This window comes from Hypanus sabinus, chromosome 15 (assembly GCF_030144855.1).
Source record: "Hypanus sabinus isolate sHypSab1 chromosome 15, sHypSab1.hap1, whole genome shotgun sequence".
Taxonomy (NCBI): Eukaryota; Metazoa; Chordata; class Chondrichthyes; order Myliobatiformes; family Dasyatidae; genus Hypanus; species Hypanus sabinus.
In genome coordinates, this window is record NC_082720.1 from 25,587,534 (window position 1) to 25,659,622 (window position 72,089).

A 72,089-nucleotide genomic window follows, 5' to 3' on the forward strand; every position below is an offset into this window, starting at 1 on the left:
AAAGAATGGCAAATGACATTCTATTCAGATAAAGGTGAAGCACTGAATTCTGTGAAGTGAAACCAGAGAATGACTTTCACAGTGAAAGACGGAGCCATAGGAGTGAGTAGAACAGAGGGGACTGTGTACCTGAATCTGAGGTCACTGATAAATAGACAGGGTGGTGGAAAAGGTGCTGACTGACATCTGTCAGGGTTTTGAGTACAGGAGTTGAGACATAATGGTGCAGTTGTAGAAGATGCTGGTGTGGCTGTATCTGGAGTATTGTGTATAGTTTTAGTTCCCTTGTTATAAGAAATATGTTATTAGGCTGGACAGACGGCAAATATTTTCAGGTTTGTTGCCAGGGCTAAAGAGCCTGAGTTACATTATAGGGAGAAGTTGAGCAGGCTAAGATGTTATTCCTTGGAGTATGGGTAACTGAGGGCCTGACAGAAGAGTACAAAATCATATGGACATAGACAGGGAAAATGTGATGACACTTGCAGTCTGCTCAGCACCACCCATGCTGGGAGAGGAAAGGGGAAAGATTTAAAAAGGAGCTGAAGGTTAACTTCTACATACAGAGAGTGGTACATCTCAGGAGCAAGCTGCCAGAAAAACTGGTTGAATCAGATAAAATACACCATTTAAAAGACACTTGGATAGGTACATCGACAGGCACATGGACAGGTACAGAATAGGAATTATTAGAGGAAAATGGGCCAGATGTTATCAATTGGGACTAGCTTGGTTGGGATGTCTCCGTCAGCATGGACCATTTGGGCTGAGGGGCCTGTTTCCATGACTCTGATCCTCAGTTTTACCAGCAGCTCATTTGGTTTATCAGTTTTAATCCAAGCACTCCATTAATGTATTAGTTTCAAATTTTCTGCCTCATTGAATCATTTGGCTGTGAGAGCAAAGCACATCCATCAGTTTCAATGAAATGGTTGATGATGTATATTATATAAGCCTGAGAAAAGTTTCTAATTTCATTTTGCCAAGACTTTTGCCTCTCTATTATAGCTTGCCTTTGGTTAGCTATGAATCATCTGTTTTAGGAGCCCATATCTACACCCTTTCAACCTTTAGGCTTGATTCTCTAGAACAACGTCCCATCCTATGTGTATTTAAGTTAATCGAACGCAGCCTTCTAAGAATGTGTTTTTGGGCCGACGGCACAATCTGGTAATTCTGCAATCTCTTGCGGGGGATTCAGCTACTCTATCGCTGAGGGTTTTAGCTGTCTTGATTCCTATTGGTGGAATATGAATCCATGGTTGGCTCCATTACTCCATGCTAATGAAAGTATTCAGGAAGAGTAACATCACTGAGGGCGCGAGCTGAATGGCTGTTCAGTGCCGTCGGCCTGTGTTTGGCTCGCCTCCTTCTCACTGCTGCTGGCAGAAGCTGCTTAAATCGTGGGTCCCACATTCAGTTTCAGTTGCAATTTGATGTTTCATGTCCTCAGCGCCTTATTATTTGCACGATTTGATCGAGGCACTTCATCGCAGAACTATCTCAGCAGCTTTGGCCTGCAGCCATTGATGCAGCGCTGAACTGACCAACTCAGAGGCTGTGGCCTCTGCTATCGGCTCTTGGACCAGCTCCACTCACCTTCCTGGCCCGTGGCTGTAGACTCACTTTTGGAGACTCTGCAATTTAATGTTCGAGGCTTCGCGTGTTATTTGCTTGTCTTATGTTGTTTCAGCAATTTGTTCTTTTTCCACACGTTTAATTGTCTTGTTGTGTGGAGTTTTTCTTTAAAGCAGATGCTGTGGTGTTTCTTTGTTTCATAGCTGTCTGCAGGAAGACGAACCTCAGGGTTGTATACTGTATACATACTTTGATAATAAATATACCTTGAACTTTAAATGTACTTGGAACTTTGGTTATTGGAGACATAGGTGAAAAAGACTAAGGAGCTGGTGGTGGACCTGAGGATGGCTGAGGCACCGGTGACCCCTGTTTCCATCCAAGGGGTCAGTGTGGACAAGATGGAGGATTACAAATACCTGGGGATACGAATGGACAATAAACTGGACTGGTCAAAGAACACTGAGGCTGTCTACAAGAAGGGTCAGAGCTGTCTCTATTTCCTGAGGAGACTGAGGTCCTTTAACATCTGCCGGACAATGCTGAGGATGTTCTACGAGGCTGTGGTGGCCAGTGCTATCAGGTTTGCTGTTGTGTGCTGGGGCAGCAGGCTGAGGGTAGCAGACGCCAACAGAATCAACAAACTTATTCGTAAGGCCAGTGATGTTGTGGGGGTGGAACTGGACTCTCTGACGGTGGTGTCTGAAAAGAGGATGCTGTCCAAGTTGCATGCCATCTTGGACAATGACTCCCATCCACTCCATAATGTACTGGTTAGGCACAGGAGTACATTCAGCCAGAGACTCATTCCACCGAGATGTAACACTGAGCGTCATAGGAAGTCATTCCTACCTGTGGACATCAAACTTTACAACTCCTCCCTCGGAGTGTCAGACACCCTGTGCCAATAGGCTGGTCCTGGACTTATTTCCACTTGGGATGATTAAATTATTATTTAATTATTTATTGTTTTATATTGCTATATTTCTTCACTATTCTTGGTTGGTGCAGCTGTAACGAAACCCAATTTCCCGGGATCAATAAAGTATGTCTGTCTGTCTGTCTGTCCAGTTATCACAGGAAAGTAATTGATGACATGGCTTTTCTTTGGAATATCTCACTCAAATTTCATTGCAAACAAGCCTATTCACAAAGCACATCAGCATTCATCAGCATTCTGGCTGATGAAAACATCTCCAGGGAAATAATTTTATAGGACAGTGAATTTGTTTGTTTCTTCTACAGAACAACAAAGACAATTTAAAGCTTAAACTCCAACTTGTTCTGACATAATTTTATAAAGGAGACTAATTCGTGTTTGCTGTAGATTAGATATAGACACTTGAAAAATGAAACTTGAAGTATTTCCATCTTTTAAAGTGGAATATTTATTTGTGTTAACAAATTTTGTTTAATTCATTTTTGGAGAGAAAATCCATTCTTAATGGCCCTTGAGATAGCAGAACAGTGGTAATGAGCTTACATCTTGAACTGTTACAGATGTGTGTTAGCAAGACAGTTCTGTTGATAGTGAGTATTAAGATTTTACACAGTATTGATACAGAAGTGTCCATCTTAGTTTATAGTGAGTCATCTGGAAGGAATTTGAAAAAGGCAATATCCCAAATGTTTGTCTTCCTTGTATTTCTATGTGGTTGAGTTTGTGTGTTCAGGAGGCGTTGTATAAGAAATAAAGCTAAGTTACTATCATGTAATGCACTGGAGAGTTGGAGGGAGTGTACTGTAATGGTGATTGATGGGGTGTATTACCTTGGATGAAATGGAACTTGTTAACTCTTAAGCTTATAACAGTCTTGCAAAGAAGCCCAGTGTAAGCACATTATGCCTTTCTGGGCACAATCAGTGGGGCCTGGAGGAGCAACAATTTCACATAATAAACACACGAATAATAGAAGCAGGACCAGGCCTGACAGTCTGGCATGTCCATTCCATCATTTATCAAGATCATGGCCAATCTTTTGCTGCTTTCCTACACTAGCTCAACATACTTTGATTTCCTTTATCTAAAAACCCACCAGTCTCTATGTTACAAACAAGAGGAAATCTGCAGATGCTGGAAATTCAAGCAACACACACAAAATGTTGGTGTAACGCAGCAGGCCAGGCAACACCTCTAGGAAGAAGAACATTCAATGTCTCGGCTGGAAACATTAACTGTACTTCTTTCTATAGTCTCTGTGTTGAATGTGACTGAATGTTTCATCACCAACTGGCAGAAATTGAAGTAAACCTTTTACCTGAATTAAGTTAGTTTGTTTAAATATGCTTAATATGTTTTTAAGGGTATGTTACTCTCAGTAATACATTCTGTTAAAAATAATTCATTCTGTTTTTTAAAATAATATTTGCTAGAATTTTGAACGCTGGCTTTATTAGCATTAGAGCAACAGTAGAAGAGCTTCACCTCAGCCTTGGAGTCAGGCCACACTCACCTCAGTGCTGGAGTCTCAGCGACCTTCATGGGCAGAGCCTCACTGATCCTCCGCAATGGGGGTCTCAGTGACCTTCATGGGCGTGGCCTCACAGATCCTCAGTGATGGTGTCCCGCTGAACTTCATTGGCATTGGCAGGACCTCACTGATTCTCAGTGGTGGGCTCTCACTAACCTTCATGGGAGGAGCCTCACTGGTCCTGAAGGGCAGAGCCCCACTAACTGTCGGAGCTTCTGGTATAGCAGCTAGCTGCTTGCTCTGGGAGAGGCCTATGCTCCAACGAGCAGGGTCTATCATTGAGGAGGTATTAACACTCGTTGTGAGTCTGAAACCTGGGCCTGTGTGCAAGGTGTTTGGCAATAATTGAAGACTACCAAAATTGACAGAACCATAGAACACAAAACAGTCCATTCGGCCCTTCTAGTCTGTGACAAAACTTTATTCCGCTAGTCCCATTGATCTGCACCCAGTCCATAACCCTCCAGACCTCTCCCATCCATGTATCTATTCAATTTATTCTTAAAACTTGAGAGTGAGCCCACATTTACCACGTCAGATGACAGCTCGTTCCACACTCCCACCACTCTCTGAGTGAAAATGTTCCCCCAAACCTTTCCCCTTTCACCCTAAAGCCATGTCCTCTCGTATTTATCTCTCCTAATCTAAGTGGAAAGAGCCTACTCACACTTACTCTGTCTATACCACTCATAATTTTGTAAACCTCTATCAAATCCCCCCTCATTCTTATGCGCTTCAAGGAATAAAGTCCTAATCTGTTGAATCTTTCCCTGTAACTCAACTCCTGAAGACCCAGCAACATTCTAGTAAATCTTCTCTGCACTCTTTCAATCTTACGGATATCCTTCCTATAGTTAGGTGACCAGAACTGCACACAATACTCCAAATTTGGTCTCACCAATGTTTTATACAACCTCACCATAACATCCCAACTCCTATACTCAATACTTTGATTTATGTATGCCAGGATGCCAAAAGCCTTCTTTACAACCCTGTCTACCTGTGACGCCACTTTCAGGGAATTTTGTATCTGAACTCCCAGATCTCTTTGTTCAACCACACTCCTCAGTGCCCTACCATTTACTGTATATGTCCTACCTTGATTTGTCCTTCCAAAATGCAACACCTCACACTTGTCTGCATTAAATTTCATCTGCCATTTTCTGGCCCATTTTTCCAATTGTTCCAGATCCCTTGCCAGCTTGGAATTCTTCCTCACTGTCCGCAACACCTCCAATCTTAGTGTCATCAGCAAACTTGCTGATCCAATTTACCACATTATCATCTAGATCATTGATATAGACAACAAGCAACAATGGTCCCAGCACACCACTAGACGCAGTCCTCCAGTATGAGAAGCAATCATCCACTACCACTCTCTATCTTCTCCCACACAGCCAATTTCGAATCCAGTTTACAACCTCTCCATGGATACCTAATGTCTGAACCTTCTGAACTAACCTCCCATATGGGACCTTGTCAAAGGTCTTACTAAAGTCCATGTAGACAGCATCCACTGCCTTTCCTTCATCTACTTTCTTGGTAACCTCCTCGAAAAACTCTACAAGATTTGTTAAACACAATCTACCACGCACAAAGCCATGCAGACTATCCTTAATCAGCCCTTGGCTGTCCAAATGCTTGTGTATCTGATCTCTCAGAACACCTTCCAATAATTTACCTTCTACGAATGTCAGGTTCACCAACCTGTAATTACCTGGTTTACTTTTGGAGCCTTTTTTAAAACAATGGAACAACATGAACTACTCTCCAATCCTCCAGCACTGCACCCATGGCTAAGGACATTTTAAATATTTCTACCAGGGCCCCTGCAATTTCTACACTAGTCTCTCTCAAGGTCCGAGGAAATATCATGTCAGCCCAGGGGATTTATCTGCCTTTATTCACTGTAAGGCAGCAAACACCTCCTCCTCTTTAATCTCTATATGTTTCATGACTCTACTGCTTGTTTCCCTTTCTTTCATATAAGCTATGCCAGTTTCCTGAGTAAATACTGATGCAAAAAAACTGTTTAAGTTCTCCCCCATCTCATGAGGCTCCTCAAATAGATGACCACTCTAATGTTCTAGAGGACCAACTTTGTCCCTTACTACCCTTTGACTCTTAATATACTTGTAGAAATCCTTCGGGTTTGCCTTCACATTATCTGCCAAAGCAACCTTACGTCTTCTTATTGCCTTCCTAATTTTCTTCTTTAGTATTTTCTTACATTTTCTATACTCTTCAAGTACCTCATTTGTTTCTTGTGCCTATACCTGCTATACACCTCTCCCTTTCTCTTAAACAGATCGCCGATATTCTTTGAAGATGAAGGTTCGCTATGCCTGTTAACGTTGCCTTTAATCCTGGCAGGAACATGCAAATTCTGCACTCTCAAAATTTCACCTTTGAAGGCCTTCCACTTACTGAACACATCCTTGCCAGAAAACAACTTATCCTAATCCACTATTCCTAGATCCTTTCTCATTTCCACAAAATTAGCCCTTCTCCAATTTAGAACCTGAACTTGAGGACCAGACCTATCCTTATCCATAATTAACTTGAAACTAATGACATTATGGTCACTGGTCCCAAAATGTGCGCCTACACATACTTATATCAGCTGACCGTTCCGGTTCCCTAATAGGAGATCAAGTATTGCATCCTCTCTCGTAGGTACCTCTATATATTGATTTAGAAAACTTTCCTGAACACATTTGACAAACTCCAAGCCATCTAGCCCTTTCACAATGTAGAAAGTTAAAATCCCCTACTATTACGACTTTCTGTTTCTTACATTGGTCTGCTATCTCTCTACAGATTTGCTCTTCCAATTCTCTCTGACTATTGAGCAGTCTATAAAACAACCCTTTTAGTGTGGTCACACCTTTCCCGTTCTTCAGCTTCACCCATGTGGCCTCTGTAAACAAGCCCTCCGGGCTGTCCTGTCTACACACAGCTGTGATATTTTCCCTGACGAGTAATGCCACTCCTCCCTCCCCCTCTCTCACATCTGAAGCGGGAAAGTTCAGTGACTAAAACCTATTCTAACTTCTCATTTTGCTTCCCCTCCCTGCAGAAACATTTTTGTGATTTAGGGAAGCAGGGTAAATGCAAACTTAATGTCAAGGTGGCATTGATATTGCCCTATTTACACTTCGCAGTCATTCTTACTCTAATGTTTTCTGTCTACCTATAAAGCATTGATCACAAACAGGGCCCTTCCTTCTCTACTTCAACCCTCTAGCAGCATGCTTTCTATTCCATCTCCAGAGCTGGGGAACTTTACACGGACCAGATTCACTGAACTTTGATGTAGCATAAATTATTTTGACAATGATTGCCTGCTTAAGTTGCAGGAGGATTTGAAAGCCTCAAGCAGTTTGCCATTTCCCCTGCTCGACTTGGCAATTTCAATATTCAATGTACTGGATCCCTTGAGCTTCTCTAAGTTATGAAGTAAGCTGCTGGCAATGTGATGTGATTTCTGCCTCTGTGTCATAGGTTTGAAGTGAGCTTGAGCCTTGATCCTCCCACTCCTGATGGAGAGACTGCAGCTTCAAGTGCGAATGAACACATACTAAATGCTGGAGGAACTCAGCAGCCAGCGCAGTATCTATGGAAAAGAGTAAACAGTCAACATTTCCGGCCGAGACCCATCTTCAGGTATGGAAGGAAAGAGGAGAAGTCAGAGTAAGAAGGTAGGGAGAGGGGAGGAAGAAGTACAAGGTGGTAGGTGACAGGTGAACCCAGAGGAATGATGTGAAATAAAGAGCTGGGAAGTTGATTGGTGAAAGAGATAAAGGGCTGGTGAATGGGTAATCTGATAGGAGATACTTGAAGACCTTGGAAGAAATGCAAGGGGAAGGAACACCAGAGGGAGGTGATTGGCAGGTGAGGAAATAAAATGAGAGATGGAAACAGAAATGGAAAATGGTGAAGGAAAGGTGGGGGCAGTTACCGGAAGTTCGAGAAGTCAATGTCCATGCCATTAGGTTGGAGACTACTCAGACAGAATATAAAGTGTTGCTCCTCCAACCTGAGTATGGCCTCTTCATAGCAGTAGAGGAGGCCATGGACTGACATGTTGGAATGGGAAAGGAAAGTGGAATTGAAATGGATGGCTACCGGGAGAGCCGGCTTCTTTTGGTGGACAGAGCGTTGGTGGTCAGCAAGCAGTCTCCCAATCTGTGTTGGGGTCTCACTGATGTACAGGAGGATACACCGGGAGCACCAGATACAGTAGATGATGCCAACAAACCCACAAGCAAAGTGTCACCTCACCTGGAAGGATTGTTTAGGGCCCTGAATAGTAGTGATGGAGGAGGTGTAGGGACAGGTGTGGCACTTGCTCGTCTTGCAAAGATAAATGCCAGAAGAGAGATCAGTAGGGATTGACGACTGGACAAGGGAGTCATGCAGGGAACAATCCCTGTGGAAAATGGAAAGTGGTGGAGGAAAAGATGTGCTTAGTGGTGGGATCCCATTGGAGATAGCAGAAGATATGGAAAATTATGTGCTGGACACGGAGGCTAGTGGGGTGGTTGGTGAATGCTGTGTTTGACGTCAGTGGCATATATCCTTCTCAGTGGATATTCTCATTTAGTGAGTTGAGTGAACCCATAAAGCACTGCAGTCACAATAGCTGCAACCTCTGAGCTGTAATGAAGATAATGAAGCAATTGAAGGAGCATTGATGCTACAGAATGTCAGACCAGCTTAAATGAAGCATAACCTCTTTACTTTTTCCCCAGCAATAAATGATAACATTCCATTAGCTTTCCTAATTATATACTGTTCCTGTATAGGAGTCCTTTGTGAATTACTGTGTATATTAGGGCACTCAGATGCCTTTGTGTCTCAGAGCTCGATAATCTCTCACTTATTAGATTATGTTTTTTTCATACTTTCATGCCATAATAGACAATTTCACATTTTCCCACATTATACTGCAGTATATACACCAGATCCTTCCCTGATCATTCAACATAGCCATTCCCTTATGGTTTCTTCACCGATAACTTACCCATCCACGTTAGCAAATTTAACTAGCATCAGTCCCTACGTTCATACCACTTCAAAGCTGAAAGTAAATTAATTATCAAAGTACACATATGTCACTATATGCTACCCTAAGTTTCAGTTTCTTAAGGGCATTCACAGGAAATACAATGAAACATAATAGAATCAGTGAAAACTACACACACACTCAATGGTGGACAAACAGCCACTGTGTAAAAGAGAACAAATGCACAAATACAAACAGAAAAACAAAGTAATAATAATAGATAAATAATATTGAGAACATGAGTTGTAGAGTCTCCACTGTGCATCTGTAGAAATTTTGTCAAGGTTTTAGATGACATACTGAATCTTTGGCAAACTACTAAGAAAGTAGGCGCACTGCCGTGCCCCTTGTGCAATGGCATTTATGAGTTGGACCCAATACAAATCCTCTGAAAGGATAGCACTGAGGAGTTTAAAGTTGTTGGCCCTCTCCATCTCTGATTACCAATGAGGACTGGCTTATGGTCTTCCAGTTTCCTCTTCCTGAAGTCAATAATCAGCTCCTTGGGCTTGCTGACATTGAGTAAGAGGTTGTTGTTGTGGTACCAATCAACCAAATTTTCGGTCTTCCTCCTGTAAACTGATTCGTCACCACCTTTGATTCAGCCAACGACAGAGGTGTCACCAGCAAATGTGTGACATTAGAACTGTGCTTAGCCACACAATCATGTGTAAAATTAGTAGAGCAGGGGGCTAAGCACACAGCCTTGTGCTTCTCCTGTGCTGACAGAGATTGTGGAGGAGATGGTGTTGCCAATCCAAAATGACTTGGGTCTGCAAGTGAAGAGAAAAAAGATCTAATTGCACAAAGAGTTATTGAGACCAAGGTCTTGAAGACAGGAGCTTACCAACAAGACATCAAGTCTATTCATCTTAAACTTTTCCAGGAAGGTCTGTAAATATCATCTGTTCCAACCTTTATCCACAATGTGGGTAATCACATCTTGGGGAAGATGTTGGTCCAACAGAGCAAACTATAGCAAAGATTCACCGAATGTTGAGTGAGAAAATGAAATAAGAACAAAAGGCAAGGAGACTGAGCTGTGACACTTTCGTTGGGACTGTTGTGGACAAGACACTTAAATATAAATCCTTGAACGTGCTTGCTCCTGGACCATTGCTTTTTGATCCATGCATGTTCGTTGCACCTTTGGAGAGAACCTGTATTGCTTGGGGAGCTCCATGGATAACTCTTTCTCCCCCGTGAGCCAAACACAGGAGGCGGAACCAGACAAAGTTTGTCCCTGCGCCCTTCACAACTTCAGGAAAAAAGTGTTGCCTTCTAACATCTAACAACATTTCCAAGAGCAATGAAAATGAGTCTTTGAGGTAACTTATTGTGCTAACTGAGTTAATGCCAATTAGCAAACTGCTTAAATCGATCTCTGCCAAAAAGTTGACTGTGTTGTACTGATCAATTAATTATTGAATGTTCACATAAGCTTTGCATCAATTGCTAAGTCACTGCTCAAGGACATGTCTGATCCAATTAATTACTCGACAAGATTTCCAGATCTGAGCAAACAACTACAGCTTTCCACTTTTATTAAACCACTGCAATACTGGACAAGGTTTCTGGCTGGATATGAGATCCATTATTCTGATCCCACTCAGGAAATGATCAACAATGTTTCAGTCCTAATCAGTAAGTGGTTCTGTTTACTATTCATAAGTCTTCCTATATTTTCTGTCCCTAACACAAGTGATTTATTTGGCTCCCATGATTTTATAGAGTTCTCTAGAATGTAGTTACCAACCAGTTAAAGCTTAAAGGAAGACTTGTTGATTGAGGAAGTAATGGAGAGGATAAGGCATTTTTAAGGCTTCTTAGTCAAATATTAGTATGCATGCATTTAAAGTGAAAGCTGGAAATTATGGAGGAGATAATGAGGCAAGGTTTTTACACTGAGAATGGTAGGTCCTGGAATAGATTACTATATGGAGTTGAAGGCAGATACGATAGTAGTGTGTAAAAGGATGTCAGATAGACACACAAATATGTAAGGAGTGGAGTAGCTTGGGTAGGCAAAAGAGACTTACTTTAAATCTGGTATCACATTCAGTGCAGACTCGGATGGCTGAAGAGACTGTTGTTGTACTGTACTGTTCTATGTTCCATGCTACTGTTCTATGTTCCATGCCCTCTAAGATACTTAAGATAAAATCAACTGTTTGCACTTCACTCTGTCAAGCAATGCAAATCATTACGCTAGTGAATACAAATAATTCTATTTAATATTTGTTGAACTACTGAGGAATATGTTCTAACTTTCTGATGGATTTAGAAAACTTTTCAGATGTATAAGGAAACTTTTCAAGGACTAAAAATATCTGAAATTGCATTCAATCTTGGTAAGATTCAAGAGCATAAGCCAACTGGAGATTAATTTTGAATTTTTTAGTGTGTTTAATTTTCTTTACATTCACCATATCCTGTAATTACATCTTTAATTCAACTGAATTCATTTTAAAATCCTTAAAGATACACCGATTGCACACTAAACAAGTTCAGTTGTTCTCATGCATCGCCTGGTGAATCTTCATTCAGAAGCAGCCTGTTATGGTTTTATTAACCCTATGGAACATGTAAAATTCAAATTACATGCCTGTGACTACAAAAACAGGAAGCTGGAAAACTCAGCAGGTCAAACAGCATCTGCAGAGACAAAAAACAGTTAGACCCAGCATTAGAACAGAGAGGAGAGGGTAGATTGTCAGTGTAGAGCTGTATGAGAGAGAGGTCAGACAGTGGCTGTTAGGTGATAGGTGGAAACAGATGTAGGGGTGGCGTGTTAGGCAGATGGAATCAGGAGGGAGAAGTGAAAGGAGAAGGCTATGGGTTAGATGAACAAAAGAGAAGGAACCCCATGTGGCTACGTGAGTGTATGTCAGAGGAGGATACCAGGACTTGGGGTGATATCAGTTATTGGACAGGCACGTTATGCTTCTGTATGTATTTGCAAGTTACCTGATCAATTTAGGGGATGGAAACTAATGCTTCCAGTCTGCGAGTATATAGCTGTCAATTCTCGATCTTTTCCAGGGACAAGTTGCATACTTGTGCTGTTCCATTTCCATGGTAACGATGATGTATTTCCTTTAATCTCCACGAACACTCTTTATGGCACTGTGCAAAATGCATTGTGTTCAAAGCATATTTCTAATCAGGCAAATATCCCCACAGGCCACCCACACAAACCTCTCAAAATGGTCAGCAGTGGATGCTGCAAAGTACAAAGGGAAAAGTCAATGGTGATGTCAAGGTGAGTGGAGGCCTAGTGCCAGCTGTTAGGAAAATACACTGTAAGCATCTCACAGAAAGCTGCTGCATCTCTGCCTTTCCAAGTAACAGGCACAGAAACCTACAGACACACAGAGGAACCTACAGTTCCTCTTGTTTAAAGCAGAATTGTGAACCTGTTCTGCGTTGGTACTTCACACAGAAATCATTTAGTATTTGGATACAAATAGCTACTGAAGATACCTTCAACCAGAAGGCTGAGGGAACTTGTAAATATTTTATTCTGTGTCTGTCTCTCAGAAGCTTTGAAATTATAATGATAGAAACAAGCTGCATTTATAAACTATATCTTATTACAGGGTATCTCAAAGCAACCTCTGGATTACTTCAGAAATGCAGTTATGTTGGTTAGCAAACTGTTATTAGCAAATGTAGATTGTGAGCAGCCCATGTACTGCAATTAAATGTATGAATGTATAGCAGGATCCTGAGAATATTAATCATGGTATCAACAGAATCATTGAATTCTGGAGACAAATAATTCCAAAAAACTACTGCTCTCTTGGGAAGAATCTTTCTGTTTTACTTCAGTTTCACATTACTTGTGTCTTATTTCATCCACATGGTCATGACTTACTGTATCTGCTCCAGCACATATTTCAAAATCTACACTACCATGACCATTGAACATGCCATATGTTTGAAAAACAAGGTTAGCCCTCATTCTTCTGACCTCTAAGAAATACAGATGCAAATGGTCTAGCCTCAGGGCAACACTCTCATCTCAACAATTAGCTCTGTGAGTCTCCTTTGTTTTGCCTCCAATATCACCAACTCCTTTTGTTTAGCCAAGGAAACAAAACTGCTTAACAGTGGAGGCCTCACCAACATCCCATACAACTATAACAAATCTTCTCTATTCTTAAACTTCAGCTTCTTCACAATAAAGGACAACAAGCTGTTTGCCTTCTTATTAGAATACTTGTTGGTCCTTTCTGCTGACTTTAAGTGATTCATTCACTAGAACACCTGGATACCTCTGAACTTCACTCACTTGCAGACTCTGCATCTAGATATTAATCCACTTTACGATTCCTCTTATTTCAGTGCATGGTCTCACACTTTCCACATTGGATGTCATTTATCAGGTTTTCATCCCAATCACTTGACCAATCTGTAAAGTATCACAATATCTTCATTGCAATATGTTCATCCACGTATTTTTGTATCATGACCAAACTTGGAAATTATACATTTAGTTCCTGAAAATGTATCTCAGGGTGGTATATGGTGACATATATGTACTTTGATAATAAGGTTACTTTGAACTTTGAACTCGTCCAGGTCATAGACCAAGAACCAGTCCTTAACATATGAATCACATCCCTCAGATCTGAAAGGAAGTCATTAATTCCAATTGGAGCAATGCTGGAGGAACTCAGTGGGTCAGGCAGCCCCTAAGGAGAGAAATGAACAGTTGATGTTTTGGGTAAAGATTCTTCATCAGGACTGGAAAGAGAGAGGGCTGAAGCCAGAATAAAAAGGTTGCAGGAATGGGAGGAGTTCAAGTGGGCGGATGATAATGCATTTAACGGAAATACCCCAAATCAAGTGTTTGATTGGTCAGCGCATATGACCAGGTGGCTTGGTGATACCTGACATGCTCTTTCTAATGTGACCCTACTGGCGTACCCACTAATAATAGCCATTACTACAGACCAATACAGAGGCTGTCCAAAAAGGGCCAGAGTTGCCTCTACTTCCTGAGGAGACTAAGGCCCTTTGGAGTGTGCAGGCCTCTCCTTCACATGTTCTATTAGTCTGTTGTTGCCAGTACAATCTTCGGTGCGATAGTGTACTGAGGGAATAGCATCAACACGGGTGATGCCGACAGGCTCAATGAACCTATTAGAAATGCTGGTTCTGTTATAGGAGTCAAACTGGACACACTAGAGGTTGTGCTAGAACAAAGGACCCTCTGGAAAATCCTGGCAATTCTTGACAATGTTTCTCACCCTCTGCATGCCACCTTGGCTGAACAGAGGAGCACTTTCAGTAAGAGTGCTCCAAAGAGTACAAGAGCTCCAAAGAGTGCTACATGAAGCCTTTCTTATCCAGAGCCATTAGGCTCTACAATGAGTCAAGCTATAACTTGGAAAGTGATGACTCCCTCCAGAGTTATTAACATCTGTTTACCAGAGCTCTGTTTAAGCTCTGTTTACCACACCCTGCTATTGCAGACACCCTGTGCAGTACTGTGCAATACTATCATCACTTCTTATCTGGACGGTGTGAATGTGCACCCATTATTGTATAATATTACAGTAATCCCTGCACTACCATCTTATCAGTGTGAACTTGGAAATCTTGTAAATCATGTCATCGGTGACTTGTAGATTTTGTACATTTTATTTTTAAGGTAACATTATGTTCTTTCTTAAATCTCTTCTAATATTTGTGCTGCATATCTGTACACTTGTAGTGCTACTGTAACACTGTAATTTCATCCGGGATCACTAAAGTACCTATCTAACTGTCTATGACTGACACTTCAGACTGTGCTGTGTGTGCTTTGCAGGAACAGTTGGTCCAAGGTGGGTGGCGGACACTCTCCTTCTTCAGCCGGCAGCTCCGTCCTCCCGAAAGGAAGCACAGCACATTTGACCATCAACTTCTTGGTTTCTATCTGGCTGTCCGTCATTTTTGTTTTCTTCAAAAGAGTCAATATTTTACAGTGTTTGTTGACCACAAACCCCTCGTGCACACGATGGTCAAAGTATCAGACCCTTGGTCTGCACAGCAGCAATGTCACTTGGCCTACATATTTGAGTTCACAGCTGATATACAACATATCAAAGAGAAAAATAATGCCATGGCTGTTTGCCTCTCACGGCCAACTATAAGGGGTATATAGGGGGTTGACCATGTTGGTATGGCAGTCAACCAAGTTACTGATGCAGAGGTCCAGGCTTGCCGAACAGCAGTCATGGGCCTGCATTTGGCTGACATTGAGTTTGGGGAAGCTGGGGCTTCTCTCCTTTGCAATGTCTCAACCAGTCACACTCGCCCTATCAAGCTGACAAACTGGAGATGAACTGCTTTCGACTCCATACGTGGCTGCTCGCATCTGGGCCAGAAGGCCGCAGAGGAAGTGGTTGCACTAAAGTTTGTATTGCATGGCCTCAGAAAGGACGTGTGTGATTGGACTGCAGCTTGCATGGAGTGTCAGCAGGCAAGTATTAAGCATCATGTTCAGATGCCATTGGCACCTTTTGAAGTCCCTGAGCAACGATTTGACCATGTCAATGTGGATCTCTTTGGTCCTCTTCCCCCCCCACCTCGGTTTCACCCCACCTTCTTACCACAATGGACTGTGCCACCATCTGGCCAAAGGTCACCTCCTAGCATCGACAACAATTGCAGATGTGTCTGGGGCATTCATCAGCAACTAGGATGCTGGGTTTGGCACTCCATCTGATATTTCCTATGACTATGATCCCTAATTCATATCAGGACCTCAGCGTTAGGCCACATCACATCACAACGTATCCAATGGCCTGTGTGAGTGGTTTCACCACTCCTTGAAGGCTGCTCTGAGGGCTTCCTAGAAGAAAGTGTTAGCATGATCATCTCCTGTGGGTCGTAGAGGAGCTGAGAACAGCTCCGAAAGAGGACCTGCACCTGTCCATGGCTGAGCTGGTACACGGGCAGGTGATTTAATTCCTGATGCCACAACCACTTGGTCGGCCTCTCTACAGTATCCCACTATCCAGAGCGAATTCAATTCCTCGTCACCTATTCCTAACTCCCAACATGGCATGCAGCACTCTTGGGTTCCTATTGACCTACATTCTGCCTCATTTGTTTTCATCTGCCATGATACCATGATGCGCACCAGCATCCCCTTAGGCCACCTTATGACGGCCCATTCTTGGAATAGAGAGAAAAGGCTTTTGTCATAAATAAGAGGGATAAACCTGAACATATTTGGATAGATGGCCTTAAGCTGGCCGACCAAGATTTGGAGTGTTCTGCTGCCATGCCCCTGGCATCACAACATGACCATGGACATGCCAATACATCTTTGGCTAAGCAGAGGCACCTGCAGTTCCTCTACCTGTGGAACACAGGACCTGAGCTGGACGGCTCGTCTGAGCTCTAGACAGGCTCATGAAGCTGGCTTTAAGGAATTCTGGGAAGTGGGGGTGCCTGTGCAGGGTAATATAATTGGGAGAAATATACATAATTCACAACCACCAACACTGAGTTTGGGTTTCACTTTAAGAGGCTGGTCTGACATGATGAAGTTTTTACGTAAAGAGTTTTAGCACACTTTGGTGTGTAGGTTTTAGAGTTCGATAAAATGTGTTATGGGCTTATATAAATAAAAAAGAACCTCACTTTGTTTTATTTGCAAAAACCTACAACATCACTACCTGCCTATACCTTCACCTTCCTCCTTTTTGTTCCACACCTCCTTCCCTTTATTCCATGATTTACTGTCCTCTCCTATAAGATTCCTTCAGCCCTTTGCCTCTTCCACTTATCTCCGAAAGTCTTCTCACATCATTCCTTTTTCTTTCCTGTCCCACATCTTCCAACCTCCCCCTTCTCACCGGAATAAACCTATATCATCCACCAGCTTGAGCTCCTCCCTGTCTTTCTGGCTTATGGCCTCTTTCTTTACAGTCCTGATGAAGGGCCTTGGTCCAAAATGTCGACTGTTTATTTCAATCTATAGCTGACGTCTGACCTGCTAAATTCCTCCACCATTTTATACGTATTGCTGCAGATTTCCAGCATCTGCAGTCTCTCTCTCTGTCCCAAGTTATAGGATTTCTAATCAACATTGTACTGAACTGTGATGTTCATCGAGGACACAACTCAGACAGTCATTCGTAAGGTTTTAGTGATGGTTTTGCATGCAGCAGGGGACAGGGTCAGCTTATGATTTAAGAACAGAGAAGAGGGCAGAGGAGTGAGGGCCAGTAAGTGAAGAATCAGTTAGGAGTTCAAATCCAGGTTGGAGGCCTCTGCAGTAGAAGATCAACAATCCCTGTGGAATGATTTCAGGTCTCTTGGACAAGGACTGCTGACCACCCCCCCCCCCACCCCGCCCCCTCAAGTCAGTGAATCCCGGGATTGGAGTTCCATATGGACAGGAAACATTAGGGCTAGAGAGCCTGAAACTTGAGGCCTGATATCTGAGAGTCTGTAAGTCCAGGCCAGGGACTACAGGTTGTACACCTGGAGGTGGCCTGTCCTGTGGTTGGAGGCCTATCTGTATGTGTGAGTAGGGAGGGAAGGAAGGGATTTGTTTCGCTGTTGTTGTTCTATATTGTTCCTTGAGTTGATCTGCTGAACATTGTCACCACACTATGGTGCTCCCATAATGTGTGGCCAAACTTGTGAGCTGCCCCAAGCACATCTTAGATTGTGTTGGTTGTTAACGCAAATGATGTGTTTCATTGTATATGTGTCAGTGTACTGTACATGTGATAAATAAGTCTGCATAGCAATCCATTAATTCCATCTCTTTTGAATATGTGACAGGTAATTTTCAATCCATACTAACTCACTTCTTCAAATACTTTGGGTAATGCACCAGCCTCTTCTGTGGCAACTTGTCAAATCCTTTTAGAAATCTAAATATAGCACAGCTATCAATTTCTCTCTATTAATTCTCCCTGTCACATTGTCAAAGAATTCATGCAAATTCTTTAACAATTGCTTGAATAAAACCATGGTGACTAGGTTTGACTATATTCAGTTTTCCTAAACGATTAATTATTTTCTCCTTGATCATTGGTATCTTGCCAACAATCGATGTTAAACCAACTGGCCTGTAGTTCACCATCTCCTGCCTTCCTCCTTTCTGAAATAAGTGAGTCATATTAATGTACGCACACAAAATGCTGGAGGAACTCAGCCGGCCAAGGCAGCGTCTATGAAAAAGAACAAACAGTTGACATTTTGGGCCAAGACCCTTCCTCAGAACTGGCTCATGGATCTCTAGTGAGTCATATCGGCTATTTTGCATCCTACTGCTAACCAACTGGAAAAAAAATTAGATTCATTATCACTGACATGTGATGTGACGTTCAATGTTTTTGCATAAGTAGTATATTGTAAAGTCATTAACATCTATAAATTACAGAACGTAAAACGTGCAAAAATGGAAGAACAAGGTAGTATTATGGGTTCAGTATATACAAACGTTTGTACAATCAGTGGCCAGTGAGCATATGTTCATGGTCTTCGGCTGCTGTATGCCATCCACTTCAAAGGTCAGCATATTGTGCATTTAGAGACACCCTTTCACACATCAGTGTTGTAACGTCTGTCACCTTCCTGTCAACTTGTACCAGTCTAACCATTCTCCTCTGACCTCTTTCATTTAATTGGTGTATCTGCCCACTGAACTGACACTCACTGGAATTTTTTTGTTCTTTGCACTACCAGAGGCCAAATCAAAGGTGGTGATGAATCAGTATATAGGAGTGAGACTGAGAGCGATGCCACAACAACAACAACTTCTTACTCAATGTCAGCAAGGCCAAGGAGATGATTATTGACTTCAGGAAGAGGAAAATGGAGCTCCATGAGCCAATCCTCATCAAGGCATCGGAAGTGGAGAGGGTCGGCAACTTTAAATTCCTCGGTGTTCTCATTTTGGGGGACATGTCCTGGACTCAGCTCCTAAGTGCAATTACAAAGAAAGCATGGCAATGCCCCTACTTTACTTTGATCCTATTATGATTATTGAGTATGCCCACAAGAAAATAAATCTCATGCTCGTATACAGTGACACATATGTACTTTGATAATAAATTTAATTTGAACTTCGAACTCTGTAAACTTTAGAGACTGATGTGTGTGAAAATCCCAGGTAGTCAGCAGTTTCTGAGGTACTCAAATCATTCTGTCTGCCATCAACAATCATTCCATGCTCAAAGTAGCTTAGACCACATTTGTTCCATGTTATGATATTTGGTTTGAAAAATAATAGAGCCTCTTGACCATATCTGCATGCTTTTATGCATTGAGTTGCTGCAATGTGACTGGCTGATTAGATATATCCAGTATTGAGGAGGTGTGTAAGTATACCTAATAAAGTGGCCACTGAGTGTAAGTAGAAAATTTAGCAAGTTTTGAAAAATTTCAGCTAATGCGTCCTCTATCTCTGCAGCCACTTTCTGTAAAATACTTGGGTACACCTGTGACCGTTCCCCACAATAATAAGTATGTAACTTTAGATACTATTGAGGGGCAACCTACCGGAGGAGCTGCAGTGACTGAATATCTGACACTGAGTCTGGTGCTGTGGCCCAGAAAAACAAAATGAACTGCATTGTTGATAGGAGATTCCATAGTCATTGGATCAGAGAAGAGGTTCTTTGGGCACAATAGAAACACACGGATGGGATGTTGCCTCCCTGACACCAGGTCCAGGGACGTCTCAGATTAGGTCCATGGTATTTTTAAGGCTGTGGGTGAGTAGTCAAAAGTCTTGGTACATATTGGCACAAACAACATAGGTACACAAGGTTAGGAGAGAGATTTAAGGAGTTAGCTAGAAAGCTGAGAAACAGAACCTCCAGGGTGGTAAGCTCTGGATTGCTGCCAATGCCACTGGTCAGTGAGGATAAGGATAGGATGACTTGGCAGCTGAATGCTTGGCTGATGAACTGGTGCAGGTTCGGACTTATGGATCATTGGGATCTCTTCTAGGGAAGGTATGACGTATACAAAAGGAATGGGTTACATCTGAACCAGAAGGGGTTCAATATCATTCCAGATAGGTTGGCTAGAGTACTTTGGGAGGTTTTAAATAAATTTGGCAGGGGATGGGAGACAGAGTAATAGTTCTGAAGAGGAGATAGTTGGTTTAGAAAAAGAAGCAATGTGTTGTGAGGAGAGGCTGTTGATAGGGCAAAATTGCAGTCAACAGGATGGGTTGCAATGAAAAAGTAAGACAAAATTGCAAAGGGCGAATACAGGACTAAAGGTGATATATTTGAATGGAGGTATTGTACGGAATAAGATAGATGAACTTGTAGCACAGTTATAGACTGGCGTGTATGATGTTACAGGCCTCGCTGAATCATGGCTCAAAGAAGATTATAGCTGGGAACTTAATGTTCAAGGATACACATTGTATCAAAGGGGCAGGCAGGAATGCAGAGGGGTTGGCGTCGCTCTGTTGGTAAAAAATGAAATCAAACCATTAAAAAGAGGTGACATATGGTTGGAAGTTGTTGAATCTTTGCGGATAGAGCTAAAGAACTGCAAGGGTAAAATAACCCTGATGGAAATTATATACAAACCTACAAATTACAATGGAAGATCGAAAATACATGTCAAAAGGGCAATGTTACAATAGTCATGGGGGATTTCAATAAGCAGGTAGATTGAATTAAAAGAAGGGGAATTTCTAGAATGCCTATGATATAGCTTTCAAGAGCAGTTTATGGATGAGCCCACTAGGGGATCAGCTATTCTGGACCGTGTGTTGTTCGATGAACCAGAATTGATTAGTGAGCTTAACTGAGACAAATGATTATAATATGAACGAACTCACCAGAAATTTGAGAAGGAGAAGTTAAAGTCAGATGTATCATTATTACAGTGGAGTAAAGAGAATTACAGAGGCATTAGAGAGGAGTTGCCCAGAATTGATCAGAAAAGAACATTGGCAGGGATGATGGAAGAGTAGCAATGGCTAGAATTTCTGGAAGCAATTCAAAAGACATAGTTACATTCCAAAAAGGAAGAGGCATTCTAAAGGCAAGATGATGCATCCATGGCTAACAAGAGAAGTCAAAGCCAACATAAAAGCCAAAATTAGCAACCGAGAAAAAATTTGTGGGAAGTTCAAAGTTTTGAAAGGTTTTGAAAGCTAACAGAAGACAACTCAAAAGGTCTGTAAGAAGGTCAAGCTGGATTAGAAAAATAAGCTAGCCAGTAATAATGAATTAAAAGTGAAAATAACATGGCGATGGCTTAAGTCTGGGAAGTTGATGAATTTGATAGCACTAACGAAAGGTGGGAGTTATATATCGAGAGGGTGGAACTGTATTGTAACATGAAAAACATGGAGCGGCACAAGTAAGCTCCTACTCTTTTTAGCTTAATGGCCCAAGGATGTACAGTCTCTTATACCATCTAATAACCCCTAAAAAGCCAGCAAGCAAGACGTTCAACAATGTTACAAAATCACTTAAACCCCAAATCACTGGTAATAGCTCAGGCAGTTAGATTTTATAAAAGGAACCAGTCAAGGGATGAAAGCATTTCTGAATATATTGTGCAAACCTTCCCAGTACTGTGACTATAGAGGTGGACTTTCTGATGCAGGCTTGTATGTGGCATGCATGGTGGAAGCATTCAAAAGTAGGCTACAGTCCAAAAGAAACCTAACCTGAGAACCGGCATTAACCATTGCAATAACATTAGCGAGTGCAGCAAAGGATACAGCAGAGCTACAGATAAAGGAGTTAGAATAGGAAATGTAAAAAATGTCCCTGAATGGTGCATAAAGCCAAAAATGTTATCAATCTGGCAAGTCCTCTCTTGATGAAAATGATTGTTGGTTCAAGGAAAAAGTTTGCAGAAAGTGCCATAGACAAGGTCACACAGAGAGAATGTGCAAATCAGACAAAAACATAACTAAAGAGAAAAAACACACAGGGTGAAAAGTTTCACACACAAAACTAATCAAATGCATAAAGTGTCATGTAAAACAGACAACTCTGTGTTGACAAGGGTGAACTGTCATGTCTAGAACTGCATAGTATTACTGAAGCAGATCACAAGATCATGTAGATCACAACGGATGTGTCCGGTGTAAAACTGAAAATGCAGCAGGACCCAGGGTCAGCTTTGTCTGTAATTTCAGAGGCTGATGACAGTGGACTGCTTTCTAAGCTACTATTGGAGAAGACCTCAGAAGATCTACACAAGCGAGAAAGTGTCTCCCAAAGGCAACCTGAAAGTGAATGTGACATATGAAGACGAAACACAGCAGTTAGAGCTTTATGTGTCGAAAAGTGGCAGGCCAGCACTTTTTGGACGTGAATGATTGAGGAGAATCCAACCAGGCAGGCACTGAATCAAAGCTCTCAACGTGGTGTCAATAGGCAACCGCAGCACTAAACAAAGACTGGAACAGCTGCTTAATGCTAATGAGAAGGTGTTTGAGAAGGGTATTGGTAAATTCAAAGGCACGAAGAGCAGAATTGAACCTGATGAAACATCAACACCAAGATTTCATAAAGCGCAACCAGTGACTTTCGCACTATGTCTTGCAGTGGATACTGAACTTCAGAGTGTGGAGGAATCTGGAATTCTCTCCAAGATAGAGTGCAACAATTGGTCCATAACCATTCTCCCAGTCATCAAAAAAGGGAAAGCCAGAGCCGTTCGCATATGTGGGGATCCCAGTGCTGCAACCTGTTTTCAAAGATTTATTTGTCACAAGCCAGTCTGCAACTGGAGATTGAGGAGTCAAGCAGAAAGTTCCTCACAATCAACACTCATGAGGGATGGTTCCAGTATATTTGTCCTGTCTTTGGCGTTGCATCAGCTCCAGCAATTTGGCAAAGAGCAATGGACCAAATGCTCCAAGATGTCCCAGGACACAATGTTACCTTGATGACACCATCATGACTGGCATGAATGATAAAGAACACCTTCAGAGCCTTGGTAAAGTGCTTACCAGGTTGAGTGAGTGTGGTCTGCACACAGAGAGAAATGTGAGGGTTTCAAGAATGGAATCTCATATTGTAGATGCGTCATTGACAGGCCTGGCTTATATCAGTCACAAAAGAAGATTGAAGCAATGCTACAGACACCCAAACCAGAAAATATGGCACAACTCAGTTCATACTTGGGCCTTGTAAACTACTACCTCCGTTTCTCCCAAACATTGTTTTAGTGCTGCACCCATTGAACGCACTGTTACAGACAGAAGCAAAGTGGAAATGGTCAGAAAGATGTGAAAAAGCAATCAAGGAAACAAAGTGACTAATAACGTCAGATGAACTGCTCATCCATTATGACCAATCTCTGCCCATCAGACTAATGGTGCCCTATTATGCCATTGGAGCCATTTTGTCACATACTATGAAAGATGGATCTGAATGTCCGACTGTGTTTGCTTCAAGATCACTGATGAGCACAGAACGCAACTATGCACAGATCGACTGAGGGGCTCTTAGACCAGTAAAGAAGTTCCACCACTACCTCTATGGACAAAAGTTCAATTGAATGATAGATCACTCGCCCCTTGTGGCCATTTTCAATCCCAGGAAGGGAATTCCAGTGATGACTGCGACCTGGTTACAACATTGGGCACTGATCCTAGGAGTGCTCTCTTTTGACATAGAATTCAAGGGCACCAAATAGGACAGCAATGTTGATGCCTTGCCATGTCTTCCACTGATGGCAACTGAATTAGAAAAGTCTTCATACTGTGACCCAGCAGAAGTGTTCCGCACCGGTATTGGTGGACCTGTTGCTGGTAACAAATTCTGAAATACAAAGAGAAAGAACGAATATCCTGACTGTTGGTATGTCAAAGAATGCTGAAGTGTGAATCTTGTTTTGTGGTTCCCTCTAAACTGTGCTCCAGAGTGTTTGAAAATCTGCATGAAGGTCATCTGAGTACAGTCAAGATGAAGAGTCTCGCCCAGAGTTACGCGTGGTGGCCGGGAATAGATAAACGGATTGGAGACCTTGGCAAAGACTTCCTGAAGCCAGTTCTATAAGGAAAGTGCAGAATAAATAGTTCAGCCAGTTGTCAAGTGAACCAGCAAGGAGCTTTAAGGTTGGAGAGGAAGTCCTAGTGCAATATTACTGAGGAGACAATTTGGCATCTGGCTGGATAGTTACAGGAACTAGACCACTGATGTAAACAGTGAATGTTGGAGATCATACATGAAGTTGTTAGGTGGACCAGATATTGGATGTTCAACTGAAGAACACACCTCAATCGATTGTATCCAATGAGATGGACATATCACAGCCACTGAACTTATCTCTCAGTGATGAACATGTCACTGACTGCAACGTAACATCAGCAGCTGAGAATCTTGACTTAGACAAGTCAGCTACCAACCCTGATGCCACTCCACAGGTCCAGAAGCACTACGAAAATGTTATCGTTGACAAGTCACCTGCCAAACCTGATACCATTCCACAGGTCCAGAAGCACATCCTGAAAGAAACAGAGCACCACCCAAAATACTGAATCTTCAGATTAATTAAGTTAGTTATGGACTATTATTGTGAGAGCATGTTTATTTTGAATATAGTTTATGAAAGGGAAATTGAGTGTTTTATACATATACAGTTTTATGATGCATTAATCTAAAGGGGAAGTGTAATTTATGGATCTATTTCTGTTAGAATAATGACTCCTCTCAACACTGCACATGATCTGTTGTTTACACATGCATATTTTTCCCTTTCTCTCTCTCTCTCTCCCCCATGCTGCAATATGAACTCACCAGTTAAAGGCATCTCCTGCATATGTGTTTTTATTTAAATTGATATGTAGTGGCAAAGACAAAACAGTCTTTGACAAGATGCCACACATGAGACCACTTAACAAGGTACGAGCCCATGGTATTACTGGAAAGATTCTAATATGGATAAAGCAGTGGCGGATTGGCAGAGGCAAGGAGTGGGAATAATAGCAGTCTTTTCTGCTTGGCTGTCAGTGACTGGTTGTTTTCCACAGGGGTCTGTACTGGGACTGATTGTTTTGACATTATATGTCAACATTTTGGATGATGGAATTGATGGCTTTTTTTGCAGAAAATATGAAGATAGGTGGAGGGTCAGGTAGTTTTGAGCAAGTAGAGAGGCTATAGAAGAATTTTGATAGATTAGGAGAATGGGCAAAGAAGTGGCAGATGGAATACAGTTTTTGGGAAGTATATGGCCATACACTTTGGTAGAAAAATTGAAAGGGTTCACTATTTTCTAAATGGAGAGAAAACACAAAAACTGATGTGTAAAGAGACTTGGGAGTCTTTGTACAGAATTCCCTAAAGGCTAATTTGCAGGTTAAGTCTGTGGGGAGGAAGGCAAATGCAATGTTAGTATTTGTTTCAAAAGTATTTGAATATCAAAGCAGGAATGTAATGTTGTGACTTTATAAAGCACTGGTGAGGCCTCACTTGGAGTATTTTGAACAGTTTTGGACCCCTTATCTTAGAAAGGATGTGCTGAAACTGGAGAGGGTTCAAAGGAATTTCACTACAATTATTCCAAGATTGAAGAGCATTTGTTGTTTCAGGGTGTATATTCACTAGAATTCAAAAGAATGAAGGGTGTCCTAACAGAAACCTATCAAATAGCGTAAGGCCTTGATAGAGTGAACATTGAGAGGATGTTTCCTATGGTGCAAGAGTCTAAGCTTAGAGGACAGAGCCTCAGAACAAATGGGCATCCTTTTAGAACAGAGATGAGCAAGATTCTCTTTAGCCAGAGAGTGGAAATCTGTAGAATTCTTTGCCACAGACAGTAGTGAAGGCCAAGTCTTTATGGATCAGAGTTTGATAGATTCTTGATTGGTCGGGGCATGGAGGAATACAGGGAAAAGGCAGGAGAGTCGGGTTGAGAGGAATACTGGATCAGCCATGATGAAATAGCAGAACAGACTCAATGGGTCAAATGGGCTAATTCTGTTCCTATATCTTATACTCTTATGATCTCTTGGTCATTGGATCCAGGTGGTTTGTCCACCACTATCCCTGTGAAATTTTCTAATACTTCATGCTTTGTGACTGGGATCTTAATAGGTGTCTCCCTGTTATTTGAAATCAGCCAATCTATAATCTTAGGGATATTTAGTTCCCCCGTAGTAAAGACTGATGCAAAAAATTGATTTAACCTATCTGCTATTTCCCTGATTCCTGCGATTAGTTCAGCAGGTTCATTTTCTATTCACCCCTTACCTACTTTAGCCTTCTTCTGTATAGTTTTGTATACATTGGAATTCTTACTGATTAGTTTTATATGATAAGCATTTTCTATCCAGATCAATATTGTGATCATTTTAGATTTTCTCTGCCAAATCCTAAAAACATACTAATTCTCTGGCCAATCAGACTGCCACTTTGTATGCCCTGCCTTACATTTTAAATTTATTATTAATTTTAAATTTATCCTTTCTAACCTCTTTCTAATTGAGATAAATTCCTGCTGAGTGTTATGGACCAACGGTTTGAATGTCTGCCACTGTTCATCGACTAACCTATCTTTCAGCTTATTTTCCTAATTCTACATGGGGAATTCTACCTTCCTGTCATTATAACTATCCTTAAATAAGCTGAAAACAATTACTTTGACATAGGAATCCTGTAGCAACTGTGAAGGAACTGTACAAATTCATTCCACTCACTGATCTGCGGCTACCTAAATATTAACATCATCACAGTTTTCCCTCTTTCCCCTTTACTTCTCATCACCTGTCTATTATTTCCTGCTGATACTTCTCCTCTTCTCCTTTCTTCCATAATCTACTCTCCTGTCCTATCAGATTCCTTCTTCTTCAGCTTTTTTATCTTTTCCACCTATCACCTCCCAGGTTCTCACTGCATCCCCCTCCCCCAACCACCTACCTTTCCCCTCACCTGGCTTCACACCTCACCAACTTGTAGCCCTTCCCCTTTGCCCATCCTCTTATTCCGGCTTCCCACCACACCACCACCCCCTAGTCCTGATGGAGGGTTTTGGCCAAAAATATTAACTGATAACTCCCCTTCATAGCTGCTCCCTAAGGTGCTTAGTTCCTCCAGCATCTTGGGTGTGTTACTTTTGATTTCCAACACCTTCATAATGACTTGTGTTAATGATACCCCATATTAGGCATTGGTTGTTTTTTTTTCTCTCCCTCTTTCTTGGTCAACCACTGTTTCCAATTTTCACTCTGATATTATCTGATTTGGGCAAGGTCTGTAGGCAAAAGGCAGGCAACTCTCAGCCACAGTAAGTAGACAAAAGGTAGGTAGCTATAGATCTGTTAGTTTAACATCTGTAGTTAGGAAAATGCTTGAAGCTATCATTAAAGAAGAAATAGCAAGGCATCTGGAAAGAAATGGATCTATCAGGCAGATGCAGCATGGATTCAGCAAAGGCAGGTCCTGTTTGACAAACTTACTGGAGTTTTTTGAAGATATAATGAGTGCAGTGGATAGAGGGGAACAGACAGATATTATTTACTTGGATTTCTAGATGGCATTCTATAAGGTTCCACATAAAAGACTAATCCATATGATAAAGATGCATAGAGTTGGGGGAGATGCGTTAGCGTGGATAGAGGATTGGTTAACTAATAGAGATCAGAGAGTTGGGATACATGGGTGTTTCTCTGGTTCGCAATCAGTGGTGAGTGGTCTGCCGCAGGGATGGGTGCTGGGCCCGCAACTATTCATGGTATGCATTAATGATATGGAAGAGGGGACTGAGTGTACTGTATCTAAGTTTGCTGATGATACTAAATTGAGTGGAAATTCAAATTGTGCAGAAGATACGGAGAGACTGCAGAGAGATAAAGATAGATTAAGTGAGTGGCAAGGGTCTGGCAGATGGAGCACAATGTTGGTAAATGTGAGGCCATCCATTTTGGAAGGAAAAATGAAAGAGCAGATTATTACTATTTAAGTGGTGGAAAATTGGAGTTTTCTGCTGCGTGGAGGGACTTGGGAGCAGTTATACATGAATTGCAAAAGGTTAGTTTGCAGGTGCAGCAGGCTATCAAGAAAGCAAATGGAATGTTAGCCTTCATCACTTGAGGGACTGAATTTAAGAGTGGGGAGGTTATGCTGCAACTGTACAAGGTACTGGTGAGGCCACACCTGGAGTACTTTGAGCAGTTCTGGTCTCCTTACTTGAAGGATACACTGGATGTGGAAGTGGTACAGAGGAGGATTGCTAGGTTGATTCCAGAGATGAGGGGGGTTAGACAATGAGGAAAGATTGAGTCGTCTGAGACAGTACTCGCTGGAATAAGAAGAATGAGAGGAGGTCTTATGGAAACATAAAAATTATGAAAGGGATAGATAAGATAGAGGCAGGAAAGTTGTTTCCACTGGTAGGTGAGACTAGAACTAGGGGACATAGCCTCAAGATTCGGGAGTAGATTTAGGACAGAGATGAGGAGGAACTGCTTTTCCCAGAGAGTGGTGAATTTGTGGAGTTCTCTGCCCAATGAATCAGTGGAGGCTACCTCAACAAATATATTTAGACAAGGTTGGATAAATTTTTGCATAGTAGGGGAATTACGGGCTATGGGGAAAAGGCAGGTAGGTGGAGATGAGTCCATGGCCTGATCAGCCATGATCTTATTGAATGCCAGAACAGATTTGATGGGCCATATGGCTTATTCCTGCTCCTATTTCTTATGTTCTTATGTTCTTATGTCTTGATGCGGAGTTTATGGCAGTGGTGAGATAGTGGAAGATAGTATTGTGTCATTTACCACTTGTACCAATGTACCATTGAACAGCTAAGACTTGACGGCCAAGTATGAATTATTTTTGACTGGAGAAGTGTACTTGTACATTTCCTGCAACACCAGCTAGTATTCCCTGATGAGGTCGCATTGCAAAATGGTATGAGGTTTAACAAAAAACATTCAGAAGGTCAATTCTATCACCCAAAACACATCTTAATCATTTTAGGAGGAGAAAGATGAACTTTCCAGAGTTTATTTTTCCTTCTATGCCAGAGAGTTTTGCCTGAGTATGCCAGAGACTTCTCCCTGGAGACACTGCTGGAACAGAGTGAAAGAAATGTTTACATTTTCATAGTACCTCTCTAGTCCTTACGGCACCTTACAGTCAACAGTTAGTTATTATATTGGGAAACAGCAATGAGATATGACTGGATAATAGACATTATTTCTAATCGAGGATGTTAAATGGAAATATGGGACAGGACACAGATGATAAACCATTCTTCTCTTCACTGTCCTAAGATCCATGGCAGTCACTGAAGTGAGCAGTCAGAGCCTCAGTCTAATATTTAATTCAAAAAACAGTTGCTCTGAGCTGCAGCAGTCCCTGAGTATTGCACTGAAATTCCAACCTGAATTTTGAGCTCAACTCTCTGGAGTTTTTTTTTATTGACTACAGCTTTGCCTTCAATACCATAACTCCAGGCATACTTATCATCAGACTTCAAGACCCTGGAGTCAACACCTTCCACTGCAACACTACTTCCTTACCTACAATCTGTCATCTTTAAGGAGAAGCAGCAACATCTCAAACATGATCATTCTAGATGCTGGTGTACACAAGGCTGTGACATCTGTCCTTTACACTACTCCTGTACACACCTAACTGTCTGGCCAGATCATAGAAACGTAGAAAACCGACAGCACAATACAGGCCCACAAAGGTGTGCTGCATATTTCCCTACTGTTGTAACGTGAGTATTATTAAAAGTAAGTTAATGCCAATCGGGAAGCTCTTGGTAACAAAAGGCTGGTTCTGGGGTTGGGGGGTATTTTACTCCCAGTATGCATTGTATATAGTTCCACCACCCATGCTGCACGAGGTACCTGGAAGCCTCTGTATCGTAAATATCATTTGCCATCCCAGATAAAGATGTTCTTTTGGCCATTAAATTGTTGAGTGATCCTTTTGTAAAGTAGAAGTGACCACATATTTTTGGCGACGAGGTGAACTGGGTTTGTGGACGTGTTGGTGCGTTTCGAACAGGATCTGTGTGCAGACAAGGAGACTCGCTTTCAGATGGCTATGTTCGGGACTATCAGTGAACTCGAGGAGCGAACCGAGGACTGGCTGGAGTATGAGGAAAGGTTGGGACACTTTTTCTGTGCTAATGGAATTACTGAGGAGGCTAAGAAGCGCTCTATTCTCCTGAGTGTGTGTGGGGAAAAGACTTACAAGCTGATAAGAAACGTAGCCACGCCGATGAACTGATTAAGCTCATGGGGAACCACCACAATTCGAAAGCTTTGGTGATAGTTCAATGGTTCAAGTTTCACAGCCATGTCCAGAAGCCAGGTCAGTCTGTGGGTGATTTTGTGACCGAGCTTTGGCAGCTGTCGGAGCATTGCGCTTTCAGAGCAGGGTTGGATGACGTGCTCCATGATAGATTAGCATGCCGCATTAATAATGATGCCGTACAATGCTACTTGTTTGGGGAAACCGCACCGTTGACTTTCAAGAAAGCCCTAGAGATTGCCTAAGGCATGAGGATGCCAGCTAATAATGCTAAGGATTTCCAGAAAGGACCTGGGGGGGGGGGGGGTGGTTTCGCAGTCAGCAGCAGTGCACCAAGTCAGGAGGAACGCACTATGCAAATGTTTGCAAATTCAGAGATACTTTCTGCCATGCTTGTAGCAATAAGGGACATTTAGCTAAAAAGTGCAGGAGCTTAAAGGGCAAGGTTAAGATAGTCACTGAACTCAGCTCATTTTTCTTCCTGCTTTTTCAGGAAGAAAAGCAGGAAGTTTCTTCCTGACCTCTCAAAGGTTTTGGCCCCACTGTATCAGCTGCTTCACAATGACACTAAGTGGCGGTGGGGTGAAGAGCAGGAGGAAGCTTTCAAGGAAGTGAATGAACTCCTCCACTCAGCGAAGCTGCTCGTTCACTATGATCCAGACAAGGAGATCACCCTTTCATGCGATGCTTCACCCTGTGGAGTCAGGGCAGTTTTCTCACACGTAATGGGGGACCGTTCAGAGAAGCTTATTGGTTTTGCTTCACGTACCCTGACAGCTGCTGTGAAGGGATCTTTACAGCTAGACAAGGAAGGTCTGGCCATTGTTTTTCCAGTCAAAAGCTTTCATCAGTATTGCTATGGACGTGTATTCATAACTTATACAGACCACATAAACCTTTTAAAAAGATGAGCCTTCTTGGTAAGACCAGATGCATCCTGCTGCTAGCCTCAGCCAGGATACAGCGTTGGGCTCTCACATTGTCAGCCTACCAGTATACTATCGAGTACAGAGCGGGTGGGGATAATGCAAACGCCGATGCGCTGAGTTGACTCCCTTTACCTGAGACGCCTGTTACCACACATGTGCCTCCACAGACTGTGTTTTCATTGGAGAGGCTGTCAGAGACACCTGTAAAGGTGACCCAGATCAAACAATGGACAGAGAGGGACCCAGTCCTGTCTCAAGTCAAGACTTCTCTTTTACAAGGTTGGTCCAGAGTCGTGGAAGGAGAGGAACTGAGGCCTTATGCCAAACACAAGACAGAACTGAGTCTGCAGGATGGTTGCATTTTCTGAGGGGCGAGGGTCATCGTGCCTCCCCCTGGACATTCACAGATTGTGGAGGAAATTCATGAGGCTCACCCAGGGGTGTCTCTAATGAAAAGCTTTGCAAGATCCTACGTGTGGTGGCCAAGAATGGATCAGGACCTGGAGAACAAGGTAAAATCATGCACGCAATGTCAGACCAATCAGAACATGCCACCACCAGCTCCTTTGCACCCATGGGTGGCCAGTCTACCCCTGGTCTAGGCTACATTTGGACTTTGCTGGCCCCTTTATGGGGCAGATGTTCCTCGTAATGGTGGTTGTGCATTCCAAATGGATCGAAGCTCACATCATGAGCAACATCACAGCCCCCTCCACCATAGACAAACTCAGGCAAGTGTTTACAGTCCACGGGTTGCCGGACACTCTGGTCACTGATAATGGTCGGACGTTCACCAGTGAGCTGTTCAGTGAGTTCATGCGGCAGAATGGCATTCATCACATTCGGACGGCCCCTTTCCACCCAGCCTCAAATGGTTTGGTTGAGCGGGTTGTTCAGACAGTGAAGGAAGACCTGAAGTGGATGACAGGGGACTCTCTTAGTACCCGGCTTTCACGTTTCCTGTTTAAATACCACCTCACGCCACAGACTACGACTGCACGCACCCCAGCAGAGATGCTGATGGGGTGTAGGCCTAAGTCAAGATTGGACCTGCTGTGTCCGGACATGAAGGCAAAAGTGGAGAGAAAGCAGGAAAAGCAGAAGGAGGGACATTATCAACATGCGCGCGAGAGGCAATTAAAACCAGATGACAGTGTCTATGTGCGAAACTTCAGCAGTAGCAATAATCAGCAATGGCTATCTGGGGTTATTCTTGAGCAGAGTGGTCCAGTCTCCTATGTTGTTAAGCTGACTGATGGGCGTGTTTTCCGCAGACAACAGGACCATGTGTGCCTGCGTCATGATTCCGGCTCAGAAGTAGACAGTTCCATGGAGTTTCCAACAGTGAGACAGACTTCTGGGGAAGAGAGAGAGAGAGGGGGGGAGGGGGAGGGGGAGGGGGAGAGGGAGGGGAGGGGGGGAGAGGGAGAGGGAGGGGGAGAGGGAGGGGAGAGGGAGGGGAGAGGGGAGGGGGAGGGGAGGGGGAGGGGAGGGGGAGGGGAGAGGGAGGGGAGAGGGAGGGGGAGAGGGAGGGGGAGAGGGAGGGGCAGAGGGAGGGGAGGAGGAGGGGGAGAGGGAGGGGGAGAGGGAGGGGAAGAGAGAGAGGGGGGGGAGGGGGAGGGGAAGGGGGAGGGGAAGGGGGGAGAGGGAGAGGGAGGGGAGAGGGAGGGGAGGGGGAGGGGGAGAGGGAGGGGGAGAGGGAGGGGGAGAGGGAGGGGGAGAGGGAGGGGGAGAGGGAGGGGGAGAGAGAGAGAGATCCCCTGAAGAGGATGGACATTCTTACATGGAGACACAGACCCCACTCATGTCCCCAACAACAGATCTCACCAGCGGTGCCTGCTGGGTCACCAGGGGTAGCGCGTAGATCGCAGCACCCTCGCAAACTTCCTGACAGACCAAATCTTTGATTGGATAGTTTTTTTTGTTGTTGGATTGAACGTTGACTTTGCCACATTTTTTAGGAGTTTTGTATTGGTAACCTGTTGCTAACAATACCACTGTTTTTATTTCCCAGTTCTTCTATACTTGGGGAATGTTTGATTTTAAAGGGGGAGAAGTGTAACGCGAGTATTATTAAAAGCAAGTTAATACCAATCAGGAAGCTGTTGGTAACAAGAGGCTGGTTGCGGGTTTGGCGGTGAGGGGTAGTGGGGTTTACTTCCGGTGTGCATTGTATATACTTTACTTTATTGTCACCAAACAATTGATACTAGAGCGTACAATCATCACAACGATATTTGATTCTGCGCTTCACGCTCCCTTAAGTACAAATCAAAGTAAATATGATAAAAAATTAAATTATAAATCATAATTAGAAAATAGAAAAGAGAAAGTAAGGTAATGCAAGTCAGGTCCGTATATTTGGAAAGTATATGGGTAGTTCCACCATCCATGCTGCATGAGATATCTGAAAGCCTTTGTCTCATAAATATCATTTGCCATCCCAGATAAAGATATTCTTTTGGCCATTAAATTGTCCATTGGTCATTTTGTAAAGTTGAAGTTACATTAGAAATTATGCTCCAACTCCATCCACAAGTTTGGAGAAGATGCCACTATAGTGGGCCATACATCAAATAATGAAGAGTCAGAGTACAAGAGAGAGAAGAAGAGCTTTGTAGCATGGTGTCATGGTAACTGTTATGTTTTCTACCTTCAAAATATTAAATTAATTCAAGGAACTCGCAGGAGTCCAGGAATGCGGGTCTGGCTTCATCTTTACTCTTAGAAGGCATGCACATATCATGTGGGTAGCATGATGATGAATCTAATTAACACATACACACACACACACATCTAGATATATACACACACAAGATGACTCAAATATAACTGAAATATTAAATATACAACATTCCTCCCAGCTTAGCTACAAACTTCAGTTCAATCTAGAAAGCATCTCAACTACCTACACAGTATACTATATAATACAACTACTATATTCAGTCATAGTAAATTTTAAATTTTCCATTCAGGCCCAAAAAGTTAATCACTGTGGGAGATTTTTTACTCTTGTGAGATAATGTCTTTCCTGACAAGGGAAGTCACTCTGCTTGGCAAGTGAGACTTGTGGCTGCAAAAACAATCTCAGGTTCCAGGGCCTCCTACATGGTGGTTTTAGGAGTTGATTCTGAGATGGAAGAAGTAGTTCTGACAGCTGGATACCTTACTTCTCCTTTTTTCTGTCTAAATCTACTTTGGTCCCTTTACCATTCTTTCTCACATTCCTTCTCCCTTTCACACACTTCTCTTTCTCATTCACATTCTTCCTCTCCATCTCTTCCTTTTTCTTCTTCTAGCTGGTGCATCTTGATTTTGGGAAGGTCTATTTAGTTCACTGGAGAATTCTCTTATGAGTGCTCCTATCGCTCTTTATGATCTGATCTCTCCATTTGGTTTCCACATGCACAACATCATCTGACTAAATCCTTTGTTTTCGTACCTCCATTGACTCCTTTCTTTTTGGCCTTTGATTCATCCAGCTGGACTTTCGTCTTTGCATTCACCTTTACAAGCAACATTTTGTCTCCCACTTGAAGGTCCTCAAATAACTTCAATGCATGCAGAGCAGATTTCTCTGTTGGGCAACTGTTCATGATGCTTGACATGGAGTCAGTTGTTGCATCATTGAGTACTTTCCTTATTTTGCTTTCAGCTAGTGTCATTGCAGGGGATGTGGATTGCAATTATTGGATGGAACTGTCATGGTCCTGGTTGGCATTCCCCACCTTTTCCCTGTCTTCCCTAATTAGTCCTTTACCCTCACACTTGATTCCCAATCTTTCCCAATTCCTCTCAATCACCAGCACCTGGTTTCCATTAGCCACCAGAGGATAAGACTCCGACAGCTCTAGTCATCCCTTGCCAGATTGTTGGTCAACTCTCAGAAAGAGAGAGGAACCTTGCTCCAAATCTTCAACCCTGTATCTCTTTGTAAACCAAGTCTCCCAGGTCCTGACTCAGCCTGGTCCCGATTCTACACTCGCTATGGAGATTCTGCCTCCTGATCCTGCCTCCGTGTTGGATTCCTGCACTTGGGTTTGTTTTTCTGCCACGACCCTGTCACAGGAACTCCAAGCAAGTTTTATTGTAGCAGCCATCATGCCCCTGCAATGCTGGTCCTTCTGATTTTACCACATGAAAGCTCAATGTGCCTTGTTAGTTGGTGTATTTCACAGTTACCCATGGAAGTTATCTTCTCTCGTGTAAATTCTCAGTTGATTATCTGGAGACTTCAGTTTGGTGTCTTTGAAATGGCATTTGAATTCATGCTGTGAAATGACTGAAACAGCTGAACCAGTGTCTAGTTCCATTTTAATTAATTTGCCATTCACTACTAGTATAATCCACATGGCTTCTCTGTTGTTAATTTTCACATTGTAAGTCTCAAGGTTACACAATCCTGTGTCATTCTGATCATTATCAGATTTTTTTCATCAACATGCAGATTAGTGCTCTTTTGATACTACAACTTGATTTTTTTTAGCACTTTCTCTTCTCTCTACAGTTCATTAACCTTTGTTGATCCTGCTTGTTCTTTGGATGTATTCTACTTTGTTGCATTTTCTGCAAGTTCTAAATCTGCATCTGTCTGGTGTATGTGAGCCACTTCCACAACTGTACCACTACTTTTTCATCCAGGCTTCTGTTTAGAGGATGCAATTTTGTCCATGTCCCTTTCATTCCTGACTATAACTCATTTGCTTCTTTCTGCAGTTTCTATCAAAACAACAATTTCCACTGCTCCTTTAGATGTAAGTTGTGTATCAGTTAGGAGCCATTTTTGAAAGCTTTCTTTTAAGCTTCCACAAACTAAATCTCTTTGTGTATCATTAAGACCATTGCTGAACTGACAATGCTCAAACATTCTCTTCAATTCTGCCATGAGTGCTGAAGTGGACTCCCATTCCTTTTGATTCTACTTAGGAAACTTAAAATGTTCTGCAATCAACAATGGCTTTGATTCTAAATGTTCCTGCATTACTTTTACAATATCAGCATACCGGTAGTTAATTTCTGACTATTTTGCTGGAACGGTCAAACTTCAAAGCAAACTGCATCCCTTTAAACCCAATACTCAGCAAAATTGACACTTGAATCTCATTGGCTATTCATTTGCTTCAAAGTACTTTTCCAACAGCTCAATATACAAGACCCCTTTGAGTAATCAAACTCATCAATCTTTCCAATGTATCCAGCCATTTCTACATTTTTAAATGATTATTATCATCCTGTCCTCACACTTTATGAATCCTGAATTCTTCCATTTGCAGCCTTTCTTTATAAACTTGATTGTGTCTTCCCTTCTGAAGAACATGTGCTAGCTGCTTTTCTTTTAAAAACCAGCTTTCTACATGCTAGGTTATTTGTTTAGTTTTTTTTTTAAAAACCTCATTGACAATGTTATATTTTATAAGTTCAAATTATTAACCTACTTTAAAGAGCATACAGGAGTCTGAAAATATAGGTCTGGCTTCATCTTTACTTTTAGTGAGGTGTATGTATCATGTGGTAGTGTCATGATATATGCAATTAACATATTTTACATACAGTATAACTTGCAATTAATTATTTAAGCAAACAATGTTTAATCAACCTATATATATTTATACAAGATTATTCAAATATAACTAAAATATTAAATACACAACAACAACCTTTCCCTCAATATCAGAAAAACAAAAGACCTGGTTATACTCTTCAGGAAGGTAGGGACCGTACACATGCTCCTGGCTTGTTGAAGGGGCTGAGAAATTCAAGTTTTTAGGAGCAAACATCACCAATAATCTGTCCTAGCTCAAACACGATGACATAACAACCAGAAAAGCTCACCAATACCTCTACTTACTCAGGAAGCTAAAGAATTTTAGCATGTCCCATTGATCCTTACCAATTTTTATTGATGCACCATGAAAAACATCTTGTTTGGATTTACCATGGCTTGGTAGGACAAGTGGCCTGTGCATGACCACAAGAAACTGTAGACAATCATGGACAGAGCACAGAAATCAACCTTCCCTCTAGGCACTCTGTCTATACATCTTGCTGCCTCAGTAAAGTAGCCAGCAAGATCAGACTTCCTCCACCCCAGACATTCTCTATTGTTCTCTCTGCCATCAGGTAGAAGATACATCAGCCTTAAAGCACATACACCAGGCTCAAGGACAGCTTTCTATCCCGTTGCTGTTAAACTATCGGCTGGTACCCTAGTATGATAAGATCAACTTTCGACTTCACAGTCTAATTCTCATTATGATTTTGCACTTTATTATTCACATGCTCTGCACTCTCTCAGTAGCTTTTGCACCTTATTCTGCATCGTTTATTGTTTTACCTCAATGCATGTGTAATACTTATGCAAGACTAACTTTTCACTCTGCTTTGGTTCATGTGATAACAACAAGCCAATTCCAATTCCAGTTCTTAGGCCAATAATGTTCTGACTTAATTGGTGCAATATCTACCCACTGAGCCAGTGCTCACATGATTAAATGATTGTTGCATTGCTCTGTCCATCATGAGTGGTGGATCAACTGCTTTCTTCCTCTTACACTATCATGGATTTGTCTCAGATTGTGTGTCTTTTTGTATAACCTCTCTCTCCACTCTGAAATAATCTATGTGTAATTTATATTCCATGTGTCATCTGTATTGTGCCAGCGAAGCTGTAACGTGCGTTTTTCATACCCATATGTGTCACCATATTTGAGCCCATGGCAAAAAAAAAGATCTAACTTGACTTGCTCTACATCAGCATTATTAAATGCTAAGAGACTTCTTCAATAATCTTAAATGTTACCATTGGGACTATGTACCAACACAAAACTAAAATTAGGCCCAGAAATTCTACTACACGGGCAAACAATTTGGTGCATTACACGATAAGCATTATCAAACCTCAAGCTACCTGCTCCTGTACACTGTTCTCAGATTCTAGCAGCATGTTCTCTTTTGTGTGCTTTGGGTAGGGAGAAGGGTTGACTTTGGTCCAAACTGAAAGAACCTGCTAATGAGTATGCTATTGACTCCCAGATCAATAAAAGGCACCTGGGTACCTGATATCTGACCAATGAGTCATTGCTTCCTGGAAAGAAAAAATAGTAAAAAGATTGACAAGTAAAAATAGAGTTAAATTGACTTCATCTAGTTTTATTTTGGCTTCATGTGGGAGATTGTCCAGTTGTAATAAGCTATTTTTCTGATGTTTATTGTAATCAAATGTTTGAGCTACTGTGATTCATAATTAGAGGGTTACCATCTATTCATTTAACTGGATTATTCCATTTTAGAAAGGATTTTGAAAATGAAGTCCTAAATTTCAATTGCCGTTGCACAGCTCTGAATAATTATAAATTAACAAACCATAAAATGAGTTGATTACACTGTTTGAGGTGTACTTTTGTTTAATTGTCCTGAATTCTCATCTCTTTAATGAGTGCAAATGTTGACAAATTAATTAAAGTACCACAACCTTCATTTAAAGCTGTCTTGAATTTGGTATCTTCATTATTTGCCTCATCATTAACTGGTTGTGGATTGAGCCCAGGGAATGGAAATAACAATGATATACAGGAATTCAACAAAATTTAACATGGTAAAATAGGCATGTTTGTTGTTATTGCTCACTCCCATCAACAAATACAGGAATATGCAGGTATTGCCCTTTTGTCCAAGTCAGTAAAGTGATCCAAACCGAAAAAGGAAGTTTGTCAGTTGCTAATTCCTCGTCTCCTGAGTCTGTCCGCAATAACTTGCTATCAGTCAGCAGAACGGCAGGATGAGACAGAAACTAAATTCAAGTCTACTATCATTCAGCTATACACACGTATCCCAAACGAATCAGTGTTCATCCAAACCAAGGTGCACAATACAGTACATATAACTCATACGCACAACGCACAAAGTAATATTACAATAAATGAATGAACAAATAATAAGGTGCATTTGTGACACAAGTTAAAAAGTAAATGGTATAACACGACTGACACCTCATACATGATGAGACGTGGGTGATGGAAGTGAGTTCAGTAGCCTTAGGGCCTGGAGGAGGAAGAAGCTGTTTCCCATCCTAATAGCTCTTGTCTTAATGCCACAGTACCTCCTGCACGATGGTAGGGGGTGAAATGGACTTCTGGAGAGATGGGAGGGATCATTGACAATGCTAATGGCCTTGCATATGCAGCGCTCCTGATAAATATCTCTGAAGGGTGGAAGGGTGACTCTGATGATCATCTCAGCAATCCTTGAAATCTTTTGTAGGGACTTGCAATCAGATGCCTTGAAATTTCTGTACCAGTTGATGATGCAGTTGGTCAGAACACTCTCAATGGAGCTCCCGTAAAATTATGTTAGAATGGGGGTGGGGGAGTCACGGTTTTGAATTATAATCTTCAGATGAGTTTCCTATCCATTATCGCTTCATCATGAAGTCCTCCGACTACCACCTGCACAATGTAACCCATCTTGATTCCTTGCTTCATTTCATTTATTGAAGTGACACTCATCCACACCTTTGCTCACTTCAGCCTAGACCTTCTAGGTGCCCTCTTGGTCAGTCACATCTCCTTCATCTTCTGCTATCTTCAAAACCAGCAAATCCTAAATAAAAGCAGAAAATGTTCAAAATATTCAGCAGGTCTGGAAGAATCTATGGAGAAACAGACAGGGTTAATGTTTTCATCAGTTCCAGAATAGAAGCATTTTCTCCACAGTTAGCCTGTCTAAAATATTTATAATTTCCAACACTTATCAGATCTCCTCTCTGTCTCAAAATCCTCAGGGTTAATTAAAATTATTAGTGCCACTCTACCCAACACAACTCCTCTCAATAAACTAATTCACTCATCGTGGTACTGCCTTTAGAAAAAATTAATTTTGCTTTCATGTGCTTCCATATTCTTTTCATAGAGATTACAAATGTACACAGTACTTTAAAGATGTATTTTATAAATGGAAATCAAAAATGATACACTATGTATTCAAGGTAGCACCAGGCAGTTACACCACTGGCATTTAGGGCAGCAATAAACATCCTCCATCTCAGTCTGTTTGAAAGGATTCCTCACTGCTGTTTCCATAACATTATTTTTCACCAGTCAGGGTCGTTAGCCCTGAGCTGAACCCCCGAAACTGGAGGATCAGTGGAGCACTCTTAGTCTGGCCTTTACCCTTTGACCTGAATGGCATACTAAGAGCCAAGGTATAAGATCCTGACCCAAGCCAACATAGCCCTTTGAGTCATTGAGGCATGAAAGCCTGAAAACACTATGACAAGTCTGTGATTTCAAGATATTTGCTAATAAATCCTGAAGTTCCCCCAATAATTTTGTGCTTTCCAACATCTGACTTATTTTCAACTCCAATAAGATCAAGGGAACATTCTGGAATTTATGGATCAGGACTCTCATTAAATTTGTGTGTAATCATCTCAGGATCTGTTTCATGAGACTGTTGGTGGGAGAAAACCTGAAAATACTGCTGTTGTAGACTTGTTGTCTGCGTAAACAAATAACATAAGCAGATGAGCAAGTTGGGAAGGAAAAGAAGACACTTTGGATTACACTCAGTGGCCACTTTATTAGGTACACCTGTACACTAATTTAAATATCTAATCAGCCAATTATGTGGCAGCAGTTCAATGCAGAAAAGCTTGGTCAAGAGGTTCATTTGTTGTTCAGACCAAATATCAGAATGGGAAAAAAATGTGATCTAATTGACTTTGACCATGGAATAATTGTTGGTGCCAAACAGGGTGGCTTGAGCGTCTTAGAAATTGCCGGGATTTTCATGCTCAGCAGTTGCTTAAGTTTACAGAGAATGGTGCAAGAAGCAACAAAAAAAAAATCCAGTGGTCATCAGTACTGAGGATGAAAATGTTTTGTTACACTGACAGGTCGGAGGAGAATGTGCAGTCTGCTTCATGCTGACAGGAAGGCGACAGTAAATCAAATAACTGCACGTTACAGGTGGTACCTAATAAAGTGGCCGCTGAGTGTAGATATGGGTTATGTAAAATGATAAACTTAATTTGATGCAACAAAGCCATTTCTGAACCAAATAACTACAAGAATTGCAACACCTTTCTTTCATTTATCCCTTTCCATCTTTCAGGAACCTAAAGAATCTTTTCAGGTGAAGTGGCAAATCACTTGCACTTCTTCCAAGGTATTGTACTGTGTTCTATTTTTATAAAACAGTTTATTTTGTAATGGATAAGTCAAATGCAGATTGAAGCATTTGTGTTCACTCCCCAAGGGCATCCCTGAGCTTCATAGTCCTACACAATTATTTGTCACCAGCTCCCATTCTCACATGTATGCTAATAGCATCTTGAGCTGTTCTAATGACGTTCAACATAAGTTTGAGGAACAGCAGCTCACCTGGCATTCAACAACTTCAGACAATTCAATTACTCCATTTGAATTAGAACCTCTGTTGGTCCTTCATCTGCACTATATATTCTTCAGCTCAACATTTCACCTTCTGCATTCCTTTAAAGTCAAAGTTGAGTTTTTATTGTCATATGTACAAGTGCAATGAAAAACTTACCTGCAGCAGCATCACAGTACATAGCATCAGATAAACAACATACAAAGCAAAAACATAAATTAAACATAAATTATACAAGTTATAAGAAGAAAGAAAGCAATTAGAATAAAATACAATTTATTTGCAAAAAGGTCAAAATGACCATAATGTTGCTAAATAGTGGTGATTAGGGTTATGCAGGCAAATTTAAAAACCAAATGGTTGAAGGGAAGTATCTGTTTTAGAACCTGGTGGTGTGAGAATTCAGCCTTGTGTATCTCATGCCCCATTAATGATCTGGAAGAGGAGACCATCTGCAGCGTATCTAAGTTTGCTGGTGACTCTCAATTTAGTCAAAAAGCAAATTTTTTAGAGGATTCAGAGAGATATAGATAGGCTAAGTGAATGGGCACGAGTCTGACAGAGTGCAATGTTGGTAAATGTGAGGTCATCCACTTTGGAAGGAAAAATGGAAGATCAGATCGTTATTGAAATGGTAAAAGATTGCAGCATGCTGCTGTGCAAAAGGACTTGGGAGTGCTTGTGCATGAGTTGAAAAAGGTTGGTTTGCAGGTGCAGCAGGCTATCAAGAAGGAAAATGGAATGTTGGCCTTCATTGCTAGAGGGATTAAATTTAAGAGCAGGGAGGTCATGCTGCAACTGTACAAGGTACTAGTGAGGCTGCATCTGGAATACAGCATGCAATTCTGGTTTCCCTACTTAAGAAAGGATACAATGGCTTTGGAGATGGGGCAGAGGAGGTTCTCCATGTTGATTCCAGAGATGAGGGGGGACTATAAGGAGAGATTGAGTCACCTGGGACTGTACTCACTGGAATTCAGAAGAATGAGAAGAGGTCCTTTAGAAACATATCAAATTATGAAAAGGATAAATAAGATAGAGGCTCCCACTCTTTAACAACCACAATTTCAGATTTAATGGTGACTTGTTCTTTCACTCACTTCTCTCATTAGCACCTCATTGAAATGACAGCTGACATCTTATTGGCTGCACCATGGTGCACCGGCAGACACATTGCCTTTGTCCTATCTATCCCTCTTTTTGCCACATGTTTTCTTTTTTTCCTACTTCTGATACAGGGTTTCTGACCTGAAACATTTGCTTCTCTTTCCACAGGGGCTGTCTGACCTGCTGATCCAATATGTTGTACTTACTTGCCTGATTTCCTGCATCTATCGCTTTTTAAATTTTTATATTTGTGAACCAGTTTCCCTCAAAATGTTGCTCAGTGTTGCATTAAGTTCAAATGAGTTTTTAATGGAATACTAAGCCATAATTACTTCTTAGCGAACTCCCTGTTCCTATAAAGCTATCATGTAGATTGCAATTGCCTTACATAAACATTTCAAAACATAATGTTAAAATGAAAAACGCTTATTTATCATATTTTGGCTTCCATATTAATTATGCTGTACATACATATTCCAATCTTCATTTGATGCTTTGTTTAATGCATCTGGAATTAATGAGGAATTGCTATTTCTTTGCATTGCTATTTGATGAGAAAATATTTTATGACTGCCTGTTCAGCCAGCTTGATGACATCACATAAAGAGAATGCCTTTTGAATTGAATATGTTAGAATTGATGACACAAGAGGCAAAGTTGGATCACAGATGTTTTCTTTGAGATTATTGGTGAATTCCATGGTTTCACTGTTTTATGCAACATTTTAGCCAATGTTTTCTCTTTATTTCACAATTTGTATGAGAGTCCCAAGATAATTTTTTTAATTCATCTTGAAAGCCCAGAAAATTAATTTATTATTACTTGAAAAGTACTCTAATAAATGAGGGAACCAAATTTGTCTTCTGTCACATCATTCCTAACATATTCAGTTCAAGATGGCATTCATCTTGTATGATGTCATCAAGCTGGCTGAACAGAGAGAAGTTTCTGGGGAAACTGAAATGCCTGAAAGTAGATAAATCACCTGGACCTGATGGACTACACCCCAGTGTTCTGAAAGAGGTGGCTGAAGAGATCGTGGAGGCATTAGTAATGATCTTTCAAGAATCACTAGATTCTGGAAAAGACTGGAAAATTGCACATGTCACTCCAAGAAGGGAGAGAGGCAGAAGAAAGGAAACTATAGGCCAGTTAGTCTGACCTCAGTGGATGGGAGGATGTTTGAGTCGATTATTAAGGATGAGATCTCAGGTTATTTGGAGGCACATGATAAAATAGGCCACAGACAGTGTTGTTTCCTCAAGGGAAAATCTTGCTTGACAAATCTGTTGGAATTCTTTGAAGAAATAACAAGCAGGAGAGACAAAGGAGAATTGGTTGATGTTGCGTACTTGGATTTTCAGAAGGCCTTTGACAAGGTGTCACGCATGAGGCTACTTAACAAAATACAAACCTATAGTATTACAGGAAAAATTCTAGTATGGATAAAGCAGTGGACAGCTGGTAGGAGGGAACAATTTGGAATAAAGGGAGCTTTTTCTGGCTGGCTGCTGTTGACTAGTGGTGTTCCACAGGGATCTGCATTGGGACCAATTCTTCTTAAGCTGTATATCAGTGATGGGATGATGGAATTGATGGCTTTGTTGCAAAGTTTGCACATGATATGAAGGTAGGTGGAGAAGAATGGAGCTTTGAGGGAGTAGAGAGTCTGCAGAAGGACTTAGATTAGGAGAATGGACAAATAAATGGCAGGTGGATGGATCACAACTGACTGTTTTTTAAATGGAGAGAAAATACAAAATACAGGGTCCTTGTGAAGGATGTGATATGGAAGGCAAATGCAATATTAGCAATATTTCAAGAGGAATAGAATAATAAAAACAAGGAGGTGATATTGAAATTTTATAAAACACTTGTGAGGCTTCACTTGGAGTATTGTGAGCAGATTTGTGCCCGTTAACTTGGAAAGGATGTGCTGAAACTGGAGAGGGCTCAAATGAGGCTCATGAAAACGATTCCAGGATTGAATGTGTAACACCCTGGGAAAGGTTTCACTGCTGATGTAATGGTCTTTCTGTAGAAACAGTGTTTGGGTCATGGTTAGAGGTAACGGGTGCTTTGGAATGTGACTGTCCAATGAAGGGAGTGTGTTTTCAAGCTGTGTACCGAGGTGATCTGGGGCTTTTGTTTGGTGGGAGATAGGGAGAGAGAAGGTGTAGGAGAGGAGAGATCAGACTTGGAGTGGGGCTGGGAGTCGATGAACCCTGGGGAACTTGATGAGGAAACAGCAAAGAGGAAACCGTGAGCTCCATCTTGTGCACATTAGGCTGTTTCATTAAAATGGGCCCTTTTCTTTTTCCCTTTTTCCTCATTAACCCTGTAGTCAAATTAAGAATTATATAGCTAAATCATTTATTGTATGTGGTGTACTGTCTGTTCCAATGTTGTCAAGACGAGGAGTGGTAGTGGGGACAAGTTCCCACTACCTAAAAGTGCATGGGCCTCAAATAGCCTCTGACAACCAAGTCCAACTCCTAGCCTTCTCATGTGGCTTAGCCTCAAAGCCCAGCTGAACTGTTTTGACTGGTTGGCGGTGAGAGGGGCCCTCCCAGTCCGATCCCTCCTGTATGCCCGGAATGTTGTCTCCACACCCCTCCGTCCACATGAGGACTGCAGTGAGGAGGAGTCGGTGACCCAACTCTTTGCACACTGTGGGTTCGCGGAGAAGGTGTGGAAGAGGATGGAAGGGACAGTGTCGAGATTCATCCCCAGCAGCTGCGTAACAGAGGACTCTCTGATCTATGGGCTGTTCCCGGGGACACACACAGAGACCAACATCCGGTGCTGTTGGCAGATCATCAACTCTGTGAAAGGAACTCTTTGGTCGGCTCGAAACTTAGGGATCTACCAACACATGGAGATGTCCGTGGGAAAATGCTGCCGACTGGCACATTCTCGGCTGCAGGAATATGTGCTGAGGGACGCACTGAAACTTGGTACAGCCACTGCAAGGGCCTGGTGGGAAAGGACCACAGTTTAGAGTTCTTCTGCTGCGGGAGTTGAGAGGTAGGGGGGTGGGGAGTTTACCCCTCAACAAGTGTATGTAAGTATGAAATAACAGAGTATCACCTTGGTGGCTAAAAGTGTGGAACTATAAAGACTGTAATGGAAATATTTGTAAAGGATTGAGAGACATTGAATGGTTTATTGTATAAAAAATACTGTTTCTACTGACAGAAGGGGCAAAGGTGGGTCCTGGCGCCTTAAAACCAGTGCTTCAGGTAGATGGAGCTCGTCAGCCTGGGAAGGTATAGAAACATAGAAAATAGGTGCAGGAGTAGGCCATTCAGCCCTTCGAGCCTGCACCACCATTCAGTATGATCATGGCTGATCATCCAACTCAGAACCCTGTACCTGCGTTCTCTCCATACCCCCGATCCCTTTAGCCACATGGGCCATATCTAACTTCCTCTTAAATATAGCCAGTGAACTGGCCTCAATTGTTTCCTGTGGCAGAGAATTCCACAGATTCACCACTCTCTGTGTGAAGAAGTTTTTCCTCATCTCAGTCCGAAAAGGCTTCCCCTTTATCCTTAAACTGTGACCCCTCGTTCTGGACTTCCCCAACATCGGAAACAATCTTCCTGCATCGAGCCTGTCCAATCCCTTTAGAATTTTATACGTTTCAATAAGATCCCCCCTCAATCTTCTAAATTCCACTGAGTATAAGCCTAGTTGATCCAGTCTTTCTTCATATGAAAGTCCTGCCATCCCAGGAATCAATCTGGTGAACCTTCTTTGTACTCCCTCTATGGCAAGAATGTCTTTCCTTAGATTAGGGGACCAAAACTGCACACAATACTCTAGGTGCGGTCTCACCAAGGCCTTGTACAACTGCAGTAGAACCTCCCTGCTCCTATACTCAAATCCTTTTGCTATGAATGCCAACATACCATTTGCCTTTTTGACCACCTGTTGTACCTGCATGCCCACCTTCAATGACTGGTGTACAATGACACCTTGGTCTCGTTGCATCTCTCCTTTTCCTAATCGGCCACCGTTCAGATAATAATCTGTCTTCCTGTTCTTGCAACAAAAGTGGATAACCTCACATTTATCCACATTAAATTGTATCTGCCTTGAATTTGCCCACTCACCTAACCTATCCAAGTCACCCTGCATCCTCTTAGCATGCTCCTCATAGCTAACACCGCCGCCCAGCTTCGTTGCATCAGCAAACTTGGGGATGCTGCATTTAGTTCCCTCGTCTAAATCATTAATATATATTGTAAACAACTGGGGTCCCAGCACTGAGCCTTGCGGTACCCCACTAGTCACTGCCTGCCATTCTGAAAAGGTCCCATTTACTCCCACTCTTTGTTTCCTGTCTGCCAACCAATTCTCTATCCACATCAATACCATACCCCCAATACCGTGTGCTTTAAGTTTGCACATTAATCTCCTGTGTGGGACCTTGTCAAAAGCCTTTTGAAAATCTAAGTATATCACATCCACTGACTCTCCCCTATCCACTCTACTAGTTACATCCTCAAAAAATTCTATAAGATTCGTCAGACATGATTTTCCTTTCACAAATCCATGCTGACTTTGTCAGATGATTTCACCTCTTTCCAAATGTGCTGTTATCACATCTTTGATAACCGACTCTAGCATTTTCCCCACCACCGATGTTAGACTCACCAGTCTATAATTCCCTGGTTTCTCTCTCCCTCCTTTTTTAAAAAGTGGGGTTACATTAGCCACCCTCCAATCCTCAGGAATTAATCCAGAATCTAAGGAGTTTTGAAAAATTATCACTAATGCATCCACTATTTCTTGGGCTACTTCCTTAAACACTCTGGGATGCAGACCATCTGGCCCTGGAGATTTATCTGCCTTTAATCCCTTCAATTTACCTAACACCACTTCCCTACTAACATGTATTTCCCTCAGTTCCTCCATCTCACTAGACCCTTGGTCCCCTACTATTTCCGGAAGATTATTTATGTTCTCCTTAGTGAAGACAGAACCAAAGTAGTTAGACTGTGGCGTAGAGGGGCTATTCAGGTGGCTGAGGTGGGTCAGTTAAGAATGGACCAAATAGCGAAAGGCGCCCAGTCCCAGAACCTGATCACTTGAGGCCTCCGACTGTCTCGTAAGATGCATCCCCCTCCCTTGTTTGTTGAGCTGATCACAGAGGAGGAGAACATGTCAGAGGCACGGGTGGCCTCCATCAGCAGGGCACAGTCCTTGGTAGTGGTCCCCAGCATTGAAGTGAGCATGGATATCCTGCCCTGGGGAGTGGTAGAGGAGATCGTGGCAGAGCTGAGAACTCAGATATCCCGGTTGTTATCAGTGGGAGTGCCCCCCCCCCCCCCATATAATGGAGCTGATAGGGAGGCAGCTCTTAAGGGGACGGACTATGCAGAGGCCTGCTAGCAGCCGGGGTCCTGCAAGAAGGGGAGTGCCCGGAATTGTCTGTTATATGTGTGGTCAAGGGCGACACTTCAGGCGGGAGTGTGAATGGCAGGAAAACCCTTGGAGAGTGAGCCCCTGGGTAACTAACCGGAGAGAGACATTGGGAAAACTTAAAAGAGACCCAGTGTAGGGACAATCTGGTGTACCGGGGCGAATGCATTCAGAGGTTCAAGGGCCCAATTTAATTTCAGAGAAATATATATAATATACATCCTGAATTGCTTTTTCTTCACAACCATCCACAAAACAGAGAAGTGCCCCAAAGAATGAACGATACTTAAATGTTAGAACCCCAAACTACCCCCAGCTCCCCTCGCTCCAGTGCGTAAGTGGCAGCAAGCAACAATCCCCCTCCCCCCATGGTCTGAAAAACATCGGCACCCGCCACCGAGCACTCAAGCGTGAGCAAAGCAACAGCAAAGACACAGACTTGCAGTTCCCCAAAGATTCTGTGTTCACTTGGTATACAACATACCACAGGCTCTCTCTGTCTCCCTAATACGGGAGGAAGAGGTGTCTCCATTTTCCCAGTGAGTGGGGAGACATAACAAACAAATCACTGTCTTATGATGTTAAAAGACCATTACATCGCTTTTCTCGAGGTTTGTACCCAAAGATCTTGGCGCACAGCCATAGATATTCCGACTTCCCCAATGACACACGGATCTCCTGCCGTGACACCAACACTTGATCCACCCATCTCCGGAGCCCCGAGATTTTAGGCTTTCATATCTGAGCCGGTCTCTTAGGCCGAGCCCTTGGTATGCGGAACAACAACGGCTGGTGATGAAACCCCGAGAGCGGCTCCCATTCCCGCAAAGAACCAAAGTCAGGGTGTAACTCCAGGTCAGGGTCTTCAAAAGAACCCTGAAAGGGAAAATATTAAAGATGGAAATAGAGCTGGTTCCAAAGATGCAAGCAAAGGAAGTCGCCATTTAGTGCCATCATCACACCACTCCGCCTCCAGATTCCCAGAAATATATCAATATATCAACACCCTAAAGCAAAGAACCATATTCCAGAAGGCTTAGTGGGGCCAAGCTCCAGTGTATTACTCCAGACAGAGGGTATTTATGCTAGAGCTATACTTAACACAGGGTCGCATGTCACTTTGCTGTACCGTTCATTTTAAACCAATATTTTATGCATTTACCATTGATGCTATTCAGTGCACTGGAGATCTGGGGTCTTAGTGCGGGTGATTATCCCTATGATAGTTATTTGTCAGTGAAGCTGGAGCTTTCAGAGGCCAATGTGGGAGTGACTGAGGTCCTTGATACATTAGTGCTGGTTTGTCTGGACCCTCTTGAGAAGGGTGGTGTTTCAGTTCTTGTCAGGGCCAGCTGAGGGCCTGAAAGGAGAAAGCTGGAGAGAGCTTCCTAAGAACATTATCCGTTCACCTGTGTTTTGTCCTGTTCTTGAGAAAGTACATGGCTGCACTGGACCAGATAACGAGTGTGGTTCACCCAATGAAAGCCAATCATGTTATGGCCTGGAGAAGTAGCAAAAGTAATGGGAAACCCTAAATTTCCCAAAATGCCTGAGGCCAAGACTCTCGATGGATTTTCCAGAAAGACAATGAAGAGGAGTCAGACGAGCCTGCTGGAGTACTGGTGAAGTCTGAACTGCAGAAGCCCTCGCTTGTACAGGCGAACTGGATGGCAGTGATTGTGAGGAACACTATGAAAAGGGAGGTCACTTCCAAGCCAGGGATGTCTCTGGCGTATCTCTTCCCAGTGACGGTAATGTCTAGTGTTCCTGTGCCACAAGTATCTGCATGGCACAAGCAACTATCTACAAAAGGGGGAAGTTGACCGCTGAGTCATTCAACTTTGGGGACTCCCTGTTCCTGCGGGTTGGAAGAGGAGGTTGATAGAGAAGTGGTTGAAACTGGAAGGTGTCTTTTCCACTGACGAGTTTGATGTGGGTTGTTCCAAGAGCAAGCATCACACTATCCGGGTGACTGAGGATACCCCGTTCAGAGAGAGGTCACGGTGACTGGCCCCCACCGAGCTGGAAGGCATTCGGCAACATTGTGTAAGTTGAAGGAAGCTGGGATTATCACTGAGTCCCATCACCCCCCATAGTAGTGGGCAGGAAGAAGAATGGGAAGGTATGGATGTGCGTGGACTATAAGTGTCTGAAAAGGAACACCGTCCTCAACCAATATACGGTCCCAAGTATCGTCGGCCTGTCTGACTGGTGCGAAGTGGTTCAGTGTGCTGGACTTGAGGAGTGGATATTACCAGATCCCCGTGAGTGAGGCTGGCAAAGAGAAGATGGCATTTATTTGTCCACTGGGATCCTTCCAGTTCGAAAGGATGCCCGGGGGCATCTCGGGAGCCCGTCATCTACTTCTTCAAGTTCCAACACTCCTTGGGATACTTCTACTCTACATGGCGAGGTCTCCCCCAGTTTATCACTCGTGCCCTCCACTTGGCTGCGCCCTGCTTCATCACTCTCAGGGTTCTGCTGAAACCCAGTCTGTCCACAGATAGCCCACCCCACCCGATTAAACCTGACTCAGTGTGAGAAGGGTTGGGAATCTCTTCCTCAATCAGTGGGGAGTTAGCAAAAGGCAGCATATACCACACCCCCATTTCCTCATCCTCCAAGTCAGTATCCCATTCAGGGGTGGGGACCGGTCTAACCTCTCCTGCTGGTGGTCCTTCAGTCGCCCCGCATTGCCGCAGAATCCTCTTACTGGGTGTAGGCTCCAGGTCAGGTTCTGGGTGAACGCACACCTCTTGTTCCAGAGGCAGAAGGTGGTTCTGATGGAGAATCTTGACAAGGCCCATTCCCATCCTGAGCTTTCACCTGGAAAGTTGGAACATTTGGCATCTGACTCTCCACTACATAGGGCGTAGCTGCCCAGTGGTCAGCTAACTTAAGCTTCCCAGGTAGCCCCAAATTCCTTGTGAGGACTCGGTTCCTGGCAGGAGTTGGGAGAACCTCCCCTTTTGATTGTACCTCCTCTTACTTCCTTGATTCTGCTTGGCAGCCATGATTGCAGCTAATTCATAAGCCTTTTTCAGCTCCCTTCTCAAATCAGAGACTGACTTTAGACAAGCCTTCAGTTGTAGGTCTTTCTCTCCAGTCCCAAAACAAAGGTTGATGGGCAACCTCGACTCGCATCCAAACATCAGATAATATGGCAAGTACCAGGTAGCTTCATTTCATGTACAGTTGTAGCAGTGGACCAGGTGTCCAATTATGCTGACTCTACTTGTTCTTGTTACTGATTTTCAAGGTTGCAAGCATGTCTAGCAAGGTCAGATTAAAGCTCTCGGGCTAGGGATTACCCTATGTGTGATAAGGAGTGGGCTTCGACTTCTCAACACCGTGCATGCCCAGTAACCCATCCCTGATCACTATGTATCCGCTGACTGGGTCATCTTGCGGAGCAGCTGCCACTTCCCCAGGTCTCAATTCTGATAACGGGTTGTCTTCAGAGTAGTTAGGTTACAGTAAACTTGTGGAATGGCGCCATCAGAAGCTCCCAATTGGTTTACCATTCGATCCTGCCTTTCTATTCCCTCTGTCTTCACCATGATGGCAAACTGGCACATGGCTTTCACCCCCGGGGCAGGAACACTCTCCCACTCCTAGTTTCTGGCCAGTCCCTCATGTGCATGTCACGGGACAATGTTTCTACTTGCTGGCCGGTACTTTAGGCTGAAATCATCGGCAGACAATGCTGCCAATCACAAATGGCCTGTAGCATCTGATTTCACTGAGGTAAGGATATAAGTTGGGGGGTTGTTGTCTGTCCTCACCTCAAACTTGGTGCCATAGAGGTAGTCACTCAACTTATCCACCACAGCCCATTTCAATGCCAGAAACTCCAACTTGTGCATGGGATAGTTTTTCTCAAATGCAACAGGTCTCAACCGGGTGCCCTGATTGTGATACGAGACACCCCCTAAGCCCTCTCTGTTGGTATCCATGTTCAGTACGTACAGCAATCGGGGGTCTTCAAAAGCTAGAACAAGTGTCTGTGTCAGCAGCTTCAATGACTGAAAGGCCTCTTTACATTTCACATCCCACCTCAGTTCAAAAGGCTCTGAAAGGCTAAGATACTCTTTACCCTCCTCTCCTTTTGTCCTCCTCCCTTTCTTCCCCAAGGGAGGGTAACCGCACAGATGCTGATTTAAAGAGTGACTAACAGTCCTATAGCCCTTTACAAACCTCCAATAGTACCCACAGAACCCAAGGAATGAGCGCAAAGTGCTCACCGTCTGGGGCCTTGACAATGTGGACACTGCCTCTATCTTAGATAGATCTGTAGCTATTCCAGTCATGAGACTATGTGCCCAACATAGCTGACAGATGTCTTGCAGAATTGGCACTTGTTCAGGGAAAGTTTTAACCCTTCAGCTTTCAAGCAGCCCAGCACCTTCATTAGCCTCGCTTCATGTTCCATTAATGTGGATCCAAACACTATGAGGTCATCCAGATACACCAATACCTCAAGCAAGTTCATATCCCCCACTATCTTTTCCATGACTCGCTGTTTCTTCACTAACCCTGTAGCCAAATTAAGAATTATAAAGCAAAATCGTTTAATTGTATGCGATGTATTATCTCTTATTTTATGGCACTGATTTGTAACAGGTGAACAAATCATGCTGCATCCACACAAACAGGGGTTTTCATCATGGACTCGCACCTCAATCTCACCCATTTGGCAGGTCCAGAGATTGTCTTCCCTGGACTTATGCAGCCAACAGAACCCAAGGGTTATAAATAGCTTGCCATATGAAGAGTGCTTGATGACTCTGGGCCTGTATTCACTAGAATTCAGAAGAATGAGGGGTAACCTCATTGAAATCTATTGATTGGTGAAAGATCTTGATGGAGTGGATATGGAGTGGATGTTTCCTGTGGTGGGTGAGTCTAAGACCAGCGGACACAACCTCAGAATAGAAGAATGTCCTTTCAGAACAGAGATGAGGAATTTCTTTAGCCAGACAGTAGTGAATCTGCAGAATTCTGTCGAGACCAAGCCTTTATGTATATTTGTGGCAAAGGTTGATAGATTCTTGATTGGTCAAGGCATGAAGGACTACAGGGACAAGGCAGGAGATTGGGGCTGAGTGGAAAATTGGAGCAGCCATGATGAAATGGTGGAGCAAACTCACCTAAATCTGTTCCTATACCTTATGGTCTTCTGCTCTAAAAACATCATCTAAAATTTTCAAGTTATAATAATGTGGGGTGTTACTGGTGATGAAAAGTAGAAATATAATAACAGATATATTAAAGAAAATTAGTTCATTACCTCCACCTTTTGCCATCCTGGAAGTTCCACGACACAATAATAATTGAAATGTTGCCTACTTATAGTAATCAATCTCCCTCAATTAGTTGTAAATTCTCAGGGAAATAAACAACAAACAAAAATTAATTTAAGGCACAAGGGATGGCAAACATTCGCAGATGAAAGCTTTTGAACCATTAATCTGGAATAATTCATGCCTGCCTTGCAGCTTCCTGTTACCATTTTTCCCACAAATGCCACAGATTACTCACCATTGTTGAATCATCTTTTGTTTCTTGACCTGTTGTTACAGATTTCTACTTTCATGTTTCCATTGATTTAAAGCATCTGATTTACAATTAGCTGCGAAAGAATTGTGACATTTACAATTCCTTTGGTGAAATGATAGGTGGCCATCTACTCAGGAACTCGATTTTACTGTTTCAATAGCTTAATTACTACAAGTGTATAAGAATATGTAGACCTAATCAGTGTTCTGATTTGTCCACAATGGTGAGTCCAGTTCGGCTTCTTCTAACTTAACTTAAAAGATATCAGGCAGACTGTGCCTACACTTTGCTGGAAACACCCAGTAGATGTGTGGAGAGAGAACAAAAATTAACATTTCATATTGATGCAGCTTCATCAGAACTGGGGTCTGAAACAGTAATTCATTTTCTCTTTCTGTTCACATACTCAGTGTTCACCATATTCTGGCACCCGCAGATGTTGCTAAGTGTCATGGGCATGTGTCATGGGCAGAGTGAGAGATGATCCCATGGAAATATACAACGAGAGGTGATTGATAAGTTTGTGGCCAAAGGTAGAAGGAGTCAATTTTCAAAAATTTATTTTTCAACATAGTCCCCTCCTACGTTACACACTTAGTTTAGCGGTTGTGGAGCATACAGATCCCTTCTTTTCAGAAGTGATCCACAGCGGGTGATTGATAAGTTCATGGCCTAAGGTTGGAGTTATTAACTTCAAACTTTCTGCATTATCACTCAGAGAGTTGACCTGCACATACATGTAACGAGAGCATCTTGGACCTCCAGGTGGTCCACAGCAGGGGTGATTGATAAATTCCTGGCCTACAGTAGAAGGAGATGAGTTATACAGCTCTTGGTACATGCTCACGCAGTTCATCTCTTTGAGTGAAAATGCAGAAGTTTTGAAGTTAGTAACTCATCTCCTTCTTCCTTAGGCCACGAACTTATCAATCTCCCCATGCTGTGGACCACTTCGGGAGGTCCAAGATGCCAGCTTCTACAAAGAAGGGATCCGTTTGCTTCACGACCGCTGGACTAAGTGTCTAAATGTAGGTAAAATAAGTGGGCTCGGTTTTCTAAAATTGACTCCTTCTACCTTAGGCCACAAACTTATCAATCACTCCTCGTATGTTTTCCTGAAACTTGACACAGTAGATGCATGGCTTATGTTTCCATGGCTGTGCTGTCTAAAACCAGAGATCAAGGTCTCAAAATAACAGGGTGACCATGCAGAACAAAGGTGAAGATATATTTTTTTACCTAGATGATTACAAATTTCTGAGTTACTTACCCAGGAGATTTAGTGACATTGTACCAAGACAAACATTGACAGATTTTCTACGTATGAATGGAATCAAGGGATGTGCAGTTAATGTAGGAGAAGTGGTGTTTTGACCAAAGATATGCAAGCCATGGTCATAATCAATGGCAGAACAGGCTCAGAAAGTCTGAATGACCAATCCTTCCATTTAACTTGAACTTGACCTTGACCATACTTATCCTTCAACTAATATTGATGAAACAACTTATCTGAATCTCACATTGTTAGTTTTGGACCTTGTGTAGAAACTGGCTGTTGCCCTTCTTGCATTTTAATGATGACTACACTTCAAATAATAGTTCTGTGGCTGTAAACAATTTGGCACATCGCAAGATTTTGGAATGTGGCCTATTAATCCAAGTCTTTCTTCCTTTGTATGGTGCAAAGAATTATTTCATTTCCAATTTGAACTCATCACCTGCTGTGACCTCTAATTTACAACATTTCATTTACTTAATGTTTAGCTTTGGAATCTAGGCATGATTGATACAACTTGGATGTTGGCCAGAAAATGTCAATATAATTGCAGTGGTGCTAAAAAATATATAACCTGTTTTTCTCAATGGTAATTATTCCTCACCTCAATTATTCCAATTATGGATACTTGGGATTCAGATGGGATGGGGGTGAAGGTGTAGTGTGGTGAGTTGTGGGGTGGAGAGAGAGATCCAGCTCATCAGTTTCACTGTCAGCCATGCAGTTTAAAGTTATTAGCTGCTGTGAAAATATAACTTTCCAATAGAGCCTGAAAATGTCAGCAGCAAACATCAATTATTTAAGTACATTACTATTTATTTTTTATCTAAGTGGACTGGTTACATTCAAGTCTGCAGATTTTGGCATCATTTGTAACATTTCTCAATACTTGGTTCCAATTCTGATAGACCAGGACAGTTAAGTATTCCTTTCTCATTTTAGCCTTCTTTGCCCTCTTGTAATGCTTCCTAGTAAGAAGCTAACAGAATAAGTTTGTGCAATATAGTCCTTGATAATTGAAATCAATCACCCAGGCAGTAGGTTGTGTTGGTAAATTGAAATCACCTATTTATTCATTCTTCCACACTTTGATTACTTTAATTCCAGATTGTTTCACATTTCTGTAGTTCCAATGCTGAGATACATCCTATGATGTGCTGGAACCCATCATCAATGATGTAACCTGGGGTCATCAGATGTTTCGGATCTTTCAACATTTGACACTCTCGCCCAGGTGCAGGTCCAAGCTTGTGTCCCTTCAGCGTTAGTCCAGGGGGTCACATTTCTTGATCCACAGCCAGCTGGAGGCTCGCTCAGCAGCCTCTGTGATGGTCCTGATGGCTCTTTCCATTGCAGCCCCTGTAATGCCAAGGAGAGGGTAGATTCTTCACAATGAGCTGCCAGCAAGACCACTATACCCCACCTCTAAAGGCTTGTATTTGTACCCTCGATTCCTTTCTCTGGCACTGTTCTACCAGCTCCTGGTACTTGGCTTTCTTATGCTCAAATGCTTCTTCAATTCAGTCTTTCCAATCCTATTTTCAATCTTCTTGTTATCTTCAATAAAGAATGCTTTTCTTAATGCAGTTCATTATTGGAATACCAAAACTGATTGATATCCACTATTTAATCTGCAAGATTCAAATTTATCATTCAGTCTCGATTTACTTGTATATATTTAGCGCTGGTCCCTGACTTTCTAAAATTTTGTGTATATTTTTAAAAAATATTTAATATTCATATTAAAGATATATTTAACATTAACTTAAGTTAATATACTTAATATTTAAGATATCTATTATAATGATTGAAAATGGGGACAAAGTAGGTAACATAAAATAATAAGTGAAAAATCATTCTGAATCTGCTTGATGAACTTGTTACACTGCTCATGGCAGCTTTAAAATATGGACAAAAATCCAACTTGAATGGGTCAAGGACAGTGGAAGCAGACAGATCAATAGTCTTTGTTCCTGCCATGTGCTTGGAGATGGAGGCTGCCATTTGGAGGAACTGTTTTACATCCTCTATTTTGCGAGATGAAGTTGCTTGGCTTTCAGTGTTTTAAAGCAGATACAATGATGCTTCAGGTAGTCTGCTGAACTAGAGATTATCTACAAATAAGTTATTTGTAAGGTATTCTTTGGTATAACATAACATGCAGGTTTGTGAATGTTGGGGTCTGTGCCTGACTCGAGTGATTCTAGCTGGTTATTGAAGAGAACAAATAGCCATAAATTATCAATTGTTACTTCTGTACCAAAGCCAATAAAAAGGTGTTAAAGGTCAATCAGGTGACATATAGCCAATGACATTGAAAGACAGTAGATGAATTGATAAGGAATGAATATAAAAGAAGATGCTTCGAGTGTGCTAGCAGTGATAACTCTCTCCAGAGACCCACCATCACAAGGAAGAACTCTTACACAAAGGCTGGGAGAAGAAAGGGTCAATCATCTGCCCAGCGGAGATCCCCTATTTCATGTTAAAAGTTGATGAAGTGGTCTGAGTAAGTATCAGTGTAGAGGAAACAGTAGAATTCATGTTTTAAGAGACAATAAAGTGTGAGCTTTGATTAATTATGAGTTTCCTAACCTAGTTCTGTTGATGAATGGTGAACAACACCACATACCAGATAACTCCATTGTAAATGTTGGCATCACAAATATTGTGGCATCAGCTGTCCTAACATTGGAAAAGGACAAGAAGCATGCTGTGCACTCTTTTCTATATTAGTGCTCTCAAAGCATCTAAGAGATCATCTACCTGAGTGGGGAAAATATACTGTAATTAACTAATTTTTAATCGAAGGTCTGATGTGGAGCTCAAACTCCACAGCTGGATTTCAAACTCCATTCTGGGAGATCACACAAACCTTCAGTATACGCCATTCAGAGGAAAGTGTTACATTGGATTTTGTTCTCAGGACCTGATGTGGATTACATGCCTTTTGCACGTGCCAGGGAAGATTTAAGTCATCTAGTTATATAAACTGAACATGAGTTGACTGGAATGAACAATACAATAATGCTTTATTTTTGGGAAAATAATTTGCCTCTCTGACAGTCCATTGTAACAATTGCCACATAATTAAACAATGGATATGCTTGGATTAAAATAGAAATCGGAGTGTGCCCACATCAAAAGAAAAGCTAAGCAAAATTAAATTAAAACAACTTCATAATGCAATAAAGCTCGTGATAATTCATATTTTGGATCAGAGCCCATTTACAAAGATAATAAATATTCGATTCACCAAAGTTAGCTCAAATTTAAGAAATAACATTGATAACGAGGCACAGACATATGAAAACAGTGAAATCAGAATCAGGTTTAATATCAACAGCATATGTCATAAAATTTGTTAACTTTGCAGCATCAGTACAATGCAATACATAATAATAAAGAAAAAATCTGAATTGCAATAAGTATATATATTAAATAGGTAAATTAAATAAGCAGTGCAAAAGAAGAAACAAAGAAGTAGTGAGGTAGTGTTCATGGGTTCAATGTCCATTCAGAAATTAGATGGCACAGGGGAAGAAGCTGTTTCTGATTCGTTCACTCAGTGCCTTCAGGCTTGTGTACCTCTTTCCTGATGGTAGCAATGGGAAGAGGGCATGTCCTGGGTGATTGGCGTCCTTAATGAGAGACTGTCTTTTTGAGGAACCTCTCCTTGAAGATGTCCTGGATACTGTGGAAGCCGGTGGCTGTGATGGAGCTGACTAATTTTACAATGAGATGACTGGCACCTGTGCCACCTTGATTTCTACAGAATGACTGAATGAATGTGACCCCACTTCTCAATACCAACTACTGAGAGGTTGGGATAATCTATCAATAGTAAAGGGTAACTAGTACGTTGTCCAGGTATCTCTTCTATCTCCCTCTATTGACATGAGTTGGAACGTTCCACTGTGTAATTTACAGTAAGAGTTCCAGCCAAAAATGATTTATTGTAGTCACAATCCAATGGCTGGTGAGCATAAATAGCCTCTGGATCTCCATAAATTGCTTCTAAATTGCCATTCTCAGTTAACTGGTGTGAGCAGTGAAAAATGTCTGCCTGGCTCAGTGAACCTGCTTCCACAGACTGCCTGCTCCTCGGGCTCATCTTTGGAGCATTACGTTGGGAACGTTGAACTGGGTCTGGGATTATCATTCCACCCTTTGAGCCACAATCATTAACTTCTTTTACTAAAGTGACCTTAAGAGTACAAACAATTTTGTACATGCAGTTTCAACTTGTTGGCATAACAATGTACAGTTTCAGATGCCAGCTTGTGTTGGTACCATCACTGGGTTCAGATGCGGTCCAGTGCAGAGTGAGAGACACTGAAGCAGGTCGATAGTTCACAAACTTTAATGCAAACAATGTCAAAGGAAAAAGAAAGCAATAAATACTAGGCCAAAACAGGGCCGTTACCCAAAACTCTTAAATGGAAAATGAAGCCAACACTGCGGCTGAAAAGAACAAGTAAGAATTAAATGAATACCACTAGTCTTCAGAGTCAGTTGACTCGACAGTCCAATTTCTCAGGCAAGGCGGAATGCAGGCAGTGAAGCGTTGTTATGTCCAAGTCTGGACAAACACTATAATGACAAGTATGGAGTTAAATACTATCACAATGAAATAATAATTAGCTGAATCCATGATTGTGACAGGGACCCCTCTCTAGGCACAGTCCCTGAGATGCCACAGACCTGTGTTTGCTGGAAATCCCGGATCAGCAACTTGTCCAAGGTGACCTTTGCCAGGACCCAAGTATGCTCTTCTGGACCATACCCTTCCCAGTCCACAATGTACTGTACCTTATCCTGTACCCACTGAGATGCCAGGAGGCGCCACATCATATAGACAAGGGAACCATCTATCAGGTGGGGAGGAGGGGGGGAGGTGGGGTGACTGGGGCCAGGGGAGAGGTAGTAATTGGTTTGAGCCATGGAATACTGGGTGGATCTTCAGTGAAGGTGGTAGACGCAATCTATAGGACACCTTGGTGATAGCTTTTTCCACTCCAAACAGTCCCACGTAGCGCGGTGCCAATCTCTGGCTCTCGACTTTCAGGGGAAGATCCCCTGATGCAACCAGACCTCCTCTCCTGGTTTGAATGGCCCTACCTGGTGACAGGGCTGATCAGCCTGCCAGGAATGATGTTTCTGGGTGTGCAACAGAGAAGCCCTGGCTCGTCTCCAGGTGCGCTTGTAGCGCTGCGTCATCTGTTCAGCAGCAGGACTCCTATGTCGGTCTCCTGATCAGGGAAGAGCAGGGGCTGGGATCCCTTCTGGCATACAAAGGGAGACCTACCAGTGAAGGATGACTGGAGGTTATTGTGGGCGGTCTTAGCCCAAAGCATTTGGGAGCTCCAGAATGTGGGGTTGGATGAGATAAGACAGCACGGGGTTGTCTCCAAATCGTGGTTCACTCTCTCAGTCTGGCCATTAGATTGGGGGAGGAACCCAGACGAGAGACTGACCGTGGCTCCGACAAGAGAGCAGAAGGCCTTCCAAAGGGGGGAAGTGAACTGTGATCCACGATCAGACACTATGTCTTGAGGAAAGCCATGGAGCCTGAACACATGTTGAACCATGAGTGTGGCAGTCTCATCAGCTTGGGGAGGGCAATGAAGTGGGAAGCCATGGAAACTCAATCCACAACGACCAAAATGGTGGTATTTCCATTAGGCAGGGGCACACCAGTGAGAGGTGGGATCGGGGGTAGTGGGGCACAGGCAGTGGGCATACAGATCTGCAGGACACTGGCATGATGTCTTGTTCCGAGCGCAGGTGGGACAGGCAGATACAAAGTCGTGGACATCCTGAGACATAGATGGCCACCAATATTGTCTCTTTGTAATCTCCTGAGTCTGTTGAATTCCTGGATGTCTAGCCAAACGGGAGGAGTGACCCCATTCCAACACTTTGGAACTCACCGCAGCAGGGACAAACAGCCGTTTGGAAGGTCCCCCATCCGGGCCCAGATCTGATTGTTGGGCAGCCCTCACCTCTGCCAGATCATCGGAGCAGTGATATACGAGTGAGGAAGAATGGGCTCTGGATCGGCATTGTCCTCAGATCCGTCGAACTGCCGGGAGAGAGCGTCAGCCTTTGTATTCTTGCTGCCGGGACAATAAGTGAGGATGAAATTGAACCGTGTGAAGAAGTGAGCCCACTAGGCTTGGTGAGAGTTGAGTCCCTTTGCATGCTGAATGTAGGAGAGGTACTTGGGATCTGTCCAGACCAAGAATGGATACTCTGCCCCCTCCAGCCAGTGTCGCCATTCCTCCAGGGCCACATTGACAGCCAGAAGCTCCCGGTTCCCAACATCGCAATTCCCCTCGGCCGGAGTCAAGCAATGGAAAATAAAGGCACAAGAGAGCAGCCGACTAACCGTAGATGAGCGCTGAGAAAGGACAGCACCAATGCCTACACTGGACGTATCCACCTGGACAATGAATGGCTGAGATGGCCAATGTTTCAGGATGAGAGAGGGAAAGGAGCCCGCCCTTGGGAGGACTAGTGTCAGGTAGAGGTCTACGGCGCAGTCGTCTGGCCGGTGTGGGGTAGGGTGGTAGCCTTTCTTTTACCGAAAACCTCAAAGAGATCCGTATATTCAGTCAGAATCCCAGACAAGTCCACATCCTTAGCTGACTCAGGAGGGGATTCACAGAACAGAGCTTGAGCTGGACCCAGACAGACAGACAGGCTTGCCGGTCCCCACTCTTGGAGTACCTTCAGAGACCAATCCATCTGTGGGTTATGTCAGATAACCAGGGGAGATCAGTGGCAATTCAGTTGAATTAACCAGATGGAAGGATATTTCTTCATGGTGGGTGCCTTTGAGCACCAGTTGGAGGGGTTGGGTGGAAAGGAGGATCTGGCCGGTTCCCAGAGGTCGACCGTCCATCATCTTGACATTGATCTTTTCTCTTAATTCCTGAATTGGAACTCCCCATCTTTGAGCGAGAGAGACATCCATAAGATTCCCGAGTGCAACAGAGTCGATAAACGCGTTAATTTCATGGGTCTGAGACCTCAATGACAAGGAAGGTGCGAGCATTACAGAATTAGGGGAAGCTGACTGAAGAGAGAACCGACCCTTCAGGATTCCCCTCCCTGCTGACAGGGATTCTCTTTCACTGGACGCTTGGAACGTGCCACCCAGCAGTATCCTGGATCACCACAGTAAAGGCAGGAACCTGTTCTCCGGCACCACTCTCGTTCCTCCTGGGACAGGCGCACGTGCCCCACTTGCACAGGCTCCTCCGTGGGCTGGGCGCTGGGTGGTGAGGGAGGAGGAGAGGCCGAGAAAAGACAGTAATCAGGCAGCATGTATGAAGTTTGGAACATTCATTCCCTGCCCCAGTTGATAACTCAAATAGCCAGATTAATCAGGTCATCCAGACTATCCTGCTCGTCCCAGACAGCAATCTCATGCAGGACCCCTGTGTTTGGTCCAATCTGGAAGTCAGTAATGAGAGATCTCTCATTCCAACCCATCTTTACAGCAAGGGTACAGAATTTAACTGCATAGGCTCTCACTGTTCCTCTGCCTTGGCGTTGGTCCAAGTGGGCAGCCTCCTGACCCCATACTGGAAGATCAAAAAGCCTCTTAAACTCCACAAAGAAATGTCAGAACGACTGAGCTGCAGGGTATCCTTGGACCCATAAAGCCTCAGTGGAGGTCCATCAAGAAGATTGACCACGTACATCAATTTTCACACATCGTCACCAAAACGACCAGGCTGGGCTTGGAACATCAGTTCGCATCAGGTATAAAATTCCTGCGACCATTGGGATTACTGGAATGTCTGTCTGGCAGTGGAATACTCGGTTCCTGTACGGATGTGGGAGTCAGCACTGGTCTGGGCACAGGAGCGGGAGTGTTAGTAACAGAGATTGTTGGGGCAGCAGGAAAGGAGAACCTGCAAGATGCTGTGAGTGGGACAGAGGCGGCCTGAGGCTGCTGTATTGCTTCGGCAAGAATGTTAATGGCTGTTCACAGTAAGTTTGTGGATGGCAGCCGTGAGTGAAGAAATCACAGACACTTGAGTCCGATTGTCTGTTGTGAGCTGTGGAACTGTCGTGACTAGGGAGGACGCCTGTTCCTCCAAGTGAGACTGGGCTTGTCAGCATGAGATTGCCTCCCCAGCTTCACTGAGAACAGATTCCATTGCTTGTAGCTTGTCTCCTACCTGACCAATGAATCTCACGGCCAAGGTCAGCTGCTCTCTCTCTGCTGGGTCCATCTTTGTGTGGTCGAGGCTTGCTGTCTCCCAGTTTGGATATGGCCCAAGTGCAGAGTGAGAGACACTGAAGCAGGTCGATAGTTCACAGACTTTAATGCAAACAGTGTTAAAGGGAAAAGAAAACAATAAATGCTAGGCCAAAACAGGGGCGTTAACTAAAACTCTGAAATGGCAAACAAAGCCTACACTGTGGCTACACTGTGGCAGAGGTACAGCAGCAAAGTGCAGTGATGACGTGGATATTCAAAGCTACTCTTCCACATCTGTGAGATTATCACTACCAGCTTTACTTAACCTAAGCAAGAACATAACTAATGAAAAATGGCTCTATCACATTTCCTGAAAAAAGGGCTACTAGTAGAATCTTATTGTCACTAAGTTGTTACTAAGTAACACACAGAGAGTACTGAATGTGGAGAGGATGTATCCTACGGTGGGAAAGTCTAGGACCAGAGGACACAGCATCATAATGGAGGGGCATCCTTTTAGAATGGAGTTGAGGACGAATTACTTTAGCCAGAGAATGGTGGATCTATGGAATTTGTTGCCACAAGCAGCTGTGGAGGCCAAGACGTTGCATATATTTAAGGCAGAAGTTGATAGGTTCTTGAGTGGTCAGAGCACGAAGTGATACACAGAGAAGGCACGTGATTGGGACTGAGATAGAAAATGGATCAGCCATGATGAAATGGCAGAGCAGACTCGATGGACCAAATGGTCTATTTCTGCTCCAATATCTTATGGTCTTATAGTTTCATTGTGAACCTTTCATCCATTCCCTGTCTCTTATTTAGTTCCATATTCTCCCTGAAATCTGCTGCAGATTTTAACATGGAGCAAAATGCTTCTGATGGCTTCACAAACAGGAAATTTGAACAACTGTCCCCGTACTTTTACATCCCTGCCTTCATCAAGGCAGTCCGAGGAGGAGGGGACTGGAGAGAAATAATCAAGGAAATGCCCAGCCCCTCTTCAATAATCCTCTGAAATATTAGAAGCTAATAGACATGTGTGCATGCATTATCTCCATCATATTATGCATGTTTGTGCAGAGCCCTAACTCTTGTACCCACCTGTTGCTTTCATCTGAAATCTTACACCTAGGAAGTTCTGATTAGCACCAAAGCTGATTGCTGGCTAAGTGATTCTTGTTAATTTTAATCATCTATGTGTTTGTCAATTGACTATCAACAACTGTCATATCTAGTTGGTTTCCATCAATGCATTTTTCATCAGAGATCTCATGAATATCTTCTGGAATTGAAGTGATGAACTCAAGAGGTGATAAAGTGGAGTTGGTATTAACTTACCTCTTTAGCAGCAACATATTGATGCAAATGATTTCAGTTTTGTGTCATATTAAATTTCGGCTCTGTTTGAAATAGCAACTAGACTATCATATTAAAAACAACAAGTAGTACTGTTAGAAGAATAGAGAATCAATATTTACAGTGATCAGAATCGCTCAGATGTTGTATCTAAGTATGTTTTTCTGAATTTGGTTTCATTGCATTGGGTAATTAAGGCTGCAATTTCATTATCACTGGTGTAGATCTGTAAAGTGAGATTAAACTACAGCTGATGCCACACATCTGCTGAAATATAATTCATATCCAAATATCATTTCACAGTGCAAGATGTATATTATAGCCAGCCTGTATGGTGTGATATGTTAGTTACTTTGACTTTCTCTGTCATCAAAATAAAGCCTTGGTTCAGTTTAGGTTGTGGGTTCAAGACCCACCCTAAACACTTGAACACAGAAATCTTGCGTGGTGCTCCAGAATACCACAGAGGAACCGCTGCACTGTCAGAGCTGACGTCTTTTAATTGAGAGTCTGAACAATGCCCTCACTTTCTCTGTCCCCTGGCACTGCTTCAGACATGAGTACGGGAGTTCCAATGTTCAGCCCTTATCAACTGTACGTGGTCATATTTCTGTCTGTGGAACCTGCCACGTAAAATCATCCTGCTGTGCTACGTAGGTTCAAGTTCCACTTTGTTTTATGTTGTGTGTAGCCCAGCAGTTTATATCATAGACTTCTACATTGAGTCCCATGGCATTTTACATCAAAAGCTTCAATCGTGGCTCAGCTGCTCGTACTTTCATGGTTTGGTGAAATAGTTGTATTGTTTATTTTTATTTTAGCAATACAGCGTGGAGTTGGCCCTTCTGGCCTTTGAGCTACGTGGCCTCAGCGACCCCCGACAAACTTGATTAACTCAAATCTAATTACAGGACAATTCATAGTGACCAACTAACCAACCCTGTGTGTCTTTGGATTGTGGGAGGAAAGTGAAGCACCTGAGGAAAACCTACACATTCCATGAGAACAATGTACAGAGGCTCCTTACAGAATGGCGCCGGAATTGAACCCTGAACTCTGGAACTCCCTGAGCTGTAATAGTGTTGCACTACCATGGTGCCATTGTACATTCAGGTCTACTCAAGAGATGTGAACACAAACTTTAAGGCTAATAATTCATCTTATACTGCACAAGCATTAGAGATGCGGTCACGTAGCATGCTCCCTCAATGAGTTCTAACATTCTAATGGAACTATTTCAAGAAGTGCTGTGGAATTGGCCCTTGCCTTTTACCAATATTTATCTTTCAATCAGCACCGCTAAAACAAATTGGGATAGAAGGTATTTTAAAGACTAGCTTTATTGGTTAAGTGTACTTTCAAACATGCAGAGAGATGTGTCATTTTACATCAATGACCAACACTTTGCTGGGGCAGCTTGTATGTGAAATCACCACGTGACCACCACTAACATAACATGCCCACAACTCACTAACCCTAACCATATATCTTTGGAATGTGGGAGAAAACCAGAGCACCCAGGAAAACCCACCCCGTGTAGTCACGGGAAGAACATGCACAGTCCTTACTGACAGCAGTAGTGTTCAACTCTGGTTGGGTGATCACTAGTTCTGTAAAGTGAATGTGCTCATCGTTAACTTACTGTGCCACCCCAGAAATGCATTCTTGCTCAAGAGTGCAAAACTTTATCTGAATTCTGTTTCACTGAATGGAACTGAGTTTCAGAAGATGAACACAATCCAAATACAACATATGATCAAAAGAGCCAACTGAAAGATTAGTAATTTTGGTTCATGATACTCAATGATACATTGGCCAATATTTATTTACTTGTTTTGAGATACAACGTTGAATAGGTCCTTCCAGCCATTCAGCAATTCCCCTGATTTAATTTGAACCTAATCACAAGATAATCTAGAATGGCCTATCAACTGGCACATCTTTAGGACTGCAGGATGAAATCAGAACACCAGGAGAAAATGCATGTGGTCACAGGGAGAATGTACAAGCTTCTTACAGGCAGTGGCGGGAATTGAACCCTGGCTGCCAGCTCTTTAAAGTGTTGTGCTAACCATTATGCTACCATAGCTGAGATATAATCTGCATGGTTCAAAATTCAAATTTTCTTTTGCATGTTTCATGATCTATGTTGTGACCCATTCACTTTTCTGTGTTAAATCCAAAAGTTAATGGAAAATGTTCCTTTTTAATGAAATGGGAATATTACCCTGAGCCCATTATTTACTGAGAGAATCACTTAGATGAAATAATACACTTACCATTCCATCCCATTCCACTTCCTGCTCAAAATTTTGCAAGCAGAGGGTAAGGCTTACAAGATCATAACGGCTAACATAGAGATTGCAAAATTGGAAATTCTTAATTGAGTTTAGTTCCACCATGTCTATTGTTTGGATGACCCATCTCTGCACAGGTACAAATGTCTGAAGGAATTTTATCAAAGTTTTTTTTTAAAAGGCTTCGCATTGGGAATCTGACAGCACTCTTGTCAGGAAATTCTTGCACTTCAGGAATTTAAGATTCTGGGTAAATTAAATTTTGATTGTCCTAAATTGGACAGGAAATTATCTTTGTCATAAGTCTTGTCCATTGGTTGCAGTAGAACAATGATAAGAGTTTCACCAGCATGTTGCCTGAAATGGAGGGCTGTAGAAGAGACTGGGCAGGCTAAGTTTATTCTCATTGGAACATTGGAGGATGAGGGGTGACCTGATGATATTTATAAATTTATGAGAGGCATAGATGAGATAGATATAATCTTTCTCTTTTGGCCTTTGAGCCAAGAACTGGAGAACTCTGGTATACAGTGAATGGGGAGAAATTTAAAGAAGATCTGAGGGGTAAGGTTTCCACACAGAGAGTGGTGATTATCTGGAATGAGAGTAGTGGAGATAGATATAATTACAACATTCAAAAAAACATTTGGATAAATACTAAGAGAGAAAAGGAGTCAGAGGTTATAGGCATAATGTTAACAAATCAGACTTGTGTAAACATCATGGTCAGGATAAAAGATCCATTTCTGTATGTTCTGAGATATAAAAAACTCAGGCAGCTAACAGAAAAAAACTACTAGGAAGAGTTTTCATTTGGAAGTTCTGAATTCTAAAGACTAAGAACAGAGCTAGGAGAACTACAATGTTTTCATCTACAATAGTTCTCGTCTAAGGTTAAAAAAAATGCACCACACATACTCATTCAATCCTTGCTGCAGGCAGAAACAATTATTCCATTATATTTCATCATGCATGATCATTTTCTTTAAATTAAACTTCTGCAATACAGTGTGGGTGGCCCTGCAGCAAAACCTTTTCCCTGCAAATGACAGCCGAGCTTCTATAGTCATTGCAAATAACAAAGGAAGCCGGCACAATGTAGAAACATAATTTGCCTTGTTCTTCACAAAGGCATCATGCTTTGATTGATAAATAGGTGATAGGAGCTAGTGACTACCCTTGACATTGGGGGTTTAAAGTGGGCTTAATGCAGGAGCTTAAATATGGAAATTGGATCCATTAACAACACATGTTTCTGGTGTACAAACCAAGCAAAGGAACAATTTTATCCAAGGTAGATAGTGTCAGCTATCATTCTGGGTGAAACGCAGTAGATTTTCGCAGGAGAAACACCCTGTATTTATTGGGTTCTGTTCATGATCAGGTAGTTGATGTGTCCCAGTGTTGGTCAGGAGGTTGTATGCCATTCAATTCTGCCCTTGCTGACATAAATTGGAACTTCTTCAAACAAGCTAAGCATTGAACAGTCACAGACGTGAGAATGTCTGCAGATACTGGAAATGCAAAGCAGCACACAAAACGCTGGAGGAACATTTCTTGCAGGTAGGTTTGCTAGAGAGGCTCCAGTGGATTTAAACTAGATATGAGAAGGGGAACCAGAGTGTAGGAACAGATGTATGGGAGAAGGAAGAAAAAGAAGACAGTAAAGTTTTTTGTACTGTTGGAGATAAACTGAGAGGAAGAGGTAGAGAATTTCATAAATGTATTTATTTTAATGCCAGGAGCATTGTAAGAAAGGTGGATGAGCTTAGAGCATGGATTGATATCTGGAAATATGATGTTGTAGCTATTAGTGAAACATGGTTGCAGGAGGGGTATGATTGGCAACTAAATATTCCTGGATTTTGTTGCTTCAAGTATGATAGAATTGGAGGGACAAGAGGGGGAGGTGTTGCATTGCTTGTCAGAGAAAATATTACAGCTGTGCTCTGGCAGGATAGATTAGAGGGCTCATCTAGGAAGGCTATTTGGGTGGAATTGAGGAATGCGAAAGGTGTAGTAACACTTATAGGGGTGTATTATGGACCACCTAATGGGGAGCGAGAATTGGAGGAGCAAATTTGCAAGGAGATTTGTAGTAAGCACAGTGTTGTGATTGTGGGAGATTTTAATTTTCCACACATAGACTGGGAAGCCCATACTGTAAAAAGGGATGGATGGTTTGGAGTTTGTAAAATGAGTGCAGGATAGTTTTTTGCAGCGATACATACAGGAACCAACCAGAGAAGGAGCCGTGTTGGATCTTCTGTTAGGGAATGAAATAGGTCAGATGACAGAGGTATGTGTTGGGGAGCACTTTGGGTCCAGTGATCACAATGCCATTAGTTTCAATATAATTATGGAGAAGGATAGGACTGGACCCAGGGTTGAGATTTTTGATTGGAGAAAGGTTAACTTTGAGGAGATGTGAAAGGATTTAGCAAGAGTGGATTGAGACAATTTGTTTTATGGGAAAGATGTAATAGAGAAATGGAGGTCATTTAAAGGTGAAATTTTGAGGGTACAGAATCTTTATGTTCCTGTTAGGTTGAAAGGAAAGGTTAAAAGCTTGAGACAGCCATGGTTTTCAAGGGATATTGGAAACTTGGTTAGGAAAAAGAGAGATATCTACAATAAATATAGGCAGCATGGAGTAAATGAGGTGCTCGAGGAAAATAAGGAGTGTTAGAAGAATCTTAAGAAAGAAATTAGAAAAGCTAAAAGAAGACACGAGGTTGCTTTGGCAAGTAAGGTGAAAATAAATCCAAAGGGTTTCTACAGTTATATTAATAGCAAAAGGATAGTGAGGGATAAAATTGGTCCCTTAGAGAATCAGAGTGGACAGCTATGTGTGGAGCTGAAAGAGATGGGGGAGATTTTGAACAATTTCTTTTCTTTGTTATTCACTAAGGAGCAGGATATTGAATTGTGTAAGGTATGGGAAACAAGTAGGGAAGTTATGGAAACTATGACGATTAAAGAGGAGGAAGTACTAGTGCTTTTAAGGAATATAAAAGTGGAAAAATCTCCAGGTTCTGATAGGATATTCCCTAGGACCTTGAGGAGGTTAGTGTAGAAATAGCAGGGGCTCTGATAGAAATATTTCAAATGTCGTTAGAAATGGGATGGTGCCAGAGGATTGGCGTATTGCTCATGTGGTTCCATTGTTTAAAAAGGGTTCTAAGAGTAAACCTAGCAATTATAGGCCCGTCAGTTTAAAGTCAGTGGTGGGTAAATTAATGGAAAGTATTCTTAGAGATGGTATATATAATTATCTGGCTAGACAGGGTCTGATTAGCAACAGTCAACATGGATTTGTGCGTGGAAGGTCATGTTTGACAAATCTTATTGAATTTTTTGAAGAGGTTATGAGGAAAGTTGATGACAGTTAAGCAGTGGATGTTGTCTATATGGACCAGTAAGGCCTTTGACAAGGTTCCGCATGGAAGGTTAGTTAGGAAGGTTCAATCGTTAGGTATTAATATTGAAGTAGTAAAATGGATTCAACAGTGGCTGGATGGGAGATGCCAGAGTGTAGTGGTGGATAACTGTTTGTCAGGTTGGAGGCCAGTGACTAGTGGTGTGCCTCAGGGATCTGTACTGGGTCCAATGTTGTTTGTCATATACATTGATGATCTGGATGATGGGTTGGTAAATTGGATTAGTAAGTATGCATATGATACTAAGATAGGCGGCGTTGTGGATAATGAAGTAGGTTTTCAAAGCTTGCAGAGAGATTTAGGCCAGTTAGAGGAGTGGGTGGGAAGATGGCAGATGGATTTTAATTCTGTTAAGTGTGAGGAGCTACATTTTGGTAGGACTAATCAAAATAGTACATACATGGTAAATGGTAGGGCATTGAAGAATGCAGTAGAACATAATGATCTAGGGATAATGGTGCATAGTTCCCTGAAGGTGGAATCTCATGTGGATAGGGTGGAGAAGAAAGCTTTTGGTATGTTGGCTTTTATAAATCAGAGCTTTGAGTATAGGAGTTGGGATGTAATGTTAAAATTGTACAAAGCATTGGTAAGGCCAAATTTGGAGTATTGTGTACAGTTCTGGTCACTGAATTATAGGAAAGATGTCAACAAAATACAGAGAGTACAGAAAAGATTTACTAGAATGTTACCTGGGTTTCAGCACCTAAGTTACAAGGAAAGATTGAACAAGTTAGGTCTTTATTCTTCGGAGCATAGAATGTTGAGGGGGGACTTGATAGAGGTATTTAAAATTATGAGGGGTATAGATAGAGTTTATGTAGATAGGCTTTTTCCATTGAGAGTAGGGGAGATTCAAACAAGAGAATATGATTTGAGACTTAGTGGGCAAAAGCTTAAGGGTAATATGAGGGGGAATTTCTTTACTCAGAGAGTGGTAGTATTGTGGAATGAGCTTCCAGCAGAAGTGGTAGAAGCAGGTTCAGTATTGTCATTTAAAGCAAAATTGGATAGGTATATGGACAGGAAAGGAATGGAAGGTTATGGGCTGAGTGTGAGTCAGTGGGATTAGGTGAGAGTAAGCGTTCGGCATGGACTAGAAGGGCCGAGATGGTCTGTTTCCGTGCTGTAATTGGTATATGATTATATAACTCAGCAGGTCAGGCAGCATCTATAAAAATGAATAAACAGTTGATGTTTTGGGCCGAGACCCTTCTTAAGGAGGAGCACATCTCATTATATTGTTGCTTTTATATCCATTTAAAGTGATATTTTGCGGACACCAAGTGACCAAGTGACACGAAGTTTGCCCAGCTTCAGACTCAAACAGCTCCTAAAATTCTCAGAGTTTGATTGCAGTGACCAAGAGTTACTGAATGACGTATTAATTTCAGTAATGCCACCACTGGCAGCACTTGTTTCCAACCCACTGTGCTCAAGCAAAACATTGCCAGCAGCTGTCATGCTAGTGTCCATTCAAGCTGGATCACAGGGGATGTGACTTGGCCTCAAGAAAGGCATATTTCAAATGTGCTCAAATTAATTGGGATGGGGTTAAGAAAAATAATGGAATTGGCTATCATAACAATTTTTTTTGTAACTTATTTTTTATTGAAGTTCATCGTCAAACAAACATTTCCATGAGATGTATTTCAGATACTGTACCTATCAATACAATTACATACGCCAATGCCTTGTCCTGATAGTTCAGTCAACATTCTGTTCTGCTTCTTCATCAGCCTTGTCA